Below are 72089 nucleotides of genomic sequence, written 5' to 3'. Positions count from 1 at the left end.
CGTTCATTGCAGATCACGATGGTCATGTGCAGACCTGACCGTGCCTTCCCTCTGTGACTTACCCGCTTTGATAGGACTTTTACAACGTCCTTCATGAATTATATTCCAGTCAGAGTAAGATATGTTTTTGCAGAGGACAAAATCATGGATTCTGTGGAAACCGCAGATGTCTCCAGTGTAGAAGTTCTGCAGGTGCAGAGCAACGCAGAGACATTGGCGGAGGAACGCAGTGTTTCAGGTAACATGAATGTCAATTAATAAACAGTTGACGGTTTCGGCCGAGACCCTTCCACTGAACTGGAAAGATAGCAGAATAGCGGAAACAGTAGTGGACACGACGGTTTTCTAGCTGGAAGGTGATAAGTGGTCCTGGACAGTGGAGAAAGTTAAAAGGCTGAAGGGAGACTAGACCATGGCAGAAATAGAAAGAGGAGGGTCACCAGGGGAGATTGTTGGGCATGTGTGGAGAAAATATTTGAGTGCAGAGTGGAGAATAGGTGGGAAGCGAACAAAATGCCGTTCGGAAAAGGTCTATGTTCATGTCATCAAATTTGGTTCTATTTTGAGGCGTTGTTCCTTGTTAAATGGAAATGAGAACCGGGATAGATCATCCTTGATCTGATTAAATGACCAATCACTGCCGAAGGGCCCGATGGACGCTACACATCACATGACTTTTGTTTCCTGTCTTCCCTTTGCAAAACAATAATTGAGATCATGAAGATAATACAAACATCCAACCTGTTCATTCCTTGGGAAATTTTCGTAGGTTCCCGATGCGTTCAGGGTGTTTATTTTCAAGGTGCCTGCGGGAACAAAACAGATATGTCACAGCAGTGAAGAGCATGAGGGGCCATTGTTAATACAGCAGATGCCAATCCGGCCACAAAAGAAAATGCCAGCGATAGCATCAATTACTTTCCTACAAACTCCAGAACCAGGTAATCCTTTGTATAGACGACCAATAATTCAGGTCAGATAGAAAAAGGAAAATATCATTCCGTCCCTCTCTGTCACAAGGAGGAGGCTGGGAATGGACCCAAGTCCAAGACACACTCACTGAAGTACTAGGGACAGGACAAGGATACAGGGTGAGGGTAACGATACGGACACGGAAACCGGGAACCCGGAACATGACTGGACAAGACAGCTAGGAGTCCGGGCTTGGACTCCGAACCAGAGACTGGACAGAGACCCAGTATCTGGGTCTTGCCTCTGGCTGGGACCGCAGAACCAGGCAAGGACGAGACTTGGCTGGCAGGCAGGACGAGGCTGGAGTCTTCAGGCTTGAGACCAGAGACTTGAGGCCAGGCTTGAGACTAGAGACTTGAGGTGAGGCTTGAGACCAGAGACTTGAGGCCAGACCTGAGACTAGAGACTTGAGGCCAGGCTTGAGAGTAGAGATTTGAGGCCAGGCTTGAGACCAGAGACTTGAGGCCAGGCTTGAGACTAGAGACTTGAGGCCAGGCTTGAGACCAGAGACTTGAGGCGCGGCTTGAGACCAGAGACTTGAGGCCAGGCTTGAGACCAGAGACTTGAGGACAGGCTTGAGACTAGAGACTTGAGGCCAGGCTTGAGAGTAGAGACTTGAGGCCAGGCTTGAGACCAGAGACTTGAAGCGAGGCTTGAGACCAGAGACTTGAGGCGAGGCTTGAGACCAGAGACTTGAGGCGAGGCTTGAGACCAGAGACTTGAGGCCAGGCTTGAAAACAGAGACTTGAGGCGAGGCTTGAGACCAGAGACTTGAGGCGAGGCTTGAGACCAGAGACTTGAGGCGAGGCTTGAGACCAGAGACTAGAGGCCAGGCTTGAGAACAGAGACTTGAGGCCATGCTTGAGACTGAAGACTAGAGGCTTGAGGCGAGGCTTGAGACAGAGGCTTGAGGCTAGGCTTGAGACTGGAGACCAGAGACTTGAGGCCAGGCTTGAGACCAGAGACTTGAGGCGAGGCTTGAGACAGAGGCATGAGGCTTTGGGTCTTGAAGCCGTACTCCTGGGCAGGGCGCGGATCACCAGGGCAAGACGCTTACCTCCACCCGAAGGAGGCGTGGGACAGGAGGGGACAGAACCCACCGCAGGGTAACGACAATCTCGCTTGGCTTACCCGACGGAGGCAAAGGACAGGAAGGGAGCTAGGTTCAGGGTGGCTCCAAGACACGACTTCAGGCGAGACGAGGCGAGAGTTACCAGCAAGACAAGACAAGACTTCAGGCAGTGCAAGGCCAGACAAGAACTTCAAGCGAGGCGAGAGTTACCAGCATGACAAGGCAAGGCTTCAGGCGAGGAAACAGAAGGCAGGGGAAGGGATACAAGGAGTAAGGGCAAGAACAATCCAGCAGCCACGCCCTGGTCTCTGGAGGTATTTATGCAGCCAGCCCCAACGAGCATCAGCTGCCTCAATTAGTGCTCAACATGAACAGTAACAGGGTAGACAGGAAAACCTGGAGCAGGGGTCGGTGGACTGGACCGTGAACCGGAAAGCAGACTTCACGGACTGGACCATGACAGCATACCGATTTAAAACAGGGAACACGTCCCGCAGCATCCAGCCAAACGATATTCGATAAGTATGGCCCGGCAGCGGGGTTATCAACCCCTAGAATAAGCCGCTGGGCGAAGCTAATGTTACACAGCATTATTCGTTCCTATTCCCTCGCATTTCCTCAAGCTTCTGTGCACTAGGAACTAGCATATTTAAATGAAATATTCGGATTTCCAGGTGCACAGCAGTAGAACAGTTGAAATGCAGTTCACTCACTCTTTCTTCCGGGATTGATGCTCGTGTCGCATTGGGATTGTGGTGGATCTCTGATCCTGAATAAACAGAAACATAAGTCAGAACATGAATTCGGCAGGAAGCGACTTTCTTGCACTGATACACCGAATAATATAATTCCTGTAAGTCCATTGGATACTCCCTAGTTCTTCCTTGAAACTGTACCGGTTATCAGATGCCCGATTCTAGCCCCACTCGAGCTCAAAAACAGTCACCATAACTGGTCCCACAGAGATAATGTTTTGGCCTTTCGCATCTCAGTTTTCCAGGAGAAAGTGACACATGTGTCACTGAACGAAAGCCGCTTTCAGACAAATTTTCAAATTTCAGGAAAACAACGTCTACGTGAAACCTTAATGCTTATTATGTCCACGGACTATCCCTGATCTGCGGAAAGTTTTCGGAATTGCTGATCAAATTTAGCGCCTTTTGGGAAATGAGATTTAAAAAATGCAAACATGTGGAGAACGAGCCGTTCCCTTTTTTTTTAATCACCTGACGAGACGCGAGGATTATACCCGAAGTTGAATGTTATCGACAGCGTAATATTCAGTCACATATGGCAAAGTTATTTCCCATGGTAGTGGGTTATAGGCCAAGAAGGCACGATTTCAGGATTGAAGGACGACCATTTAGAACAGAGGTGCGGAGAAATTACTTCATAGACTCTGGTACATCTGTGGACTTCGTTGCCACAAGCGGCTGTGAAGGCCAAGTCATTGGATGCATTTAAAGCAAAGATAGATAGTTTCTTCATTTTCCAGGGCATCAAAGGTTATGGGGAGAAGGCAGAGACGTGGAGAAGACAGGAAGAATTGTGGCAACCCATGACTGAATGGCGGAGCAGGTTGATGGGCTGAACGGCCTACTTCTGCTGCTACAACTCCTGGTCTTATGGTCTGATATCCGTTACCTCCCGCAGAAAGGTTATCAGTGCCAGGCGGGCATCTGCACCTATGCACCGTTCTTGTTCCATTCCTGAGACTAGCAGGTGTACCTTCACCAGATATTTATCCATGTCTCTGTGCACCTTGTGTAATTTGCTACATTCACCTGCCGCATCACAAATTCGCGAAAAGCTTCCCATATCCCACTTCTGTAAAAAAAAAAAATTCACCGCGACAATTAAAAGTAAAGTCGATATTCGGAGAAAACAGGCATTTACCCGCCAGTTTTCCTCGCGATCAACCATCCACTGACGCCGCCGATCAGGCCCACGCCAAGTAAAGCAAGAACAATGCCCACGATTGCGCCAGAGCCGGGGGTACAATTGTCGTCTGTTTTTGCTGATAACACACAAGGGAAATATATACATCTTACATTCCGAGAACACGTCTTTATCAGTGGCAAATTCATTTTTACAGCCATTTGACTGGGTCAGTTTTGAGTTGTATATTGTGTCACAAGGATTATTCCCGGAATGATGAGGTTAACATGCGAGGAACGTTTAATTGTTCTAGCTGCGCACTCGGTTAAATTTAGAAGGATGAGGGCGGGGGAGGGAAAATACCATTGGAACTTGCGTAATGTTGAAAGGTCTTGACAGAGTACATGTGTAAAGTATGTTTCATGCGGTGGGGGAGTCTCAGATATGCAGGCACAACTTCAGGATAGAGGGACGTCAATTTAAAACAGAGATGCGCAGAAATATCTAATTTCTTCAGCCAGAAGTTGGTGAATTTGTGAAATTTGTTACCACAGGAAGCTGTGGAGGCTAGTTCGTTGGGTATATTTACGGCAGATTCTGATAGATTCTTGAATAAACACGGCATCAAAGGTTACGGGGAGAATGCGGGGAAGTGGGTTAACGAGCGGGGAAAAGGATCAGCCATCTGTGAATGGCGAAGCGGACTCGATGGGCGAAATGGCCGAATTTCCGCTCCTATGACGTACCTCTTCTTGTCTGGAATAGGTCTCATCTATTAACACTTTTTGCCTCTGTCACAATTCAAGTCTGAATCTACGCAGCCACGTTTCTCTACCCTCCTTGACTCCTGCCATTCAGAATGATCGCATCGCGGGGTACCTTGTCAAATACCTCACTGAAATCCAGATAAACCACTGTTCGGTCTTTATCGATACGTCTTCCCACCTCCGATATTGTCCTGTCACTGACAGTGTTCGCAAAACAAGAATAAACCTCGCCTGTTCTGGACTGGATTGGTGAATATGAATTAGTTGGTGCCTTTTGAATGGGGAAGTTATGTTGGATCACTCTCCAACATTCAACGTTCCTGGCATCGCCATGGAAACGTTATCATTATGATGACACTTTTACTCTGACCGGCCACTTAAAAACTGGAGTGAAATTCAGGAGTGAGGAGTGAGGAGTTCGAGATTGGGGAAATGTTTGGATTATTGACCATCGTGTTTTTGTAAACACTAGTGAGAGACACATTCACTCACCTTGCGCGGTAACCCGGAGAGTCAGACTAAAGCTGCCCTTGGTTACACCGCTAGAAAACCCGACATCTGCAATAACCAACGTCAACCGAGCTCACTGACACAAGGGTGAGTTCCTGCCGATGATTGTTCACGTTGCACTTTGCATATAGTGCAAAGGCGACTGACAGAGCAAAGCAAGTTAATGTCCGTTTTGACACAATTTTGGACACCCCGGTACAAATTCTGTCCTTCTCTGACCCATCTATAAAATGAGATCGCCCGTCGAGTATCGTAACATCTGATACAAATGAACGCGGTTGACTAACTGTGTACTTACAGTAAACTTGCACGTAGGTCTCTCCATCTCCACTGCTGAAAGAGTTGCTGGCGATGCACTTGTACGTCCCTGCGTCCTTTCTGCTAACACTGATTATGGTCAATTTCGTCTTGTCGGGGATGTAAATATTCTGCCGTTTTCCCGGATGGGTTGGTTATCCTTGAACCATGTCCGTGTCTGGACAGTGCCCGACGCGACACAACTCAGTGCGATGGTCTGATTGGTCACCACAATAACTCCGGTCACTGGCTCTGTAAATACAATGGAAATAAAAATGGTTTTACGATTGGTTTTATCTGCACGTTCAGGATATTTGTGTGCCGCCAACCCAATATCGTCGCCATTCCCATCTCTTATCGCCATGTGTTTCGATATCTGGTCAGATGGCAGACCGAATGAAACTCCGGCAGAGTTTGAAGTTTTACTGTTGTTACTTAGGGGAACTAAGCAACTTGGCGAGAGTTTAATTATCCTCTGGAACAAATGGGAATAAGCTAGTCTCCCCGTATACTCTGTTTTCACAAATCTTATTAGACCTACAAGATTAGTCCTTTAATATTGTCGGCAACACTGAATCACGGCGGAAAGAATATAGCCGGGAGCTTGATGTCCAAGGATACACATTGTATCGAAAGGACAAGCAGGAAGACTAGCGGGTCCGCATTGCTCTGTTGGTAAAACATGAATTCCAATGATTAGAAAGAGGTGAAAGTGGGTCGGAATTGTATCAAACCGATGTGCACAGAGCTGTGGACCAGCAAGGGTAAAACGTCCCTGATGGGAGTTGCACAGAGACCGACAAACAGAGTAATGATGTGGCCTAAAATTACAATGTGTGATAGAAAATGCATGGCAAAAGGGCAATGTTAGAATAAGTCATGGGCATTTTAATATGAATATAGATTGGGAAAATGAAGTTGGTGCTGGATTCCAGCATGCGATCATGTAGAGTCCCTGCAAGCTGGTGTTTCAGGGCACCTCATGTATCATCTATTCTGGGTTTTGTGTTGAGCAATGAGTCAGAATTGTACAGAGACCTTAAGGGAAAATAAAACAAACAACGTCCGGACCTTGTTTATAATATGATCGAATTCACCCTGAAAATTGTGAAGGGGCAGCTGAAGTCATATGCATAAGCATTACAATGGAGCAAATTGAATTACAAACACACGAGAGGGGAGTTGGACAGAATTTTTTGGAAAGCAGTCGATTATTAAAGATGAGGTGTCAGGGTACTGGGAGGCACGTGATAAAATAGGCTGCAGTCAGCATGCTTCCCTCAGGGAGATATCTTGCCTGACAAATCTGTTGAAATCTATTGAAGAAATAACAGAGAGGATAGAGAAAGGATATCCGGTTCATGTTGTGTTCTGGAAGGCCATGACAAGGTGCTATACATGAGACTGTTTCACAGGCTACGAGTTAATGGTATTATTGGAAAGATTTAGCATGGATACGTTAGTGGTTGATTGGCGAAAGCCAAAGAGTCAGCCTTTTCTGGCTGTCTGCCAGTAACTCGTGCTGTTCCACGGTGGTCTATGTTGGGGCCGACTATTTTCCTGTTGCATGTCAATGATTTGGACGACGGAATTGATTGCACTCTTGTAAAGTTTGTAGGCGACATGAATACATGTAGATGGGGAATGTTGCTTTCAGGAATTAGAGAGGCCACATAAGTACTTAGACATATTAGGAGAATGGGCAAAGAAATGGCAGATGGAAATCAGTGCCGGTAAGTGACCGGTCATTCACTTTGGTTGAGAAATGAGAGTTGAATATTGCCTAAGTGGCGAGAAAATACAAAATATTGAAGTGCAATGGGACTTGGGAGTCCTGGTGCAAGATTCAGGAAAAGTTAATTTTCATGTTGATTTTGTGGTGAGAAAGGCAAATGCAATGTTAGCATTCATTTCATGTGGACGAGTTTAAAAAAGCAACGATGCAATATTTTAACATTTTAAGCACTAGTGAGACCTCACCTGCAGTATTATGAACAGATTTCTGTCACTTTTCTTAGGATGCATGTGTTGAAACTGACGGGACTTCAGAGGAATTTCACATTTTTGAGTGTATTATTGAATGGTTGTGATATGAAGAGCATTTGATGGCTTCGGGTCTGCATTCACTCGAATCCACAAGAATGAGGGGTCACTTCATAGACAAATATCGAATGGTGAGAGGCCTTGTCTGAGTGTATGTGGAGAGGCTGTTTCCACGGCTTCCGACGCTCCGAGAATATGGTCTCAGACTAACCACCCTCCTAACTCCAAAGTCCCTCCAGAGCAGTTGCGTGTTTGTGAATCTTTTTTGCACATTTTGAGTTTCATGCAATTGCTCCCAAACCTGGTCGAAGATGAAAGATACAATGACCGTGCCGTGTGCGTCAAATCGCCTCAGCGAGGATCTTCTTAGGTGAAGCTCACAAGTGTTGCAAGTAACTATTATCGTTCCTCTTTGGAATGTATGTGGAAACCGTAGCAACCATCACCTAACCTGCCTGTGCACTCAAAGTACCTACACTCAATGTGAAGAAAATCTTACGACGAGCATCTCATTTGAACTTGCCCCTCTCGCTTTGACATCTCAGACTGGACATGTTGACCCTGGATAGAAAGTTAGTGGCTCTCCACTCCGTCTCAGAACGCCAGTATCATGTTGCCTATGCTCTCTGAATCAGGCAGCATCCTTGTCGGACTCTTCTGCGCCGTTTCTAATGTCTCCAAAATATTGAAACACTATCCAGTCACCAGCCCTCCTGGACCTCACCTCTGTCGATCGGGGACAGGGAAATATCTTCCATAGGACCCCGACTCTCTGAACAATCTTGTGTATGCCCCTTGAGATCGTGGGGGATTTATCCACTTTGTTGTTCTTCAGGAGTGCCAATACCTCCACTCCTAATTCCATTTTCGAGTTATCTCCCAGTTGTGATTGTCAACTAATCAAGGGCCATGTTTGATTTTAGCTTCCTCATAATTATATTTGCTTAATTTTATGTTCCTTGTTAACTTACTACTGTCTCGTAATCTAAAGAGCTCTGACGTTGAAATGCTGCTCCTTCTTTCGTTCATGTGACGGACGGAATTTTAAAGCTCATGGGATATAACTCCGGTCACTGAGAGAAACAAGGTATAAGAGTGAATGGGACTGGACGCATTCTCTTTCCTCTCCAGCCGCAGGTGGGCCGACAGATCACTGGCGAAAAGAGCAGAACTTTTTGAATTATCCACCACGGGCCGATAGGGAGATAGATAGATTGCTTGACTGATTAGTAGATAGAGGGATAAAGAGAGAGAGCGAGAGAGAAAGAGAGAGAGAGGGAGAAAGAGAGAGAGAGAGAGAGAGAGAAAGAGAGAGAGAGAGAGAGAGAGAAAGAGAGAGAGAGAGATGGATGGATGATGCTTGATGGGCGGATAGATCTAGTACGGCATTCCCCCTCGTCGGCCCGTCAAAATATTGTGACAGGAATCCGTCCTGGACACAATAATGTCACCCTTCACTCTTCTGGATTCTGGTGAATACAGACCCAGAGACATCAAAGGCTCAACACATGACAAGTCTTTTAATCCGGAATCATTTTCGTGAACCCGCTTTGAACCCTCTCCAATTTCAACACATCCTTTCTCGGATACGGGGCTAAAAACTGTTACAATACTCCAAGTGAGGCCTCTCCAGTGCTTATTAAACTTTCAATATTATATGCTTACTTTTATATTCTTGTCCTTGTGAAAAGAATGCTATCATCGCATTCACCTGACTCACAACAGAGTCAACCCCTAAATTAGACTTTAGACAATCCGACAGAAAGGACTGCCTAGTCCCTTCGCACATCACTCTTTGTTGTTGCATGTTCTCCATTGAAAATATAATCAGTGTTTGACACATGGGCTAATGCAGCGACACTGGCAGTAAACATTCTGTTGATGTGCTGCTCACCGTAATCCTAACGTCAGAGCTAACTGTCTTGCTTTTCATTAACCACGAATAAGAAACATGCTCCTCTCTTGCCGTGCCCTCCAAACTAACAGTGTCATTGTGTTCTACCGGGTCAGCGTCATTTTTTGATGCAGTGTTGGGCCAGGATACGGCTTCAGTAAAAATACGACAGATCACGTATCACGTGTAACTAACTGTGCTGAAATGATGGCTCCAAGAATATATATTCTGCTTCAAGCAAATTACTACAGATGCACAGATCAGAGATAAAACTACAGAATGCTGTCAATATAGTTTCATAGACATGTGGGCGGCAGTGGGGAGGGGGACATCGTTAAACTTTCAGGTGGATGATTGAGAACTGATCATTTCCAGCTGACTTGAAAATATATTCCGTTTTTAAAAAAGTACAGTATAATACAGCAAAAAATATTGCTTGATAGACTTAAACGCTGAACTGACATACGGCACAGACAAGTGCGAGCAACCTGCAAACAGAAACTTCGATACACAGCCACGCACAACACTGAGAACTGAGCAGTCCGAAAATAGGTCTGGCAGAGTTCACTGGAGTCCAGGTTCTGCGATACCGTAATGATTATATTGTATTCTTTCACCACATGAATAAAATGAAATTTACAGTCCGAGATCGCATGACTGTGTATAACTCTGTCTCACTTACCACTAACACGCAGAGTGATGGTCGCTGAGGATTGGGAGCCACTGACTGGAATCATATTCACACGGTATTCCCCGCTGTCCCGCACGTTCACCGATTTCAGCAGAAGCGACCCGTTAGTCGTGAATAACTCTGCCCGCGATGTGTAAACATTGTCAACAGACACGGTCTGATCGAGCCACCGGACGACTGATATCCCATTAACAGACCAGTCTCCACTTCTGCCCTTGGACGACGGCCGCACTGAAAAAAGCGCATCACCCCCAACGGTGACATTTATCTGTCTGTGCTCAACGGTAATAGTAAACTGCTGGGACTCACCTAAGAACGAGAAAATCATATGAGGAAAAAGCGACCAACGCGGATAGTCGTGAGAACTGCACTTAACTCAGTCTGTACAGATACCAGGGATCCGTTCTTAGCTCAGTAATACTCATCATTATAACGTCATCTTCATTCACCTAACTACCCGTCGTTCTGTTGATTATACGATCACTACTGGTTAGAGAGAGTGATTCTTACCCGCCGTTATGCAGAGACACAGAAGGAGCGCTGCGAAGGGCCGTCCCGACATCCCGACAGAGAGCAGCGCCGATCTCTGTTACACTCGGAGACTGAGCCGCACTTCCGGGTTTGCGCGTCAGATAATTGGATGCTGACGTCACAAGCGGCAGCGCTGATTGGATCAGAGAATCTGGACTCTGCTCAGATCTGAATCAAACCTTGTGTGTTGTTCTACAAATATCTGCTGCTGTGTTGAATCCGATAATGATCTCAAAGAGAGTTTCTCTCACCCACCGACATGAAGAGAAAGAGAGAGAGTGAAGTGAACGTCATGCACTCGATCCCAGGAGAGCAGCGGCTGCCTCTGTTACATTGAGAGAGTGAGACGCATTCCCTGGTGTCCGTGACAGCTGTGTTGAATCCGATAATGATCTCAAAGTGAGTTTCTCTCACCCACCGACATGAAGGGAAAGAGAGAGAGAGTAAAGTGAACGTCATCCACGCGATCCCGAGAGAGCAGCTGCTGTCTGTGTTACACTGGGAGAGGGAGACACATTTCCTCGTCACCACTGCAGATCTCGAGAGTCCTTATCTGAAAAACTGGAGCTGATTGAATCGCACAGCCAGAAGGCGGAGATTGAACGAACATAAAACGCTGCTGAAACAAGAGGTTATTCGGCCCTTAATATTCTTCTCTCCTCCTCTATCAGCTCACGTAGTATTTTTCAGAAAACTATATTCCTGCGAGTTTCATAGATCGCTCGGGTGTTGTCGTAGCATTAATTTTTACCCACAAAGACATCAAAACCAGGGAATTGATTGTAACTTCACGAAGGAGCACTCGGGAGAACACACTCCAGTTCTCATTGACGGGTCGGCGGTGGTAAGGGTGAGCAGCTCTAAACTCCTTCTTAGAGGATCTCTGCTTGGCCTCTCATATTTTAGCATTCACTAAGAAAGGCTCGTTAGCGGTTGTATTCTATTAGGCCATTGAAAAGATTTGGTATTGGTCCATAATTAAGGGCCATCACCGTCCCGTATATGGTCTTGCCTCATTACTTGAATTCGGGATATGCACCGCTCCCATTAGTTCGATTATGCTCTATCCCCATTGCTACTCTCCGGAATATGCTCTCGTCTCATTATTACTATCCGGGATATGCAGTTGTCTTATTACTAACAGCCGGGATATGCAGTTGTCTTATTACTAACATCCGGGATATGCAATTGTCCTATTACTAACATCCGGGATATGCAATTGTCTTATTACTAACACCCGGGAAATGCAGTTGTCTTATTACTAACATCCAGGATATGCAATTGTCTTATTACTAACACCCGGGATATGCAATTGTCTTATTACTAACAGCCGGGATATGCAGTTGTCATATTACTAACACCCGGGATATGCAGTTGTCTTGTTACTAACATCCGGGATATGCAATTGTCTTATTACTAACACCCGCGATATGCAATTGTCTTATTACTAACAGCCGGGATATGCAGTTGTCTTATTACTAACATCCGGGATATGCAATTGTCCTATTACTAACATCCGGGATATGCAATTGTCTTATTACTAACACCCGGGAAATGCAGTTGTCTTATTACTAACATCCGGGATATGCAATTGTCTTATTACTAACACCCGGGATATGCAATTGTCTTATTACTAACAGCCGGGATATGCAGTTGTCTTATTACTAACACCCGGGATATGCAGTTGTCTTATTACTAACATCCGGGATATGCAATTGTCTTATTACTAACACCCGCGATATGCAATTGTCTTATTACTAACAGCCGGGATATGCAATTGTCTTATTACTAACATCCGGGATATGCAATTGTCTCATTGCGACCATCCGGGATATGCAATTGTCTCATTGCGACCATCCGGGATATGCAATTGTCTTATTACTAACATCCGGGATATGCAATTGTCTTATTACTACTATCCGGGATATGCAATTGTCTTATTACTAACACTCGGGATATGCAATTGTCTTATTACTAACACCCGGGATATGCAATTGTCTTATAACTAACATCCGGGATATGCAATTGTCCTATTACTAACATCTGGGATATGCAATTGTCTTATTACTAACACCCGGGATATGCAATTGTCTTATTACTAACATCCGGGATATGCAATTGTCTTATTACTAACACCCGGGATATGCAATTGTCTTATTACTAACATCCGGGATATGCAATTGTCTTATTACTAACACCCGGGATATGCAATTGTCTCATTGCGTCCATCCGGGATATGCAATTGTCTTATTACTAACAGCCGGGATATGCAGTTGTCTTATTACTAACATCCGGGATATGCAATTGTCTCATTGCGACCATCCGGGATATGCAATTGTCTCATTGCGACCATCCGGGATATGCAATTGTCTTATTACTAACATCCGGGATATGCAATTGTCTTATTACTAACACCCGGGATATGCAATTGTCTTATTACTAACAGCCGGGATATGCAGTTGTCTTATTACTAACACCCGGGATATGCAGTTCTCTTATTACTAACATCCGGGATATGCAATTGTCTTATTACTAACACCCGCGATATGCAATTGTCTTATTACTAACAGCCGGGATATGCAGTTGTCTTATTACTAACATCCGGGATATGCAATTGTCTCATTGCGACCATCCGGGATATGCAATTGTCTCATTGCGACCATCCGGGATATGCAATTGTCTTATTACTAACATCCGGGATATGCAATTGTCTTATTACTACTATCCGGGATATGCAATTGTCTTATTACTAACACTCGGGATATGCAATTGTCTTATTACTAACACCCGGGATATGCAATTGTCTTATAACTAACATCCGGGATATGCAATTGTCCTATTACTAACGTCTGGGATATGCAATTGTCTTATTACTAACACCCGGGATATGCAATTGTCTTATTACTAACATCCGGGATATGCAATTGTCTTATTACTAACACCCGGTATATGCAATTGTCTCATTGCGTCCATCCGGGATATGCAATTGTCTTATTACTAACAGCCGGGATATGCAGTTGTCTTATTACTAACATCCGGGATATGCAATTGTCTCATTGCGACCATCCGGGATATGCAATTGTCTCATTGCGACCATCCGGGATATGCAATTGTCTTATTACTAACATCCGGGATATGCAATTGTCTTATTACTAACATCCGGGATATGTAATTGTCCTATTACTAACATCCGGGATATGCAATTGTCTTATTACTAACACCCGGGATATGCAGTTGTCTTATTACTAACATCCGGGATATGCAATTGTCTTATTACTAACACCCGGGATATGCAATTGTCTTATTACTAACAGCCGGGATATGCAGTTGTCTTATTACTAACATCCGGGATATGCAATTGTCTCATTGCGACCATCCGGGATATGCAATTGTCTCATTGCGACCATCCGGGATATGCAATTGTCTTATTACTAACACTCGGGATATGCAATTGTCTCATTACTAACATCCGGGATATGCAATTGTCTTATTACTAACATCCGGGATATGCAATTGTCTTATTACTAACATCCGGGATATGCAGTTGTCTTATTACTAACATCCGGGATATGCAGTTGTCTTATTACTAACATCAGGGATATGCAGTTGTCTTATTACTAACATCCGGGATATGCAGTTGTCTTATTACTAACATCCGGGATATGCAGTTGTCTTATTACTAACATCCGGGATATGCAATTGTCTTATTACTAAACATCCGGGATATGCAGTTGTCTTATTACTAACATCCGGGATATGCAATTGTCTTATTACTAACACCCGGGATATGCAATTGTCTTATTACTAACAGCCGGGATATGCAGTTGTCTTATTACTAACATCCGGGATATGCAATTGTCTCATTGCGACCATCCGGGATATGCAATTGTCTCATTGCGACCATCCGGGATATGCAATTGTCTTATTACTAACACTCGGGATATGCAATTGTCTTATTACTAACATCCGGGATATGCAGTTGTCTTATTACTAACATCCGGGATATGCAGTTGTCTTATTACTAACATCCGGGATATGCAGTTGTCTTATTACTAACATCCGGGATATGCAGTTGTCTTATTACTAACATCCGGGATATGCAATTGTCTTATTACTAACATCCGGGATATGCAGTTGTCTTATTACTAACATCTGGGATATGCAGTTGTCTTATTACTAACATCCGGGATATGCAGTTGTCTTATTACTAACATCCGGGATATGCAGTTGTCTTATTACTAACACCCGGGATATGTTCTCCTCTCATTTTTACCTCCCTAATGATAGGACGTTGAAGTCCGACGGTCAACAATTTACATCCAGCTTCTCCAATCAGATTTCTGCCCGGTCCAGGATCCCATCGAGACTACCTCACAATTCTTTTTAATTTTTGATTTGCTCATTTACATGTTTCTCTATTACTTAATTTATTTGTTCATTTGTTTGTTTACTCAACGAAGGAGTAAGTTATATTTTATCGATTTATTACTGATTTGTCACTTACGGCGCATTACGCCGCCGGCGTTTCAGACAGCAATAAAGGCTCTCTGTCTCTGAATCGGCCACGCAGGTGTGGAAGGATTCTCCTTTGTTCGAACGGCCAGTGATGGAGTGAGTCATTTGTAGAGTCGTCCGGCTTTAGTGAAACAGGCTTTGGCGAGAACCTACTTGGACAAGCGCAGGTGAGTGTTCTGAGCAAGTAACCAAGGACGTTACAAGTAAGTTTGTTTGTCTGTTTGTTTTTTTCCCCTCACTGTTATTACAAGGCTGGTGCGCTGATAACGCATCCCGAGTCAGCGGTATGTTCACCGTGTATAAGGTAGTAAATTTCAGAGAACAACAGTATCCCGCATAACAACAGCTGCACAAAGCGCATCGAGTGCAGCTCCGCAGGGAACATGTTGAGACACTGCAGCTGCTGTTCGATGAGCTTCACCTCATGCGGGAGAATGAGGAGATGACAGATAGGAGCTGCAGTGAGGTAGTCACTCCAAGGCTGACGGAGGCAATTCCACGCGTGAAAGTCAGGAGACGCAGCCAGGGCAGAATTTGCCAGCGGCCGTACTCCCAATATTAAGTATAAGAAAAGATGAAGGAAAAAGAAGGGAAATAATAGGACAGTTAACTTTCGTAGTTGGGAGTGTCGGATTCTAATATTAAAGATGAGGGATACTTGGAGATTAATGATAAAATATGTCAAAGTCAGCATGGCTTTTGTACCGGAGACTCTGTCTGACAAATCTGTCAGAATTATTCGCGGAAGTTACAGGCAGGGCGGACAAAGCAGAGGCACCTGGATGACATTTACTTGGAATGTCAGAAGGCATTTGATAAGGTGCCACACACGAGGACTGCTTAACAAGACAGATTCGCATGGCATCTACAGAATTTTTCCTTTTTGTGGTCCCACAAGATTTTATTTTCCCTCCCGAATCTCATTGTTAGCTTATCGATTTGTTGTCACTGCAGTCTGACCTCTGTTTAGAGTTAAATATTAGCTTGAGGTTTCACTAAGACACACGGGGCGTCATTGAAGTTCAAAGGAAGCCCCTTTTAACCGGTATCCCTGCTAATGAATATCCAGCAGATTCGTTTGTAATCTGGACTTCATTAGCAAAGTTTCGCAAATTGTTTGGTTTTAGTTTATCGTCTCAAAGTAAACAGACCATAACCAGACTCCACACGATTAAGGAAAGGTTAGAAGGGCATGTGGAAGGGAAATGGGAGATTTCTTGTTCAGTCCGAGCTGCTGATTGAGGAGGAGCTGTATTCGAATTCAGTTTATTTTTATTTCCAGTACAAAGCAATTATTTAGATGGACATACTAAAGACAATATAAACCGAATATTCCAGCTCCATTTTGTGACCTTGTAGCTCTATGGCTGATATTATGGGCTGTGTGTTACTTATCACAAAGCACTTTAACCTGTATTTGTTTTAATGCTTACTTATAGGGAAAAGAAACTGACAGGGATTATAACACCAAAAATTAAGTCAAAATATCTTCATAGTCAGTTTACCTACACAATTTTTTTTCTCTTAGAGAGAGGGGGAGGAAGAGAGTTAAGAGATTAGGGGTTAGAAACTTGAATATCGTGCCAAATATGGGATTAAGAAAGAGAGAGAGTGAGTGAGTGAGAGAGAGAGAGAGAGAGAGAGAGAGAGAGAGTGAGTGAGAGATAGATCGGGAGAGAGAGAGAGAGAGAGAGAGAGAGAGAGAGAGAGAGAGAGAGAGAGAGAGAGAGAGTGAGAGATAGATCGGGAGAGAGAGAGAGTGAGTGAGAGAGAGAGAGAGAGAGAGAGAGAGAGAGAGAGAGAGAGGTGGGGGTGGGTGGGAGAGGTATGTGGTTTTACATTGACGAGATCAAATCCCCGTGTGTACAGAACCCTTGTGTTCCCGATCGCCCAGTGATGACACCACTGTCAATGTCGGACATATACCGCCTGCGACTCGTCAGATGGAAGACGTTTCTATGATCCGCTGAAACCAGAATTGGGTTATTGGACATCAGTTTAATGCTATGTTTGCCGTGAGCTAAACACCGCACATCACCAAAAACACACCACTACAGCAGACCCTGGAAGGCTTGTGAAGTTAGAGGGTAAAATGGATGCAGGAAAACACAGGGAGGTGTTGCTGCAGCGACACCTGCTGGTTGAGTGATGTCACTACAGCAGCCTTGCACTGAGTGTCAGGAAGACCAAAACGCTGACTGTGGACTTCAGAGAGGGTCGGATGAGGGAACACGGGCCAATTCTCACAGAGGGATCAGAAGTGGAGAAAGTGAGCAATTGCAAGTTCTGTGCGTCAAGATGTCTGAGGATATGACCTGGTCCCAACACATTGGTGCGAAAATATTTCATTAGGAGTTTAAGGATATTTGGTTTGTCACATAAAACTCTAGAAACAGATGTACCCTGGAGTACGCAAACATAGGAAATCTCCAGATGCTGCAATTTCAAGCAACACACATAAACGTTCCTGTTCTCGGCCCGAAACGTCGACTGTACCTCTTCCCAGCGGTACTGCCTGTACCCTGGGGTAGGTTCGGACCAGCTGGGTGCCGAGGTAGTGGCGGAAGGTTGGCAACTGTGGAGGATCAAAATAAGCTACAGAAAGTGTTAAAACTGCAAGTCGCCTCTCTCCACGATACCGTTGATGTCCAAGTGAAGGGACGATACAGCTTGGCAGCGGTGTCGTCGCAGAGCAGTGTGTCGTTACGTGCTTTGCTCAAGGACACACACACGCTGAGGTTCGAACTAGCGACCTTCAGATCACTAGACCGACGCCTTACCCACTTGTCCACGCGGAAACACTAAACTAACTTACATCGCTGAGGAAATAGAAGACTATTCGGCTCTCGATACTCTTCTGTCATGTTTTCCCAGCTCAGGTGGCATTTCCTTAAAAATACGTTCCTGTGAGACAGGTAGAACGGTTGAGTGTTGTCGTTGCATGTCAGCTGCTGGATTCTATCAGGGGATTGAAGAGATTTGGTACTGGTATGTGAACAAAGACTGGTAAGTGTACGGACCTGCACGGTGGAGAGTATTCTGACTGTTTTCATCACCGTCTGGTGTGCAGGCTTCAATTCCTGCGACAAAGATATCAGACAGTCACATCCATCACGGTACAAGCCTCACGATAATCCAGGACATCTTCACGCTTGGACAAATGCAGCTCTAGTAAGGAATGAAGTGTCTCGTAAGATGATTTTTCCCTCTGTTATTACATAGAGATTGCGCTGAGAATAGATGCGGAGCCAGTGTTATGTTCATTGTGTGATGCTTAGGGAAATTAAGATACGACCTCTATCCGCATAGGTACAACTGCACAATGTGAATCGGGTGCAGCTCCTGAGGGAGCATGTTCAAGAACAGGAGCTGCTGTTCCGTGAGCCTCGATTCACTCGGGAGAATGAGGAGGAGACAGATAGAAGCTACAGGGAGGTAGTCCCCCCGAGATGAAGGAGGCAGTATCATGGGTGACTGGTAGGAGAGGGAAACGGGATAGGGGCAGAGCAGCGCCCCCTGTGCCGTCTCGATAAAACAGAGAACACAGGATCCCTTGTTTCCCTTCGGACCAGCAATCTTGCCCTTAGGCCCTGTACTGTACTCTCTACATTAGCCAAGAAGAGCATATGGAACAGTGATACCATCAGGCTGAGTGTTTCCGTGTTCTATCATCTGCCTATCCTTCCTCACAAACTCCCTGCAAGCTGCCGTTACCTGTGCGCCAGCCGTCCGATCCTCTGTCTCTTCTCTTGTCCCACTCCAAAAATGCAGTTTGAAATCTCCCCATTAGCATTACCCTCCAGAATATTCGATGCACATGGTAATCGTCATTTGGACGGTTTGAGATTGTCGCACCTGTTCCCAACAGATGGCGGCCAAGGAAGCATTTTCCCCATTCTCCCAGACTGAGAATCTGGGGAATTTCTCACGAAAAAGAACCCCCCCCCCACAAAAAAAAGGTGGTTCCTGCGTTCCCAAAGGTGAAATGAAAGCGGGTGTAGCGAAATAAGCTGGATGCTTCGAGTCTAAAGACAACTGGGAGCATGGATTAGGTGGTCTGGAAAACACATAGAAAATATGGTGTTAATCTGATTTACGATTGAAACTTGTGACTGGAAATAAGAGCATCAACTACACTGGATTGCTACAGGTTTCATTCAATGGCATGAGAAAAATGTAAAACTGATTACCTGCAGTTTTGGATAAAACATTCATCAGCCTTGAAAGTTTCCATGTTTTATTGCGGTAAGCATTTATTCACAGTGGATTTAATTCGGCATTTTTTTAACAGTGATCACAGTGATCAGCAAAAAGAACTAGCAAAAATATCCCTTCGTGTAAAAGTTAAAACAGATATCGACAAAGTGGTCTAAATTAACGGCAACGATGAACGCAAAATAACATACAGCATCAGCATTTACTTCCCCCACCCTTAATATAACACGGCAAATCATGACACACAAATTTGACAGCATCAGCAGTCACACAATGAGTTAAACGGAGGTCTGTTTGTGCAGATCTCTGTGCAGTCAAGTTGCTTCAATTGATTGCAGTACAAATCCAGCTGTAACAGGAAGGTCCAACTGCTGTTAGTCAGGATCCAGGCAAAAACTACACCATGAATACAAAATAGCACTCCAAGCAACTGTGCGAGAAGGAAATTGAAAAACACATGTTAGGAGATGAATCCAGAAAACTTCCAAGTCACTGAATACCCCTTGGGGTACAGTTAAGTCAATCATCAAGAAATGGAAAGAATATGTCACACTGTAAATCAGCCTAAAACAGGCTGTCCTCAAAAACTGAGTGACCGTGCAAGAAGGGGACCAGTGAGAGAGGCTACCCAGAGACACATGACAACTTTGGAGGTTGCAAGCTTCAGTATCTGATGGGAGAGAATGCTCAAACAACTGTGGCCGGGTGCTTCACCAGTTGAGCGTTATGTGAGAGCGGCACAGAGAAACTTGTTGCTCAAAAAAATAAATCTCGTATAAAGTTCGCCAGAAGGCATGTCGAAGATTGTAACGTCAGCTGGAAGAAGCTTTTGTGATCTGATGAAACAACAACGGGGCTTTTTGGCCATCAGACTAAATGCTATGTTTGCCGTGAGCGAAACACCGCACATCATCAAAAACACACTATCCCTACCGTGAAGCATGGTGGTGACCGCATCATGCTCGGGGGACGTTTCACTACAGCAGGCCCTGGAAGGCTTGTGAAGTTAGAGGGTAAAATGGATGCAGGAAAACACAGGGAGGTGTTGCTGCAGCGACACCTGCTGGTTGAGTGATGTCGCTGCAGCAGCCTTGCACTGAGTGACAGGAAGACCAAAAAGCTGATAGTGGACTTCAGAGAGAGTCGGATGAGGGAACACGGGCCAATTCTCACAGAGGGATCAGAAGTGGAGAAAGTGAGCAGTTTTAAGTTCAGGTGCGTCAGGACGTCTGAGGATATGACCTGGTCCCAACACATTGATACGGCAGTATTTCATTAGGAGTTTGAGGATATTTGGTTTGTCAACTAAAACACTTCACAACGTCTGCAGATGTACAGTGGAGAGCATTCGGACTGGCTGCAGGGCTATGGCGGGGCTGCTAGGGGGAAAGTTCGGAACTCCCGAGGATCGAAAGAAGCTGCAGAATGTTGTATAATCACCATGGGTACTCGCCTCCTTTGTATTCAAGACACCTTCAAGGAGAGGTGCCGCAGAAAGGCGGCGTCTATCAAAAAGGAACCCCGCCACCCGGGACATCCCCTCCTCTCAATGTCATCATCGATCGGGAAGGAGGTACAGAAGCCTGAAGACACACGCTTAGGGATCCAGGAACAGATTTTCCCCTCTGCCGTTCCAATATAAATGGGCATTGGACCGATAAACCTTGCCTCACTTTTCCATAGTATTTCCATTTTGCGCTATTTAATTTCAGTATTTAATATAACGCACATTGTATTGCAGTAATTAATTTCCTGATTTATTTATTTTCTATATCTTCATGCATTGCATTGTACTGCTTGCGCAAAGCTAACAAATTTCACGACATGTGTCGGGGATATTAAACCTGATTCTCATTCAGTGCCACTCAGAGTGCGCTGAGATAGTGAAATGAGCTGACAGCACAAGCGGTCCATGCGAGCTCGGCTTCGACGCTGAAGCGTAGTTTCGGATATGGTCCTGAACGGTCGGGAATCTGCAGCCGCAGGTCATTGGGAGCAGGCAGATGAATTTGTTTCTCCATGTGCCAGATGGCTGAAGACCCTGTTTCTTTGGTGTAAATCTCAAAACGAAACAGGTGAGCTCTACCTGCAGTCTGCTTCTGAGATACCTGGAACCTCCTGCACACAGCAATGTGACGAAATCCTAAGGTTTATTCATTATGGACTGTGCCTTTAAAAAGAGAGAGAGGAGTGTACGGCTGATTCCGAGAGAGAGAGAGGCACCGAGCAGCTCGTGAGTCGCTATGGTGATGGAGGGGCGGAGCTATATGACGGACAGCTGATGTCCAGCATGTTTGGATATATATGGAAGGTCCGCTGGCTTTCTGGTAGACACACAGACACACAGTCGGAAAGGAGACTGGATGAGCTTTGACTGTATATATAGATTTTTTCTTTGAGTAAGTGTGTATATATGTGTATGTATATATATATATATATATATATATATATATATATATGTGTGTGTGTGTATTTATGTATACACCTCTGTCACCTGTCAGCTCCCATCGCACCCTCCTCTTTATATAAATATCTCCCTCTTTATCATTCAGAAAATGACAGGCCATGATAGTGGCGAATTCTTTGATAATTTTTCGAACACCATTTTGACTTTCTGCCCACAGCAACTGCCCATCAAATCCTCTCACCTGGATCACTTATCACCCACAAGATCATGCACCAGCTGACTTTGTTAACTATCTTACTGCCCTCGTGTTGTTCAGTATCGCTACAGGGTCTCGACACGACCCGTGACACTTCACTATCCTCCACAGAAACTGGCTCACCCCTGCTCTCTCAGCATGTTTGTGAATTGATACAAACGTCAAGAATTTTCACACTCTCTCTCCTGTCCTTTCCATTAATACATTTTGTACGTGACCTGCTGTGTTCTTAATTTCTCAGCTGCATAATCGATTTCCTCAATAATAGACCGCTGCAAATTCCCCAATCTGGATTTTAAGCTGACCTCGCCTCAGTTCTACGTTTCTCCTTCTTCCGCTTTCATGAAATGGCGAAGTATCCTTCACCGCGCTCTGTAGTAACTTCGCTAAAACATAAGGAATTCGAGAAGAGGAGAGCCAAAGGTTCAACACACTCCATCGCCATAACCTGTAAAGCCTCTTGTTGCATATGGTCTGTTCCAAGAGTCGTGCTTATAAACATATGTCAATTCCCTTTAGACTCTGCTTTCTCTCCGCACCTGTTCTCCCACAAAGTTCCGCCTTCCCACAAGTACAAAAAACAACATTCTCCAACTGCCTCAGCTATTAGCTTTCTTCCTCAATTTACTTCTGTGCGCTCTTTTGCAAAGAACCGAATTTTAACCCTTGACAATCTCTTCTGAATATTCGCAATTGCAAAGCTGGCTTTTGTTGAAGGCAAGCACACATTATACAGATTGGGAATCCTTAGAACTTCAGCTGTAGTGAGATTTTTTTTTTCAGTGCGGTGTCTCTCAAACTGGAACATGGAAACTCTCGAAGTAAACAAGTTCTGGTTCACGCCTCCAATTCCCATTAGCGGTGCCGAAAATATGACAATTACGTTATCAGTTATCACAAAGTGCAGTCGGGTCCGTCTGTTCCTGACGACCACCAACTCTAAGTCTGAGGTGGCAGTCAGATCGGGCGAGATCTACTGAAATAGGTGGTCGGGCTCCATCTGGCGATTGGCCGACCTAAGCTCATGTTTGAAATGTAAGTGCTTTCAATTCAACAGTTTGTCAGATACACTTTACAGATTAAAGTTGGTGTCTAAATAAATTGAAACTCGTAAAAACGTGTTTTTGTGATCAGTTTACAAAGGAGCATTTGTGAGCTGCAGTGAGGATTGGCCAATAGTGACGTCACCACAGTGAACCACGTGGGAACTTGCGGGGACCTGATTGGACAAGAGCACAGATGTACAGATCCTGATTTCACTGCAGACAGGGTTCACGGCCCTCAATATAGGGAGTCAGTCAGAAAGAAAGAATAAATTCTTTACACTGTCTTTTACCATTTTCTTCTCTTTTAATTCCCGACCAAGAGATAGAGGATTTGAAATTTGAAGATACTTAGGACAGATAGTTTGAAATTATGATGTAGTGGCCATTACAGAGATTTGGCTGGTAGCAGGGTAGGAATGGATTCTCAATATTACTGGAGTTTATTTGCTTTAAAAGGGATAGAGGTGGGTAAAGAGGGGTGGAAGTGTAGCATTACCGGTCAGGGATACTATTACAGCTACATAAAGTTTGGGGAATGGAGCAGGAATCTCTTTTGAGTCAGTATAGGTTGAAGTCAGGAAAGGAAGGAACAGGTACTCTATTAGAGGTATTCTATAGGCCCCCTGGTAGCAGCAGAGATACCGATGAACATATGGGAAGGCAGATTTTGGAGAGGTGCAAAATAACAGGGTTGTTATCTAAATATTGATTGGCACCTGATAAGTTCCAAGGGTTTAGATGGTGCAGAATTTGCTAAGTGTGTCCAGGACAGATTCCTGTAACAGTATGTTGACAGCCCGACTAGGGGACTGCCATACTATGTCTAGTACTAGGTAAGGAACCGTGTCAGGCCACAGATCTCTCAGTGGGTGAGCATCTGGGGAACAGTGACCACCACTCCCCGTCATTTACCATTATCATGGAAAAGGATAGAATCAGATACGACAGGAATTTATTAATGTGGGAAGGGCAAGTTATGAGGCTATCAGTCTATACCTTGCGGGTGTGAAGTGGGATGATGTTTTTTTCAGGGAGATGTACTATGGACATGTAATCGATCTTGGTGGTGTTGTAGATAGTGTGGGGGATTGTCGAAGAATGCAGAGAGACATTGATTAATGCAGAAGTGGGCTGAGAAGTAGTGGCAACTCTAGTTTAAGCTGGAGAAGTGTGAGTTAGTACACTTTGGAAGGACGAACTACAAGGCAGAGTACAAAATAAATGGCAGGATACTTGGTAGTGTTGTGGAACAGAGGGATCTGAGGGTACATGTGCCCCGATCCCTGAAAGTTGCCTCACAGGCAGACAGGGTAGTTAAGAGAGCTTATGAAGCTGTTGGCTTTCATGAGTCAAGGGATAGAGTTTAAAAGTCGCGATGTAACGATGCAGCTCTATAATTTCCAGTTCGGGCACACTTGGAGTATTGTGTCTAGTTCTGGTCGCGTCACTTTAGGAAGGGTGCGGAAGCATTGGAAAGGGTACAGAGGAGATTTACCAGGATGCTGCCTGGTTTAGAGAGTATGCACTATGATGAGAGATTAAGGGAGCTAGGGCTTTACTCTTTGGTGAGAAGGAGGAGGAGAGGAGACATGATAGAGGTGTACAAGATAATAAGAGGAATAGATAGAGTGGATAGCCAGCGCCTCTTCCCCAGGGTACCACTGCGCAATACAAGAGGACATGGCTTTAAGGTAAGGGGTGGGAAGTTCAAGGGGGATATTAGAGGAAGGTTTTTTACTCAGAGAGTTGTTGGTGTGTGGAATGCACTGCCTGAGTCAGTGGTGCAGGCAGATACACCAGTGAAGTATAAGAGACAACGAGACAGTTATATGGAGGAATTTAAGATGGGACGTCATATAGGAGGCAGTGTTTGAGGGACGGGGCTACATTGTGGGCCGAAGGGACTGCAATGTGCTGTGCTAATCTCTGTTCTATGCTCTATGTTCTATCAGCGCTTCTGGATGATCAGCCGCGATATTATTGATTGATGTTTTAGTCAGCGTGAGGGCGGGATATGGTCATCTGTAGTGTCCATTTAATATGATCTGATAATGACCAATTGACCTGCTGCCCCAGCGACCCGCGACCAGCTGCGCCATGGTGGCGCACCTGAGTGGAATAGGCTTTAAAATGTTTTCTGATACAAATCGTATAATCCAGGACATAGTCAATTGGTCAAATATTACCCACGGAGGCGCAAAGGAATAGGAAGTCGAACTGGGAGCCATTTTACCTGAGCGCCCATGACGGATCCATGCACCAGCCGCTCATAATGCATGAGAATAACAGAGTTGAAGAGAAACGTGTTCAACAATATAGGATGTATCTTCTGCAATCCCCACCAGACATCCGCGTGTTTATTCAATCACCGATCGAGTGTTGCATTTTTTAAATATTTCAGACACCAGAAAATCGTTATCGCGGTATTAATGTTCTATTCGCAGTCATGGTTTTGATAATTCTCTGTATTATCATTCCTTTCAAGACTCCTTGTCTACGTAATATTGCTGTTTATTTTCCAAACCCGACTGCCGCCTCTGTATTTCCCAGTGCTGTCCAACCCACCTCCAAATGTACTTGTACCTCTGTGACAGCGGTGTGCGGCGGAAGGCGGAGGTGTGATTCCTGGCAACTGTTGAATGTATAAACAGGCATCAAGGTGTCTATTGCGGTCGGGAATGATCACACAACAAGTGTCAGAGGGAAATAGGGCTGGGTGTTAGATGGAAATCCGGTTGTTCGACAAGACTATACTCACATCATATCGCACAGTATTTAGTGAGAGAATACTTATACCTTGCTTATAGGAATTCCCGCTATGGGAAGGGTGAAATCGTTGGAATTATTGTCATGTGACCATTTCAGCTGCTGCTCCAGGCTCTTTGTTTATTGTTATTTAGAAATTTTATTGTTATTTAGAAATACATGCATGCATTAAGAAATGATACAATGTTCTCCAGTGTGATACCACAGAAAAAACAGGACAAATCAAAGACTAACACTGACAGAACCACATCATAATAACATATAGTTAGTACAGTGCTAAGCAATACCATGATTTGATAAAGAGCAGACCATGGTCACGGTAAAAAATAAGAAAGTCTCAAAGTCCCGATCGACTCCCGATATTCCCCGATAGCAGACGGCAAAACGTAGAAACTCCCAGCCGTAAAACTTCAGGCACCGGCAACTGCCATAAAGTAAATCGAGGCTAGTCTGAAGGCTAAGAGTCACACACTGCTATGTTCCAGCTCTGAGCGAAACAAGTCGTCAGAAACGGAACCGCTTATGATGTGGGGAATGAGATTATAGAGATTATATCGCAGAGCGAAGTTGAGAGGGCAAATGTTGGTGGAAGCATGAGGGTGCCTATCACGGGATGTCGATGCCTGGGGTCAGGTGAGACAACTAAGCAGCTACGATAAAAAAAGAGTCACAACCTTCATTGATGTCTCGGAGAGAAGATGTCACAGTCGGGAGACATATGACAGATACACAGATAACGGTTGTATATAAAAAGTGAGAGCCGTTTTGAACGGTGGTTTCTTCCACGGTGGTTGTCCTTCTGATGTGTGAACTCCCGGCCAACCGTCCTCTTCCGTTCACAGGTGACGTTATCTGAAGAAATAAATAAACAATTCATGTTGACTATCTCAGCAACCGGAAGGAAATAATGTTGATGAGACCAAATTCGGGCGAGATTTCCTTATTCTCCGTCAAACATTGTGTTAATGAGAATTTTCAGACAATCTATCTACTTTGGAAGGCCACAGACCCACGGCAATTATTCCTCTGAATGCCAACGACTTGCTGCGCGTCGCCACCAGACACCAGTTCTACAGTGTGACATGTCTCTCATCTGTTAATCACCGGGTAACTTGAAAGCAGGGAGAGCCATGGCTCTGTACAACTCATCGGCTTGACAATAATGGACACGTTCCCTTTGCAAGTCACATTCTGCATCGACAGCCCAATGTTCTGCTCGCTTACCTCTTCAGATCACTGTAAACAGATCGATCACCCAGAATCAGTCCCTGTTAAACGGAAGTAAATCATTGTGATTCGCAAAAGTTAATCACAAACTCAGTCTCTGATAGAGGAGAATAGAAAGAACACCGAAATGGACTGGACGAAAATAATTCGCTCACCGTGTAAGTGGTGTTTCCATCTCGTTCATTATATCTTGCGCCCTGAAAAGAGAAATTGAAGATTTCTATTTTGACGTCTAAGCAACTGCTCAACGATTGTATTCCGTCTCTCCACATATAAACCCCGAGGGTATCAATTTTCAAATTCATTGCTGCTTGGAGCAATATGGCACCATTCGCCATTCTACGCACTGCGTGTTTCTGATTCAGTGTGAGAGAAATATATATTTTCTCTGACATCAGGAACGCTCCAGAATAACGTTAAATGATTAGTTTACATTCAGCAATAAGGACAGCAGGATGCATGTTACTAGACTAGACGAGGAACTCGGCTTCAGAACCAATCCTCTGGATAGATTAGTCTGGATCAGAACCGGGGGATATGGATTTATGGCCCCAGGATATATATCGCATTTGCTGTTTCTCGTAAATGCACACATAGATCATCGCTGATCACAGTCCGGCAGGTGCACACCTGAACATGCATTCCCTCTGTGCCTTAGTCGCATTGACCGGATATTTAAAAAAGGATCCTTCATGAAATATATTCCAGAGTAAGATAGGCTTTCGCATCGTACTGTGGAAACCGAAAATAACTCCAATGAAGAAATCCTGCAGGAGCTGGAAATCCGGAACAACGCACACAACATACCGGAGGAACCCAGCATTTCAGGTTGCATCAATAAAAATTAAGAAACAGTGGACATTTCGGGCCGAGACCCTTCTGTTGGACTGGATAGGAAGCAGAAAGGTGCCAGAATTTAAAAAAAAATGGGGGAGAGGAAGGTTGTCTATGTGGAAGGTGATAGGTGGGCCTGGAGAGTGGGGACGGTAGAGCGCTGAAGGAAAATGAATCCGATTACAGAGGAGACTGGACCATGGTAGAAATCGAAGATGGAGAGTCTCCGGGGAAGTTCATGGACATGTGAAGATAAGAGATAAGAGTCGAGGGCGAAGAATAGAAGAAGAGGGAAGTGAACAAAAACACAGGTAGGAAAAGGTCGATGTTTGTTGCTATCTGGTTTGGGTCTACTTTGAGGGGTTGTTCCTGAGTTAACTGGAAATGTGAACCGGTGGTCTATATAACTGGCCAATCAGTGCCCAAGGGCCCGATGGACGCTACCGATCACATTACCGATGCTCTTATCTCTCCTTCGCAAAACAATGGCTGAGACCATGAACATAATACAAACATCCAACCTGCTCATTCCTTGGGAAATTTTCGTAGTTTTGCGATGCGTCCGCAGTGTTTGTATCCACGGTGCCTGTGGGAGCAAAACAGATATGTCACAACCGTGAAGAGCAGTCGGGACCGTTGTTAGTACTGCAGACGTCAATCCGGGCCCCAAACAAAATGCAAGCGTGTGGCACGTCCCATCCAGTTGTCAGAAACACGTAATCTCTTGTACAGAGGACCAGTAACTGAGGGCCTATATTGATCAATATGAAGGGAAATTAAGTCCACTAAACTACAATTCCATCTTTCCCAGATATTGTAATGTTCAGTGCAAAATTTAAACTTTTTTAACTGGGATACCAAACGATAGGCAAGATAAAACGACCTCCAGCTTGCGTGAGCTATGAGCTTCCATATTTAAATGCAATGTTTAGATTTCCGTGGGCTCAGTAATAGAACAGTTCAAACGGGGTTCACTCACCCTTTCTTCCGGAAGTGGTGCTCGTGTCGTGTTTGGATTGCGCTGGATCTTTGATCCTGAGTAAACAGAAACAAAGGTCAAAACATGAATTCGGCGGGAAGTCACTTTCCTGCACTGATACACCGAATGAGAACGCCTCCTATCATTGTATTGGATACTCTCTTGTTATTCGTTGATACTGTTCCGGTTATTGCATGCGTGATTCCAACTCTGTTCGATCTTAACCACAGTGACCATCATAGGCAAACTAGAGAAAATTGCTTTGGCCTTTTTGACATGTAATGCTGTTCACAGAAATATTACTGAACGCAGGCCTCTTCAGACAGATGTTCAAATTTCAGAGATTAAGGGAGCTACGGCTTTACTCTTTCGAGAGAAGGAGGATGAGAGGAGACATGATAGAGGTGTACAAGATAATAAGAGGAATAGATAGAGTGGATAGCCAGCGCCTCTTCCCCAGGGCACCACTGCTCAATACAAGAGGACATGGCTTTAAGGTAAGGGGTGGGAAGTTCAAGGGGGATATTAGAGGAAGGTTTTTTACTCAGAGAGTGGTTGGTGCGTGGAATGCACTGCCTGAGTCAGTGGTGGAGGCAGATACACTAGTGAAATTTAAGAAACTACTAGACAGGTATATGGAGGAATCTAAGGTGGGGGCTTATATGGGAGGCAGGGTTTGAGGGTCGGCACAACATTGTGGGCCGAAGGGCCTGTACTGTGCTGTACTATTCTATGTTCTATGAACAACATTGCCGTGAAGGCGGAATGCCTATTTTATCCACAGATGATCCTGATCCGAGCAACATTAGCTTTTTGCCGAAATTCTCAAACAGAATTCTGGTTTTGATAGGTGAAATATGATGACAGAATATAATATTAATGGTAAGGCTCTTGGCAGTGTGGTGGATCAGAGGGATCTTGGCGTCCGAGTCCATAGGACATGCAAAACAGCTGCGCAGGTTGACAGTGTGGTTAAGAAGGCATGCGGTGTATTGGCCTTCATTCATCGTGGAATTGAATTTAGGAGTCGAGAGGTAAAGTTGCAGCTATATAGGACCCTGGTCAGATCCCACCTGCAGTACTGTGCGCATTTCTGAGGAAGGATGTGGAAGCAACAGAAAAGGTGCAGAAGAGGTTTACAAGGATGTTGGCTGGATTGGTGAGCATGTCTTATAAAAACGGGTTGAGTGAACTTGGCCTTTTCTCCGTTTAGCGACGGAGGGTGAGAGTTGACCTGATTGTGGTGTATAAGATGATGAGAAGAATTGATCGTGGGGGTAGTCAGAGGCTTTCTTCCTGGGCTGAAATGGTTGAAATAAGAGGTCACAGGTTTAAGGTGTTGGGGAGTAGATATTACAGGTACAGGTACAGAGGAGATATTACAGGTAAGTTTTTAACACAGAATGTGTTGAGTGTGTGGAAGGGGTTGCCGGCTACGGTGGTGGAGGCGGGTACGATCAGGTCGAATAAGAGATTTTTAGATAGGTACATGAAGCTTAGAAATATAGAGGGATATGGGGATGTCTAGTAATTTCTAAGGTAGGGACATGTTCGGCACAACTTTGTGGGCCGAAAGGCCTGTTTTGTGCTGGAGGTTTCTATGTTTCTATGTAATAATTAGAGGTAGAAACGAGATTTGGAGAGAAATGAGTTTACCAGCCCGCTTTCCTTGCGATGAACCATCCACTGACTCCTCCGATCAGGCCCATGCCAAGTAAACCAAGTACAATGCCCACGATCCCGCCGGCGGTGAGGGTGATACGGTCATCTCCTTTTGGTGCTAACACAGAAAACATGCATATATTGTACATAGCGAACATATATATTGTACGTCATCTTATTTTAGAAATGATAATTGATCCACACTCCTGAAAGTTCTGGTCGCTGATCTTGATATTGAATAAATTTAAATCAATTATTATTTCATTCTAATAAGCTATTTAGAAGGAAGTGTGAAGGTACGGCGTGAGGAGGGCGTGAGAGGGAAATGGTTATGGTCTTTGATCAGCGGGTTTACATGGATGAATGGGAGACACGTTCACTCAGCTTCTGCGGTAACGTGGACAGTGAGATTACTGTTCCTGTTGGTTACGCCGTTAGTAACCCGACATGTATAACTCCCAACGCCAACCGAGCTCACCGACACAAGGGTGTATACCTGCCCTGTCTGCAGGTGAATGCTCCCGTTGTACCATTCATATATACCGCAAGGGACGGACAGAGAAAAGCAAATTAATGACAGGTGTGACCCAATATTGGACACAACAGGACTCTTCGGTAGAGTTTCCATCTGCTCAGGTCCATCTATACATATATAAAAAAAAATAGCGAGAGTAATATCCTGGTGGATCCGGGATATTCTAACCTTCTCTGGTCCTTCTCTACAATGAGAACATGTGTTGATGAATATAATATCCGATACAAATGAACGCGGTTGATTAACCGAGTACTTACAGTAAACTTGCACGTAGGTCTCTCCAGCTCCACTGCTGAAAGAGTTGCTGGCGATGCACTTGTACGTCCCTGCGTCGTTTCTGTTAACACTGACTATAGTCAGTTTCGCCTTGTCGGGAGATGTAAATATTCTTCCGTTTTCCTGGATGGGTTGGTTATCCTTGAACCATGTCCGTGTCTGAACAGTGCCCGACGCGTCACAACTCAGTACGATGGTATCGAGGTTTTCCAGGGGAGTGGAATCATTGCTCACCACAGTAACTCCAGTCACTGGCTCTGTAAATGCTATTAAAATGCAAATAGTTTTAAGCTTGGTTTTAACTACAGCATGTACATAACATTTGGATGCCGCCAATTCAACATCGTCGCCATTCCTAGCTCTCATCCCTATGTGTTTCGATATCGGGTAAGATTCTAGCTTGAACGAAACGCCGGCACTGACTTCAAAGTTTTACTGCTGTTACCTAAGGGGACGGTGAGCAACATATTCCCCTTTCAGAGGATACCCACTGCTTGGTTTTACTTCCCTGCAGTAAATATCAAAGCAGATTAAACGGAATTGCACTTGGTTATAGCATAATTGTTCCGTGGAACATGTGAACATAAGCCACTCGGCAGAGGGGGTGCTCCCGGCTCGGTGTCGGAGCCTCGAAGTTTCCTTTGAAAATATAATCAGTGGTTGACACATGGGCTAATACAGCGACACTGGCAGTAAACGTTCAGTCGATGTGCTGCTCACCGTAATCCTAACGGCAGAGCTAACTGTCTTGCTTTTCATTAAACACGAATAAGGAGCATGTCCCCCTCTTGCCGAGCAAGCGACACTGACCGTGTCATTGTGTTCTACAGAGCCAGCGGCATTTGATGTGGTGCTGGGCCAGGATACGGCTTCTGTCAAAATACTAATACCATGTATCACGTGTATCGTACTGTGCTGAAATGATGGCTCCAAGAATATACATTCCGCTTAAAGTAAAATACTACCGATGCACAGATGAGAGATAAAACTACAGAATGCTGTCAGTATACTTTCATAGACATGTGGGCGGCACCGGGGAGGGGCGCATCGTTAAACTTTCAGGTGGATGATTCAGAACTGATCGTATCCAGCTGACTTGAAAAACTTTCCGTTTAAAAAAAAATACAGTATAATACAGCAAAAAATGTTATTTGGTAGACTTAAACGCTGAACTGACATTTGGCAAAGACAAGTGCGGACAACATGCAAACAGAAACGGCGATACACAGCCACGCACAACAGTGAGAACTGAGCAGTCCGAAAATAGGTCTGGCAGAGTTCACTGGAGTCCAGGTTCTGCGATACCGTAATGGTTATATTGTATTCTTTCACCACAGGAATAAAATGAAATTTACAGTCCGAGATCGCATGACTGTGTATAACTCTGTCTCACTTACCAATAACACGCAGAGTGATGGTCGCTGAGCTTTGGGAGCCACTGACTGGAATCATATTCACACGGTATTCCCCGCTGTCCCGCACGTTCACCGATTTCAGCAGAAGCGACCCATTGGAGGTGAATAACTCTGCCCGCGATGTGTAAACATTGTCAACAGACACGGTCTGATCGATCCACCAGACGACTAAACTCCCATTAATAGACCAGTCTCCACTTCTGACCTTGGACGACGGCCGCACTGAAAAAAGCGCATCACCCCCAACGGGGACATTTATCTGGCTGTTCTCAACGGTAATAGTAAACTGCTGGGACTCACCTAAGAACGAGAAAATCATATGAGGAAAAAGCGACCGACGCGGATAGTCGTGAGAAACTGCACTTAACTCAGTCTGTACAGATACTAGGGATCGGTTCTTAGCTCAGTACGGTCGATAATTATAAAGTCACCTTCATTCACCTAACTACCCGTCGTTCTGTTGATGATACGATCACTACTGGTTAGAGAGAGTGATCCTCACCGGCTGTTATGCAGAGACACAGAACGAGCGCTGCGAAGGGCAGTCCCGACATCCCGACAGAGAGCAGCGCCGATCTCTGTTACACTCGGAGACTGAGCCGCACTTCCGGGTTTGCGCGTCAGATAACTGGATGCTGACGTCATCAGTGACAGCGCTGATTGGATCTCATCTTCTTCCCGACAACCACCCGCTGCTCTGTTGATGACCCGAACACTAACGGTTGGAGGGAGTGATCCTCACCCGCCGTAATGGCGAGACACAGAATGAGAGCCGGCATCACGGGAGAGCAGCGCCGATCTCTGTTACACTCGCAGACCGAGCCACATTTCCTGGGAACCACGGCAAATCTCGGGAGCCCGTTATCTGAAAAGCCGGAACTGATTCTATCGCACAGCGTGAAGGCAGAGACTGAACGATATAAAACGCTGAAGAAATTGAGGGATATTCGGCCCTTAATATTCTTCTGTCGTCCGCTATCAGCTCACGTGGCAATTTTCTCAAAGCTATTTTCCTGCGAGATTGATAGACTGGTCAGGTGCCGTCGCCCAATAAACTCGCACACAAAGACAGCAACACCAAGGAATTGATAGTTAACTCCACGAAGGAGAGGTGGGGAGAACTCACACCAGTCCTCATTAAAGGGACGGTGGAGGTTAAGTGTGAGCAGTTTTAAGCTCCTTCTCTGTTTGGCCTTACATATTCATAGATTAATAACGAAAGGCACGTCAGCGGCTTGTTCTATTCAGTGATTGAAGAGATTTGGTATTGGTATGTCACCAAAGACTGGGAAATGTACGCATATGGAAGGTGGAGAGCATTCTGACAGTTTGATCACGGTATGATATGCAGGTTCCAATGCACAGGATCGGCAAAGATCGCAGAGCGTTGTATACACCATCATATCCGTAACGGTACAAGCCTCGTCATAATCCAGGACATCTTCAAAAGGTGGTTCCACAGGAATACCAGGTCCATAATTAAGGGCCATCACCTTCCGGTATATGATCTTGTCTCATTACTACCTCGATGGATATGCACCCTTCCCATTAGTACGATCCGGAATATGCTCTCTTCCCATTGATACTCTCCAGGATATGCTCTTGTCTCATTACTACCATCCGGGATTTCCTCTTTGCTGATTACTACCATCCGGGATTTGCTCTCTTCTGATCAGTACCATCCGGGATATGCTCTCTTCCCGTTACTACCATCCGGGATATGCACTCGTCTCATCACGACCATCCGGGAAATGTAAATGACCCTGAAGTCCCACGCTCAGCGATTTACCCACAGCTGCTGCAGTCAGATTTCTGAATGATCGATTGACCCATGCAATTACTCTCTTATTTGTTTGCTCATTTGCTTTTTCTGCTCATTTCTTTATTTATTCGGTCATTCGGTTGTTTACTTATTTCAATACTCTGTACATTTTATGCATGCATTACCTATTTATGCACTGACGGCGCGTTACGCCACCTGGCGTTTATGACAGCAATGATGGTATTTGTCACCCAGATGTAGAAAGATTCTCCATTGTTGGACCGGCCATGCTGGAGTGGGGAATTGTTAGAGTGGTCCGGCTTTAATGAAAAAGGCTTAGGCGAGAACACGCTTCTACAAACGCAGCCGCATGCTCGAAATAAGGAAGGAAACTCTAGACATTTGTTTTTCATCCTCTGTTATTACATAGCTCGTGCGCTGATGAAAGATCTGGAGTCAGTGTTAAGTTTCTTGTGTGAGATTTAAGGAAATTGAGATACCACCACTACCCTTCATAAATACATCAGCACAATGTGCATCGGCTGCAGCTACTGAGGGACCATATTAAGGAACGGGAGTTGTTGTTACATGAACTTGGACGCACACGGGAGAATCAGGAGGGGAGAGATAGACACTACAGCGAGGTCGTCACTCTGAGATGGACTTTCGAGGCAGTATCATGGGTGACTGACAGGAGAGGGGAAGGGAATAGGCAGCTCGAGCAGCGTCCCCTGTGGCCTTAACCCTCAATAACAGGTATACCGCTTTAGATGCTGTTTGTGCGTCGCTGGGGCGTGGAAATTACCAGGAGGAAGATACTGAGAGTGGCTTTGTGGACCAGAAGGGAATGGTGAAAGGGAAGTTGTAATAACGATTGGGGATCTACTAGAACCTATTTCCTGTGGGCGTGGAAGAAAAATCCGGATCCGCTCCGAGCCATTCGTCCGGGTACCATAATTTACTTGAGCAATGTGTCGGTAGTGTTCATGGGGAGCTCGTATGATCGTTGGTGCATGTAGACAACTCGTGTTTTTTTGTGCTTAATTGGCTGAAGACGGCTGTGATAACAGCTCAGAAGACGTACATCTTCTAGATTTGTGAGCTGCTGGATATTGTCTGCCCAGATCGCCAGGGGTATTTCAGTTATTATACGCGCTCGGTGCAATGTTTTCGAATCGGTCAGGGCGATGTTAAGGAAACAGAAAAGATGCTGGAGACAGAAGGAGACGAAGGTGCGAGGCCAGACTGCAAGGTGGAGCGGCTCGGGAACGCGAGTGACCATTGCTCACATTCTGACCTGGAGTCCGCGTGTTCCACACTGCCCCCTTGTGGTGACACCGTCCCGTCTGTTTTCCGTGTTGTTGCTCTTTCAACTTTGCCAATGAAAGTCCTGCTATTTCTGTCATGCTACCGGAGTCATTATTCACAGTGTGCAATTGTGTCTCTTCCTCTGTCAGGATCACCCACTGAAGTTCTTGGAAGTGAAGCTGCCTAATACAGAAATACACTTCCTTGATGTAGGAAATTATATTTGAATTATAAATCAGAGACACCTCAGCATTATCGCGCCATTACATTTAAACTTCAACTCACTGATCTTCCATCTGGGTTTATTTATATCTGCGGGACAGAGAAACTCCCTTGTTTTGTGCGATCGATATTGGAATTTAATTAAGCTGCCTGAGAGATGCAACCAGGTGTTTTGAGTATGAGTGGAAACTCTTCCCAATGGCGGTATTTGAAGGACCAGGGGACTGTCCGAAAGTTTGGACTTTTCAGTCAAAGCAAATGAATAGAGAAAGAGTTTTAAGCAGATTCGTCGCCGTCGTGCAAAACGTATTTCACAGCACAAACCTGCTGTTCCGTGATAAAGCCCATGGGTTTTGGGACCGCCTGCTAACGTAGACCATTGAAACATAGCAAGAGAAAAATAATGTTAACGAAGACGAAGTCTTGCTCTAAGTAACATCTGGAATTCGATTGTACAAAAAGCGGGACAGCAGAAAACTGATTGGATCAGGAATAACCAAGAAGAAGTAAAAGTTCTGTTGTGCTTTCTCGCATTTATATTCGCACGATAGGACCAGAACTGTCCTCTGAGATGGTGACACACAGGAATTTAAAGTTACTGACCTTCTGCACCTCTGATCCTCCGATGAGCATTGGCCTATGGACCTCCGGCTTCTCTCTCCTGAAGTCAACAGCACGTTTCCAGATTTTATTGATATTGAGTGACAGGTTGCTATTTTTAAAGCACTCAACCAAATTTCCAACTTCTCTCCTGGATGCTAATTTATCTCCACGTTGGATACAGTCTACAACAGTGGTCTCAACAGCAAACCTGTATATGATGTTAGAGCTGTCCGTATCCACACAGCCATACGTACACGGTAAGTAGAGCAGGGGGATGAGATGCCCATCCCTGAAGTGATCCTGTGCTGGTGGAGATAACAATAATCGCCTTGAGGTCGTCCATTACTTTACAGGATGAATATGCTGAAAAGTGAAGGAAACTTGACCCACTTTTATCCACTCTGATTCACAGGTGTCTCCAAACGAAATTATAATCCCTGCCTGTTCCCGGGTACTGGGGTAATAGGGTAGGCAAAGGATGCTGGGATAGTGAGTGACGTCCACATACGATGAATGAAGGAAGAAGCTGCTTCTTTCCAACTCGGTACCTGAAACTTGGCAAATGATTTAACATGGATATCTGGAGTATTCTCAATCCCTTATCTGCTCTTAGTTTATCAGAATGCCAAACCACAATTTTAATGCATCTTTCATCGAAAGCGAGCCCTTCTTTCGCCAGAGTCGCTTCTCCAATTCTTCTGCACTAACCACTCGCCTGTGTTCTGATTAAACCAATTTCCAATATCTATACTTTTAATTTGTTTTTTGATCGGACGACATCTGTTATTCATACTTTTCTATCAGTTGAAATTTAATCATTACACTGATGGCTTTCTTGATCATAAACTTAACCGTTTCTCAGGGGTCACTGCCACGATGGGGGGCATTGATTGCGCACTCAGATGTATTACACAGACACTGGGAACAGGATTTGACTCGAGCAGGGACGTGACAGGATACAGACAAAGAGCAGGGACAAGACCGCAGACTTGGGCTAGGACATGGACAAGACAGGGAACCAGGGCAAGGAACTACGCACAAGGATCCTAGGCTTGGGCTCGAAGCCAGAGACTGGACAAGTCCCAGAACCTGGGTCTTGCCTCGGGTGCGGGCCCCCAGAACCAGGCAAGGACATGACGTCACTACAGGACAGGTCGTGGCTGGGGTCTAGAGGTTTGGGGCGGCAGACTGGGGTCTTGGTCTTGAAGCCGGAGTCTTGGTCAGGCTTGAGTCTGGGGTCTAGTTCTTCAGATTTGACGCTGTGGTCTTGGTCTTGAGGCTTGAGACTTGAGTCTTGGTTTTCAGGCTTGAGGCTGGGGTCTTGACCAGGTTTGAGGCTTGTGTCTTGGTTTTCAGGCTTCAGGCTGGGGTCTTGGTCTACAGGCTTGAGGCTGGGGCTTTGGTCTGCAGACTTGAGGCTGGGATCTTGGACTTCAGGCTTGAGGTTGGGATATTGGTCTGCAGGCTTCAGGCTGGGGTTTGGTCTTCAGGCTTGAGGCTGGGGTCTTGTTCTTCAGGCTAGAGGCTGGGGTCCTGGGGCTTGAACTTGGAGACGGGGTAGGGTTTTGAGACTTGAGCTTGGAGATAGGCTGGGGTCTTGGGTCTTGAGGCCGCAGGCTGGGGTCGTGGGTCTTGAGACCTCACGCTGGGGTCTTGGGTCTTGGGGCCACTGGCTCTGGACTTGGGTCTTAAGAGCGGAACATGTATTTGACAACAATGACGCTCTGTTTTTGACACTCCCTCTAGTGGAAGCAATTTAGCATCGCACATAGGGCAGTGGAGTGCATAATCAGAATCAGAATCGGGTGTATGATCACCTGCATGTGATGTGAAATGTGTTAACTTAGCAGCAGAGACTTTGTTCATCGAAAAACGTAACACCCGCCCCCCCCATGACGTAGCAGAATGAAGCCGCGCGCCCTCCTGTTCGGAAGCTGAAATTCATTTGCCATTAAGACCAATATGTCGGTCACTATATCTGCAGACTTGAGGCTGGGATCTTGGACTTCAGGCTTGAGGTTGGGATATTGGTCTGCAGGCTTCAGGCTGGGGTTTGGTCTTCAGGCTTGAGGCTGGGGTCTTGTTTGGTCCAGAGAGCGCCAACTGGTATGACAGGAATGCAGTAAAATGGATTAATTCCATTCCTCTTTCACGTCTATTTACAGAGCCCGTGTCTTGTGTCCGTGTAATCAGCAAGAATTTAAGTCACGTGGAAAGCAACAGTAAGGTTGAATTTACTAGTGACAAACAAGGGAACATTTCAAAGAAGGACATGAACAAACTCAGCCAGGATAAGGACAGAATATCTCAGTCTTCAGAAAAAGTTAATCTGAACATAGCCCGTCTTCACAGAACTGAAACAAGAAGGAATAAATGTCCCGTTAGCGATGATTATACCAGCACCATCGCAGGGATCTACCTGCAGGTAAACTGTAAGTTTGCATGTAGCTGATTACATCAAATTAAATTCGGTATAACTGACAACAGAAACAACATACTATCTCGATTTCTGTTGAAGATGGGCGAGACAACATCATGATTCAGCCTTAGGGTCCAATTGCGGCAGATATCGTTACAAGTCTGAAATTAGTTTGTTCCGCCCAGTCAATTCCCAGTGCTGACTATAGATGGCGCAATGGGACACATCATGTGCAGACGGGACAGGGCGACACCACCGATTTAGAAAACAACGTTGATTATGGAAAGTATACTTGTCGGGTTGACAACAAATTAACCGGGAAACACAACAGCATTTCTGTAAAGATCACTGTACAGGGCAAGTAAAAGTTTCTGTCGATATTACACTTCAATCGGCCGGTTCAACTTCAGCGCAATTTTATTTTGCAAATTTCACGCTGTTCTATTCTGTCTACTTTAGTCATCAAGGAAAAAAAAATGTTTGTCAGGGACAGGCAAGATGGAGCAGAGTTATAGATATACTCGAGGTCCGGAAGGGTTTACAAGGGGTTATTGATAATTTCGTGGCCTAATGTAGAAGGAGTGAATTTTAGAAAACCTAGCACATTTATTTTTCAACATAGTTCCCTCCGACAGTTACACACATAGTCCAGCCATCGTGGAACACACGGTTCTTAGACCTGCAGGAGGTGCCCACAGCATGGGTAATTGATAAGTTCGTGGCCTGTGGTAGAAGGAGATAAGTTATACAGCTCTCGCTATATGTACATGCAGGTCAACTCTTTGAGTGATCGTGCAGGAAGTTTGAAGCTAATATCTCCTTCTACCTTCGGTCACGAACTTCTCTATCACCCCTCGGATTTATGTCAAATGGCAGGATTTATTTATAAGTCAAATTTTCGGAGATGCTTATTTGACGCTCCAGCGAATAATGACCCAGTATTGCCAGAGCATTTTTACCTCTTCATTTAAAATAATGGAGGACGGTGGAAATACGGCTGTATTCACTTTTGAGGCAAGGGCAGGATTCAGGGAAGAACGTGGTTAGAGGATAACAGACCGATCCATGATAATGAGAGAATATCTCTGTCTTCAGATAAAGCTAATCAAATCAAGATATCCGGGGAGATATAGTGTGAAGTTCTACTTTACTTTTTTTTTCCCCCACTCCTTTGCTGCTTGTGGATGGGACAGAATTGCAAGATTGAATCGGTTGTGTTTGGGAAATTATGTTCATATTTTAGGAATCATCTATTCAGGATGGAAATTGAGGGGGGATCACTGGGAGGGAATTAAAGAGGAGACGAATACTGCTCGAAAGGTCGGGGTGGTGAGTTGGGGCGGGATCGGCAGTGATGGGGAACCGGGACAGAAGTGTCTGGGGTAGATCCTTGTGAATGGCTGGGGAGTTTCGAGGAGCAAAGTGGTTCCTTGTGTTGTTATCTCCGTGTGTACATCCGGCATCAGATTTTGTGGACACTGAGGGTATAAAACAAGGCTTGGGACAGGGTCTCTGATCTGACAAAAGAGGATTAAGCGCGCCACAGCTTGACATTCCCGGGATGCTTTTCCATTGTATTTTTTTTTCCTTATAATTAAGGGTTCGTTGAATTGAACTCAGGAAGAGTTTGTTACACAATACCAGTTTGCTCAGAAACAATGTTATTTACAACAAAGGATGGAGCCCTATTGCGTCTGCAGAAATCAGATGCACAGCAATCGTATTAACCCTTTCTAAGCGCCCAGAGAGATAGAGAGAGGGCGGAGAGCGAGATTGAACACGGGACTCTACAGCTGCGCCACTGCAGAACACATTGGCCTCTGATCTCCTGTCAGTGCTTTGTTTCCGAGTGTCATTTCTTCCTCGACTGGGCACAAATTACTGTAAGGACACGCCGGTTCAGGCAGCAGCTGCGGAGAGAGACGCGGTCTGCGTTTCGGGTCCGAGATCCCGGATGAAGGTACCGGGATCCAAACCATCAACTGGTTCTCCCAGCCAGACGTTGGGCAGTGCTCTACGTGTACTTTAACACAGCCAAACTGTGCAGTCCTTTTTCCCAGCCGCCTTCTGCAACATCTGCAATGTCTTTGATGCTCGTTTGGCTGCTGAGTCCTGTATTGGGGACCCTGTTGAACGGCGGAGGAGAAACTAGTTTTGACACTAGGCACCAGACACTGGAAAACTGCAGCACAAAACAGGCCCTTCGGCCCTCGATGTTGTGTCGACCCATATATTACTTTTAAAAAGTACTAAACCCGGGGTACCCCGTAACCCTCTATTTTTCTTTAATCCATGTTCCTGTCCAAAAGGCTCTTAAATACCCCCAATGTTTCAGCTTCCATCACCATCCCTGGCAAGTCGTTCCCGGCACCCACAGCCCACTGTATAAGATCTTTCCCCTAAACCTCCCTGCCTTAACTTTGTACATATGCCCTCTGCTGTTTGCTATTCGTCTCCTGGGAAACAGGTACTGAGTATCCACTCTATCTATCCCTCTCATAATCTTTTAGACATTTATCAAGTCCTCTCTCATCCTTCTACGCTCCAAAGAGACAAGTCCCAGCTCTGCTAACCTTGCCTCACAAGACTTGTTTTCCAATCCAGCAAATATCCTGGTAAATCTTCTCTGCACCCGCTCCATAGCTTCCACATCCTTCCTATAATGAGGTGACCACAACCGAACACAATACTCTAAGTGTGGTCTCACCAGAGATTTGCAGAGTTGCAACATGATCTCTCCACTCTTGAACTCAATCCCCCTATTAATGAAGCTAGCATCGCATAGGCCTTCTTAACTATCCTATCAAACTGCGCAGCGACTTTGAGGAATGTATGGATTTGAACCCCAAGGTCCCTCTGTTCATCCACACTTTTAAGTAGCCGACCATGAACCGTGTACTCAGCCTTCTGGTTTGTACTTCCAAAATGCATCACCTGACACTTATCCGGATGTGAACTGCATTTGCCACTTTTTTGCCCAACTCTGCCCCCTCTCTATATCCTCTTGTAACCTTCGACAATCTACAGCTCGTTCCACAACTCCTCCAGTCTTCATGTCATCCGCAAACTTACATCCAGGTCATTTATAAAAATCACAGAGAGGAAAGATAAAGTGCTCGTCAGCTAGGTTTGTACAAGGGTTTAGTTACAGCTGAAGTCACTATCTCTGGGGTGTGAGTTTGACCTGCTTTCCCTCCCCCAACATTTTTGTTCTGGTTTCTTGTCTTTTCTTTTCTAGTCTCGGTGAAGGGCTCTGGACTGCAACATTGTCCTTCCATATATGCTGCAAATCTTGTTGAGTCCCTCTAGCATTGTGTGTTCGTTACTGCTGCGGAGAGCTGGGCGTGTGAAAACAACTCTCAGGTAATTTAAACAGATCTGCTCGACAATTTACAACGATCGTGGAGGAATTTCAACTCGCATCACTCAATAGCTGCAACCCACCCAGGTCCCTGATAGTGTTTAACTCTTCAGAGGCAACAGCATGTTGGAGTTTGTCGCTCTGAAACTTTGGTCACAGTTCACCCATGTGTGGGGCCGATGCCGTACAGTTCCCGAGTACACCCCGAGGTGTGTGTGTGTGGAGAAGAGCGGGTTACAGGAAACTGCTGGGGGATGGGTGGTGAGGTCTGTGGTTTAGTTTTCATTACAGACCCATTGACAGATTCAACGCTTAAGGGTGGTTTGAGAAGGGTTGGATGTGGTGTGAATGCTACAATTAGTAAAACCTCAGGTCCTGATGGAAAAATAAGCTGTTATTTACTTGGATATTTAAATCACCCTGTATTTTGTCCGCCATGAACTATCCTGTGCAGTAGAGGGAGAGAAGCATCAGAAAGTGGGTTCTGTTCTGTATTATTTATTGTTTAATTGAACCGTTGAAGAACTATGAGGAAGTCATTCCCACAGTTTCCCTTTTCTCTCTTATCTATTGTTAACAGACAGTGTGGAGTTGGTCACCGCTGCAGAACAAACTGCTGCAGTTGCCGTTCTTCACCAGCGACACCTAGTGGTCGATGTGTGCAACGTTTACAGAATTGCACCATCTTTACTCACCAGGGTGATTTCGCTCGCCCCTCCTGAACTCTCACTCCCCACCCGGCATCTCCTACTCTCTGAAGCCGAAGGGAAAAAAATGAAAACGAAGAGCCCCACCACCCTCTGGTGCTTGCTCTCCGAAATCTGTCCACTGTGCTTTCACACTGATGGGTTCCGAAGCCGGGAACTCCCCACCTGACAGTACTTTGCGAGAAACTTTCCCAATCAAAGTCTGACAGTTTAATGAGGACGCCCACCACAAATTTATCCGTGAAGGGTCGGTCAAGGGAGGGGTGATTACTACCAGCCTCGCCAATAACGCCCAGACCCATCCCTTAAAAAATAAGGGATGATAATTACTGCACTTTGTTGAAAATATTCCGATGTAAATGGTTTTCCTGGCGACACTCTCTTGCTGAGATATATCCCAGAGGAGATCAAAGACTCTCTGTTTGTAATCAACTAGGTGTATAAATCAATTCGGTGTATAAGATGATGAGAGGCATTGATCGTGTGGATAGTCAGAGGCTTTTCCCCAGGGCTGAAATGTTTGAGAGAAGAGGACACAGGTTTAAGGTGCTGTGGAGCAGGTACAGAGGAGATGTCAGTGGTAAGTTTTCTTCATGCAGAGAGTGCGTGGAATGGGCTGCCAGCAACGGTGGTGGAGGCGGATACAAAAGGGTCTTTTAAGAGACTTTATGATAGGTAAATGGAGCTCAGAAAAATAGTGGGCTATGTGTAAGCCTAGTAATTTCTCAGGTAGGGGCATGTTTGGGACAACACTGTGGGCCGAAGGGCCTGTATTGTGCTGTAGGTTTTCTATGTTTCTCTGTTTCTAACACACACTGATATTTCTAAAACCAGGCAACTTTCCACAGCACAAGACAATCAGCAGCTCACCCCTTCCTGCTGAATATCCCAACTCCTGACGGATCCTTCTAAACGCTGACGACCAGGACGGGGTGCTGGGATCCTGTCTAGGATCGGAATCATGTTTACTGTCACGGACTTATGCCATTAAATTGGCTGTTCTGTGGTTGAAATACAGAGTAACGCAGAACAGAAATCTGTGAGGCACGAAAAGAAGCAAAGAATAAATAAGCGAGACCAAACATTCATGGGTTCACAGAACATTTAAAATCTGTTAGTGTAGGACAGGAAGCTGTTCAGAGAGCACCGAGTTCATGTCTGCAGCGGCACATGTCCTCTCCATGAGGGTAACAATGAGAAGAACGCATGCGGTGGATTGTGCGCCTTCTTAAGAGTGGATACTGCCTTCTTGAGCCATTGCCCTTTGACCCCCTCACTTGTCACCCATGGTTCCTTTATCTTCCTCAGGGACAAATTTATCACAAACATCCTGCAAATGATCAGTAAACATCGACCACGTGTCCATAGTACATTTCCCTGCGAAAACATAACCCCAATTCACACACGCTCTACTTCCAGTATTATAACCTCATAGTTCGCCGTTCCCCAATTAAAGATTTTCGTGTCCTCTCTGATTCAATCCTTTGCCATGATACTGTTAAAGGCCTGGGCGCGGTGCTGACTGTCCCCCAGATGCTCAGCCACTGAGAGATCTTTGACCTGACCCGGTTCGTTACCTAATCCTAGATCTATTATGGCATTACCCCGAGTCGGCTTGTCAAAATATTGTGACAGGATTCCGTCCTGGACACACTTTACAAACTCTGCCCCATCTAAACCCTTGAACTAATCTGTCTCACAATCTGATCCTCTGTATCTCTGCTGCTACCAAGGGGCCTATAGAATACCCCCAATAGAGTAACTGCTCCCTTCCTGTTCCTGACTTCCACCCATACTGACTCAAAAGAGGATCCTGCTACATTACCCACCCTTTCTGTAGCTGTAATAGTATCCCTGATCAGTAATGCCACCCCTCCCCCCCCCCCCTTTTCCGCCCTCTCTATCCCTTTTAAAGCACTGAAATCCAGATCTCTGTAATGGCCACTGCATCATAATTCCATGTATCGCAGGCTGTCAGTTCATCGGCTTTGTTTCTGATGCTTCTTGCATTGAAGTACACGCACTTTAGCGCTTCAACCTGACGGCCATTAAACCATTCATTCAGGCAGAATGAGACAGAAGATGAGATCTGGAGCTGATTAGCTGAATGGTGGGTCAAGCGGCAAAATTCTTGTTGCCATGCCGTCGCCAGATCGTCCTGAATTAATTGAAATATAATAACGTTCATTCGGATCCTGTGGCTTATCGTTACAAAATAGGCTCTGGTCCTAAATCATGTCGGGTTCACACACAATGGAAGAAAGAAAGAAGCAGTGGTAATCGGGACTGAGGAAGAAGAAGAAGATCGGCGGTGGTGGGGGGAGGGAGAACAAGGTTAATATATGCAGCACCAGAGGTCTCTCCAAGCTGCTGCTCAGGTTGACTCTGTGGTTAAGAAGGCATATGATGTGTTGGCCCTCATCAACCGTGGGATTGAGTTTGAGAGCGGACAGGTAGTGTTGCAGCTATATAGGATCCCGGTCAGACCCCACTTGCAGTACTGTGCTCAGTTATGGTCGCCTCACTACAGGAGAGATGTGGAAACTATTGAAAGGGTGCAGAGGAGATTTACGAGGATGTTGCCTGGATTGGTGAGCATGACTTATGAGAATAGGTTGAGTGAACTCGGACTTTACTCCTTGGAGTGACAGAGGATGAGGGGTGACCTGATAGGGGTGTACAAGATGGTGAGAGGCATTGATCGTGTGGATAGTCGGAGGACTTTTCCCAGGGATGAAATGGCTAACACGAGAGGGCAGAGTTTTAAGGTGATTGGAAGTTGGTACAGAGCAGATGTCCGGGGTAAATTATGTTTACGATGAGCGTGGTGAGTGCGTGGAATGGACTGTAGGTCGAGGCAGATAAGGTAGAGACCCCTGGACAGGTACCCATGGAGATTAGGAAAATGGGTAATCCTAGTTTGTTTCTAGAATAAGCACATGATCGGCACATCTTTGTGCGCAGACGGGCCTGTATTGTGCTGTAGGATTTTTCAGTCTCTACAAGATCGGCGGTGCTGGAGGGAGGGAGGGAAAGCTAGATTCGTATCTGTTGCACAAGGAGCCTAAAGAGTGAAAGATCCAGCAAATGATGCGATTAATCATTCAACCACAGCATGTCACCTCCCAGAATTCACAGAGTCTGAGAAATGTAAGGAACGAGGCGATTAAAACCACTTTTGCCCCCAAGTCAATGTCTGGACTCTGCCGAGAGACGGTAGTCTTCACCGCCACTCATTGCCTTCTTGAAGGATGAAAGAGACATGACACCGTTTACTTTTCAAAACTTTTTCATGCTGAATGAAGCTTCACCCCATTCCCAGGGTGCCTCCCGGAATCACTGCCATTGCCAAGTGGCCACATTGTTGGTGACCCTGCTGCTTCACGGGGGTCGGACTGGATTCAGTCACTGCTCGGCAGATGGGTTTGATCAACAATCCGGTCAGCACTGAAGTCCCTATCACTGACCTTACAGTTTGACCGACTGGCCCTCCTCTCGCATTCTTGTTCCAGCTTCTTGGCTCCTTCCATAGAAACCATGGAAACCATAGAAAAACTACAGCACAGAAACAGGCCTTTTGGCCCTTCTTGGCTGTGCCGAACCATTTTCTGCCTAGTCCCACTGACCTGCACACGGACCATATCCCTCCATACACCTCCCATCCATGTATCTGTCCAATTTATTCTTAAATGTTAAAAAAAAAACCCGCATTTACCACATCGCCCGGCAGCTCATTTCTTACTCCCACCACTCTCTGTGTGAAGAAGCCCTCCTAATGTTCCTTTAAACTTTTCCCCCCTCACCCTTAACCCATGTCCTCTGTTTTATTTTCTCCCCTTGCCTCAGAGGAGAAAGCCTGCTTGCATTCACTCTATCTCTACCCATCATAATTTTATATACCTCTTCCTTTCCACTCCTGGTGAAGGGTCTCGACCTGCAACGTTGATCTTCTACAGGTGTTGTTGAACCTACCCAGCTCCTCCAGTATTGAGTGTTTGCTCCCCCTGCGATGCCCTGGAAACTTGTTGGGGGGTGGGATGTGTGGCTCGTAGTTTATTTATTTTTTTACAGTCCCTTGGAACTGACTTAATGCTTGAGAGTGGGTGAGGAAGGGTTTGGCGAGGTGTGAGTACTATACGTACTACAGCCTTCAGTCCTGAAGGGGGAGAAAAAAACAAACTATAACTAACATCGATCTGTAAAACTGTTTGTATGTTTTTCAGCATGAACTGGCCTGTGGGGTGAGGGGATCGATGGAGGGGGAACTGAGTTGTTTTTGACAGCATTTCTGTTTGGATTGAACTGCTGAAGAAATATGGGAAGTGATTACCGCAGTTCCCCATTTCTCTCTTATCTATTGCTAGCAGACAGTGTAGCGTTAGACACTGCAACAGAACTAACGGATACAATAACAACATTAAAGTTCCCTGCCTCCACCACCGGTACTTAACAGCCGATGTGTGCACAGTCTATAGAATGCAGTGCAGTTACTCACCAGGACTATTATACGTGAACCTACGACCACCACTCCCACCACTACACCCACCGCCGCACCCCACCTCCCACCTCCTCCCTCGCACCCTCTCTATCGCTCTCGCCGTGAGGGCGAATGGCAGCAATAAGATGAACGAATAGCGCCACCCGCTTATCCCGCCACTCGGAAATCTGCCTGTCCTGCCTACATCACAGTGCGGGTCCGATTCCCGGAACCCGCTACCTGACAGCACTTTGGAACCACCTTCCCCAGACAGGGTCTGACAGTTCAAGGAGGGAACCCACCAGTAACACCTCAGTGAGGGGTTTTGGTAAGGGAGGAGTGATAAATTCCAGCCTTGCCAACAGCACCCAGATTCATCCCTTAAAATATTAATGAACAATCCCCACAACGCTCCGGTGAAAATATTCCCCTGGGAATTGTTTTCCATACAACCATTTTACTAGATAGCAATTACAGCACGGAAACGGGCCATCTCGGGCCTTCTAGTTCGTGCCGAACTCTTATTCTCACCTAGTCCTACCGACCTGCACTCAGCCCATAACGCTCCATTCCTTTCCAGTCCATATAGCTGTCTAATTTTACTTTAAATGACAATATCTAAACTGCCTCTACCTCTTCTACTGGAATCTCGTTCCACACAACTACCACTCTCTGAGTAAAGAAGTTCCCCCACGTGTTACCCCTCTACTTTTGCACCCTAAAACTCAATTCATGTCCTCTTGTTTGAATCTCTCCCACTCTCAATGGAAAAAGCCTATCCACGTCAACTCTATCTATCCACCTGATAAATTTAGATACCTCTATCAAGTCCCCCCTCAACTTTCTCGGCTCTAAAGAATAAATACCCAACTTGCTCAATCTTTCTCTGTAAATTAGGTGCTGAAATCCAGGTAACATCTGGTAAATCTTCTCTGTACTCTCTCTATTTTGTTGACATCTTTCCTGCACTTCGGTGAACAGAACTGTACACAGTACTCCAAATTTGGCCTTTCCAATGCCTTGTACAATTTTAACATTACATTCCTGGTGACCATATCTCGCTGAGGTATGTCTCAGTGGAGAGACTATGTTCTTTCTGTAATCTATCAACACACATTGATATTGGACAAGTCAACCAACCTCCCTTACCACCCGATCCCGAGAAGCTCAATCCTTCCTGCTGAATCTGTCTGCTCCTTGTTTTTAAAATGCCCTCCCTGGTACATCTATAGATTTCTCTCTACAATCATTGGTGACGTACCACGTACTCTGATAGTTTAAGGAGAGAGCCCACCAGAAACACCTCAGTAACATTTTGGTAAGGGAGCGGTGATAAATTCCTGCCTTGCCAACAACACACAGATTCATCCCTTAAAATACTCAGCAACAATCCCAACCACTCTTTCCTAACACCCGGTTAAATATCTCAATTGCTATGTTTTTATTTTCTGTCATCCTCTGTAATTACATTAATGTGCTGGACACAGATTAGATACTCTGAAATGTTGACAGCCAACAGCATGAAGCTGATCACGTTTGCATTGCTGACCCATCATTAAGGGCTGATGCATTCCACCACCAACCACTCTCTGAGTAAAAAACCTTCCTCTAATATCACCGTTCAACTTCCCACCCCTTACCTTAAAGCCATGTTCTCTTGTATAGAGCAGTGGTGCCCTGGGGAAGAGGCGCTGGCTATCCACTGTGTCTATTCCTCTTATTACCTTGTACACCTCTATCATGTCTCCTCTCATCCTCCTTCTCTCCAAACAGTAAATCCCTAGCTCCCTTGATCTTTGATCATAATGCATGCTTTCTAAACCAGGCAGCATCTGGTAAATATCCTCTGTACCCTTTCCAGTGCTTCGACATCCTTCCCATAGTGAGGTGACCAGAATTGGGAACAGTACTCCAAGAGTCTTCCTAGTCTGGAAGATGAATAATGGAATGGTCGGGGAGGGGTGAGTTGGCAGGGGATAGAGGGTGATAGGGAATTGGGAGTGAAGTGTTTGGGACATATTGTACTGAACGGTTCGGCATGTTAGAGGACCGGAGAATTGTTTAATGTTGTTTTCCCCTGTGCTCATCAGATAACAAGTGGTGCGGACGGTATAAGGATGAAACAAAGTTTCAGACAGGATCTCTAACCTGACAACATAGGTCAAGCTCGTCAAAGGCTGACATTCGTGAGATGTTTTTTTTTTCTCCTGTTTTTCTTAGAATTGAGCTCGGGAAGTATGTGTTACACAACGCCAGTTTGTTCGGAACCAACTTTGTTTACAACAAAGGAAGCAGCCGATTGCAATCTGCAGAAAGTAGATCGACAGAAAGTTAACTCTTTATAAACAGCAACAGAGAGACAGAGAAGGTGGGGAGCGTGATTGAACATGGGTCACCGCTGGTGCGTCAGAACAGACCACGTCCATCTCAGATCTCCTATCGCCTCTTTTTTTTTTTTTTGGAGTGTCATCTTCTTCTTATAAGTACGCCTTCTAATCCTGAGGGTGTGTCTTCTGGTCTTAGATTCCCCGACCATAAGAAACAGCCTCTCCACATCAACTCTCTCTGTGTCCTCTGGTCCTGGATTCCCCCACTATAGGAAACATCCTCTCCACATCCACTCTCTATGTGTCAACTGGTCCTGGATTCCCCCACTATGGAAAACATCCTCTCCACATCCAATCTCTCAAGACCGTTCACCATTCGACAGGTTTTATTGAGGTCACCCCTCATTCTCCTGAACTCTCTGTATACAGGGCCAGAGCCATTGAAAGCTCTTCATCGGACAAGCCATTCTATCCTGGAATGACTTCCACACAACTGCTTTGAACTCTTCATCAGTTTCAGCTCATCGTTTGTCAGACAAACGGCTCAGACCTGCTTACAATGCCGCAATTTAGCTGTCACCAGAGCATTGTCCTCTTGAAATGAATTCCAACACCTCATTTACCTTCGCAATCAGAGATTGATCCTGCAAGTCAACCTTTAGCGAACCCTGCACAGGGAATCTCAAGTCCCTTTGTACCCCAGTTTTTGTCTTGTTTTTTTTTTCATTTAGAAAATGGTCAACCTTCCATTTCATCCCCCAAAGCGCATTTTCAACACTTCCGAAAGTACATTAAATGTGCCTTTTTTACCCAAACTCCCAATCTGTCTGAGTCCTTCTTTAGCCTCTCTAATTTGATGTCTCTTCATCTCTCCTCAAATCGTCTGCAAACCTTACAACAAAGCCATCACTACCACCATCCCGCTCATTGACATCTGACGGAAAAGAACCTTTCCCAACACAGACCCTGTGAAACACCACTCGTCACCGTTTGCCAGTCAGAAAAGGCTTCCTTTATTCCCACCCTTCGTCTCCTTCCCGGGCTACGTGTTCCCGTTCTGTGAAATCGCCAAGCTGCCTGCATTATTTCCGGATTTCCTGGAGCTGCTTCGGCGACGTGTGCTTTCGGGGTGAGGCTGTGGGTGTGACCCGATTCCGCGCCGATTTTGCCGACTGAAGCATCTGGAGAGACTGAACGTCGAGTTAGCAGGCGCTGTGCGAGCTACCGGAGGCCTCTCTCTCTCTCGATGATGGCAGAGAGTCCACTGGTCCCGGAGTCAGGGCAGCTCGAATAGACTCAGGTTATCAAATCATTTTGATGTAACTGACTGGAATTCAAAGCGATCTGCGTGGGATTCAGGGGTACGCGCAAGAAGAAAATTATATTCAGGTGGAGAGCGGCAAGGTGAATTGTTGAAATCCATCAGTGAGTGAAGACAACACAGTCAACTTGAATACTATGGGTTATTGACTGCAGGAGTCCATACTGATATAATTTGATTCATGTTATCCAAATGAAAGAAAAAAAAATACCGGAAGCACAACGTGGGGGGCGGGTGGTAAATACGAGAGGGATTGGTGACCAGGTGAGAGAAGGAAAAGTGAAATCCAGATTTGTATGAAATACTGAGAGTGGTCGGTGCCTTGAACGCACTGTCAGGGGAAGCAGAGAATCGCAGCTTAAGTGTCATTTGGGCACTTACGCGGGGAATGGAGGGGTGCTGATCTCATATTGGCACATGTATTGTTCTAATCTCACAAGATGGTTTTCGTTGGCCGAACTGCCAGTTCCTATTCACGTCTGTTCCCCCTAACCCCCCGCCACCCTCCAGTCACCTTGAGCTGTACGAACCAAAGAGCAAAGAAAGAAGTTTGAATCCATAATACCCAACAAAAAATCACGTAATTGCGTTACAGTGAAACATAGACACCAGGGAGACTGGTGGAAGAACCAGGGGATGTGAACGGGTTATGGGGTACATCAGGATTTTTCAAACAGGAAGTGACGTCATAATCTCGGGTACAGGAACATTGGTGACGGGGGCTGAAACAGTGACTCGGATTGATAATCATTTACTGAGCTAATTCACGCAGAAATCAGGAGGCAACTCAGGGTTTCAGCAAAGGTTTCTATTTTATTACATTTATTATTCAGCCATAAAGCGCGGAATAGACTTTCAGCAACCGACGACAAACCCCATGAACAGAGTAAATTTACGAGGGCGATGCCTGGGTTGGGGAGCATGGCCTATGAGAATAGGTTGCGTGACCTCGGCCTTTTCTCCTTGGAGCGACGGAGGATGAGAGGTGACCGAGAGAGGTGTACAAGACGATGACGGTGATTGATCGTGCGGATTGCAAGAGGTTTTTCCCCAGGGCTGAAATGACTAACGCCAGAGCGCGTAGCTTTATGGAATTTGGGGGTAGGTACAAGGGGAAGGTCAGGGGTAAGATTTTCACACAGAGAGTGCAGGGTGCGTGCAATGCACTCCCAGCGAAGGCGGATGCAATGGATCTTTGAAGTGCAAACTCAAAATAATCTGCAGATGCTGGGGTCAAAGCAACACTCACAGCACGCTGGAGGAACTCAGCAGGTCGGGTAGCATCCGTGTGAAAAATCGGTCGACGTTTCGGGCCGGAACGTCCTGACGAAGGGTTCCGGCCAGAAACGTCGACCAATCTTTTCCACGGATGCTGCCCGACCTGCTGAGTTCCTCCAGCGTGTTGTGGGGATCTTTTAAGTGTCTCTGTGATCTGCGCATGGAGCTTAGAAACATACAGGGCGATGTGGCAGGGTAATTCAAGGCAGTTTCCAGAGTAGGTGACAAGGGCGACACAACATTGTAGGCCGAAGAGCCTGTAATTTGCTGTAGATGTCTATGTTCTGTGTTCGATGTTCTGACACTAACTTAACCACGGGACCCTTTACAATGACCAATTAACCTTCCCGGACTCTGGATAGGGAGATCTACAGATTTATTACACGTGACGCCGGACTTCATCTCCGAACTCGCAATGCTAACAGCACCAGAGTAGAATAGCTTTAATCGAAGCTAAGAGCACAGAGACTATGTTATTTGCTGTTTTGCTTAGAAACACTAAAGCTCATTAGGTATTTTCTAATCCCTGGAAAAGCACTTCTGCCTTCCATTCTCGTATCCCCACCACTCTGTCCAAATGGGTTTGTGGCTCTGAGACACTAACGGAAGCTGAATACGAGGAGATTGACACAGTATTCAGTGCGCGAATACGTATCCCTTGCTCACAGCCAGCTCCGTGACGCTGAGGGTGAAATTAATGGAATTATTCCCACTTGGCCGCTTGTGCAGCTGAACCGGCCTCACGCCAAGTGAATAACGGAGCGACGCTGAGGGTTGAGAGCGACACGCTACGATATTTCATGTTTCTGAGCGTACCAAGTGGTCAGAAACCTATCGGCCCATGATGTGGGTCAGGACGGTACAGAGATTGTATCACACAGCAACGTTGAGAGGGTATATGTTGGTGGCAGTGTGGAGGTGACAATTATGGGATGTAAAGTCTGGGCTGAGCTGAGCGAACTAAGCTGCTATGGTACAAACGAGTCACAACCGTCAGCGATGTCTTCGTCGTGAGGATGTTAACCGCAGAAGCTATCTAGCGGAGACATGGAGAACAATTATAAAGAAATAACGAAAGACATTGTGAACGATGGCTTTTTCCTCGATGGTTGTCCTTCCTCTGTGTCAATTCACCTGCCAACCATCCTCTTCCGTTCCCCAGTGACGTCATCTGAGGAAACAACACACCATTTACGTTGACTACGTCAGCAACCCGGAAGCGCTGCTGCTGGTGAGTTTTAATTACGGGATGATGATTTTCCAATCTGTGCCAAACATCATGAAAATGCAACTTTGCATACAACTAGTATATTTCATACAGCCACGGGCCCAGGGAATTTGTTGCTTTCAAAATCATTAAAACGCTGTATAATACCGCCTAACTCAAATCTTGCGTTGTTACGTGTCTCAAAACTGCTGATCACAGGGTAAAATGTACATGGACACAACCATGGCACTGCATGACTAACAGACCTGAAATTAGTAGATACGTTTCCTTTACAAGTGACACTGTGTATCGCCAGCGCAATATTCCATTCACATACCTCTTCAGATCACTGTAAACAGACCGGTCCTCCAGCACAAGTCCCTATAATGTGAGGAAATCAGCATGATTAGCAGCTTCTGTTTTTTTATCAAAAGCATTTTGTGGCAGAGTAGAACTGCAATAATATTGAAGAGTATTTGCACTTATTTAATAAATTCTGTCTGAAAGTAACACGGAATAGTCAGACCATGATGAAAAGAGGATCAGAGACAGACAGTCATGATCCCCAAGCGAAAGGGGGCATAATCCGTTGTCATTCCCTTCCCTTCCTTCAAAAGATCAGAGAGATATTTGCAACTTTCCAGTCCTTAGAAACAACTCCATAGCAATCTGTAGCATGGAATATCAGTAATTATCCCTGTACTACCCCTTCAGCGGCCCATTTCAGAATGGTGTGGTGCAGTGAATCTCGTCCATTTAGTCCAGGTGATTCATCTACCTTCAGCCCTTCCAGCTTGCCTTGCATCTTCTCCTTATTAACCACTCCCGTGTCCTGACACTGTCACACTGATAGTTTGCTCCACAGCAAAGATTGACGCATAATACTTCATGAGCTGATCCGCCATGTCCTTGTCCCCAACTGTTGCCTCTTCGACTTCATTTTCGCTATGGAATGTCTCACCTCAGCGTCTGTCTCTTACTGTGTAAAGTGGAAACAATTACTTCAAGAAGCCATTGACGCAAATATAGTCCTTACCATGTAAGTGGAATTTCCATCATCTGCATTGTCCCTTGTGCCCTGGAACGAGAACATGAAGATTTCTATTGAAGCGTTTAACCAACTGCACAACAATTGTATTCTGACTCTGCACATAAAAAAGAGAGTATCAATTTTCACATTCACTGCTGATTGCAGCATATTGCATCATTCGCCGTTCGACAGACTGCGCGTTTCGGATTCAGTGTCAGGGAAGTACATATTTTCTCTGACAGCAGGAAGGCTTCTGAACAGAATTGGATCAGTTGTAAGCATTCAGCAATAAGGGTAGCGTGATGAATGTTATTTGACGAGGAACTCGCCTTCAGAACCAAACATCTTGAGAGATTATTCCTGATCAGAATTTGCACGTCACAGAGAGGGGATATGGACTTGTGTCCTCAGGATGCTGACCGTATTTGCTATTTCTCTAAACGTTCACATAGATCATCGCTAATCACAGTCCGGCAGGTGCAGAGCTAACCACCGCTTCCCCTTGTGTCTTTCCCGCTTTGACCGGACATTTAAAGAGGATCCTTCATGAAATACATTCCAGTCAGAGTAAGATCTGTTTTTGCATTGTACAACAATTATGTATTCTGCAGAAACAGCAAATAACTCGGGTGAAGAAGTTCTGCAGGGTGCTGGAAATCCGGAGCAACGCACACAAAATGCCGGAGGAACCCAAATTTCGGGTAGTATCAATAGAAATTAATAAACATTCGACGTTTTGAGCCGAGAGCCTTCTGCTGGACTGGAAAAGAAGCAGAAAGGCGCCAGAATGAAAAATATTGTGTAGGGGAGAGGAAGGTTGTCTATGTGGAAGGTGATAGGTGGGACTGGAGAGTGGGGAAGGTAAAGCGCTGGAGAAAAAGGAATCCGATTACAGAGGAGACTGGACCATGGTAGAAATGGAAGACGAGACGCTCCAGGGGAAGTTGATGGGCATATGAAGAGAAGAGAAATGAGTCCAGAAAGTAGAATACAAAAAGAGGGAAGTGAAGATAAATATCCAATCAGTGCCCAAGGGTTCGGTGGACGCTACCGACCGGATTACATACGTTCTTATCCTCCCTTTGCAAAACAATGGCTTACACCATGAACATAATACAAACGACCAACCTGCTCGTTCCTTAGGAAATTTTGATAGTCTTGCGATGCGTTTGCAGTGTGGGTATCCAAGGTGCCTGTAGTAACAAAACAGATATCTCATAACGGTGAACAGCAGTAGGGACCGTTGTTAATACTGCAGACGTCAATCCGGGACCCAAACAAAATGCCAGCGACAACGTGAGTTTCGTCCACTCCAGTTGTCAGAAACACGTAATCCCTTGTACAGAGGACCAGCAACTGAGGGCCGATATTGATCAATATGCAGGGAAATTCAGTTCACTAAACTACTATTCCATATCTCCCCTGATTTTGTAATGCTCAGGTCAAAAATTCAACATTCAACTGGGATACCCGACCACAGGCCGGGATGAAACAACCTCCAGCGTCCGTGCGCTGCGAGCTTCCACATTTCAATGCAATGTTTAGGTTCCCATGGGCTCAGTAATAGCACAGTGGAAACGGGGTTCACTCACTCGTTCTTCCGGATTTGATGCTCGTGTCGTGTTTTAATTCTGGTGGATCTTTGATCCTGAATAAAGAGAAACAGAGGTCAAAGCATGAATTCGGCAGGATGTCACTTTCCTGCACTGACACACCAAATGAGAACGGCTCCTATAATTCCACTTGATATACTCTCGTTATTCCTTGATATTGTTCCTGTTATTAAATACCCGATTCCAGCCCTACTTGATCTCAACAACAGAGACCATAATGGGTTAAGGAGAAAAAATGTTTTGGCCCTTAATAAACAGTCCAACTCGCGGATTGACCAAGTGCTCCATTGTGACTGAAGTTGATTGTTATCGACTGGGTAATATTCAGTCATAGATCCGTTACCGCACGGGAAGGACATCATTGCTTGGTGGGGATCTCCATCAATGCACCGTTCTTTTTCAGTTTCTGGTCTTAGCATATATATCGTCAGCATCTGACTCGCCGTCAGGAGATCTGCAAGCAAAGCGTTCCATGTTCCAACAGCAAGCTGCTGGAAAACAAACCATTCACCCTGACTTGTAATGTCTTCCTCTTTCATCTTGTGTCCATGACTGTTAATCCTGGACTCACTGATGCTTCAAACTCGCATACAAACTCTAATCTTTATGTGCTTCTGTAAACACTCCTCTCAAAATGCCTTCCAGGAAACAGCGGACACCCAAACGCACAATCTATTCCTGAACCCAGTATCTGCTTTTGTATATTTCTTCTGGACCATTTCTGAATCTTTTGCTAACAGTGACGTGAGATGAAAAATAAACTTTCCACACAGCCTGTAGCTCTGTTCCTGCTATGTACGCATTCCTTACTCCAATAATTGTTGCCTCGATAACAAATCCCAGAACTCTTAGTGCCGTCTGAAGCACTTCCTCATCCGGCATCCCCCGCTCCCAGAAGGGTCTGTTCATGTCCCCCCACAAATAATGCCTGACTCGCCAGCTTTCCCCAGATCCAGTTTGTGTAACTTGCTTCATTCAGCGGCTGCAAGGCATATTCGCGTTTCAGCTTCCAATCACCCATTCAGGCAAAACAATTCTACCGCGCCAATTAAAAAGTAAAGGCGATATTCTGAGAAAAATGCACTTACCCGCCAGTTTTCCTCGCGATCAGCCATCCACTGACTCCGGCGATGAGGCCCACGACAAGGAAGCCAATCACAATGCGCACAATTGCTGCAGTTTTTGCTGATGACACACAAGGCAAAAACTCATTTATCTCCTCATTTCTCCCCCTCAGTGTCGCAAAAACAAAGGAGCTGGTTGTGGACTACAGGGGGAATGGAGATGGGCTAACCCCTACTGACATCAACGGATGTGGGGTTGAGAGGGTGAACAGCTTTAAGTTCCTCGGCATAAACATCACCGAGGATCTCACGTGGTCTGTACACACCGGCTGTGTTGTGAAAAAGGCACGACAGCGCCTCTTTCACCTCAGATGGTTGAGGAAGTTTGGTGTGGACCCGCAAATCCTAGGAACTTTCTACAGTGGCACAATTGAGAGCATCCTGACTGGCTGCATCAGTGCCTGGTATGGGAACTGTACTCCCCTCAATCGCAGGACTCTGCGGAGAGTGGTGTGGACAGCCCAGCATATCTGTAGATGTGATATTCCCATGATTCAGGGCATTTACAAAAGGTAGGTGTGATTAGGAAAAGGGGAGGTGCAACGAGACCTGGGCGTCATTGTCCACAAGTCATTGAAAGTGGGCATGCGGGTACAGCAGGCGGTGAAGAAGGCGAATGGTATGCTGGCATTTATAGCGAGAGGATTGGAGTACAGAAGCAGGGAGGTACTACTGCAGTTGTACAAGGCCTTGGTGAGACCACACCTGGAGTATCATGTGCAGTTTTGGTCTCCTAATCTGAGGAAAGACATCCTTGCCATAGAGGGAGTACAAAGAAGGTTCACCAGATTGATTCCTGGGATGGCAGGACTTTCATATGAAGAAAGACTGTATGAACTAGGCTTGTACTCGTTGGAATTTAGAAGATTGAGGGGGGATCTGATTGAAACGTATAAGATCCTAAAGGGATTGGACAGGCTAGATGCAGGAAGATTGTTCCGGATGTTGGGGAAGTCCAGAACGAGGGGTCACAGTTTGAGGATAGAGGGGAAGCCTTTTAGGACCGAGATGAGGAGAAACTTCTTCTCACAGAGAGTGGTGAATCTGTGGAATTCTCTGCCACAGGAAACAGTTGAGGCCAGTTCATTGGCTATATTTAAGAGGCAGTTAGATATGGCCCTTGTGGCTACGGGGATCAGCGGGTATGGAGGGAAGGCTGGGGCGGGGTTCTGAGTTGGATGATTAGCCATGATCATACTGAATGACAGTGCAGGCTCGAAGGGCCGAATGGCCTACTCCAGAGCCTATTTTCTATGATTCTATGTTTCTATATATATATTATTAGTGCTACACCACTCACCTCCTGACCAACGCATTATCCTCCGCAACTTCCGCCCCCTTCAACAGGACCCCACCACTAAGCACATCTTTCCCTGTCCACCCCTCTCCGGCCTCTGCAGGGATCGGCCTCTCCGCGACTCCCTGGTCCATACATCCGGCCCCACGGATCTCCCACCCGGCACTTATCCCTGTAAGCATAAGTGCTACACCTGTCCCTGCACATCCTCTCTTGCCACCATTCAGGGCCTCAAACAGTCCTTGCAGGTGAGGGAACACTTCACTTCGGAGCCTGTTGGGGTCACCTATTGCATCCGGTACTCCCGGTGCGGCCTCCTCTAACATCGGGGAGACCCGACGCAGATTGGGGGATCGCGTCGTCGAGCACCTCCGCTACGTCCGCCAAAACAGACATATCTCCCAGTTACCACCCACCTCAACTCTGCTTCCCACTCCCTTTCGGGTATGTCCATACATGGCCTCTTCTACTGCCATGATGAGGCCAAACTCAGGCTGGAGGAGCAACACCTCATATACCGTCTTGGTAGTCTCCAGCCCCTTGGTATGAACATTGAATTCTCCAATATACGGTAATTCCCCCCTCCCTTCCCCGATCTCTATGTCACTCTGCCCCCTCTCCCAGCTTCCTACTACCTCCCTCATGGTCCGGCCTCCTTCTACTACCCATTGAGTTTTCCCCTATTGTTTCTTCACCTTCCCTGCCTATCACCTCTCTGCCTCCCCTCCCCTACCCCTCTATCTTTCCCCTTACTGGTTTTTCACCTGGAACCTACCAGCCTTCTCCTTCCCACCCTCCCCACACCTTCTTTATAGGGCCTCTGCCTCATCCCCCTGCATTCCTGATGAAGGGTTCCGGCCCGAAACGTCGACTGATCGTTTCCCCGGATGCTGCCCGACCTGCTGAGTTCCTCCAGCGTGTTGTGAGTGTTTCAGGCAGAGTTTGATAGGTCCTCAAATACACACGGCATCAAAGACTACGGGGAGTAGGCCAAGAAATGGGGTTGAGGAGCGGGGAAAAGGATCAGCCATGACTGAATGGGGAAGCGGACTCGATGGGCGAAATGGCCCATTTTCCGCTCCAATGAGGTATGCTGTTATTGTCTGGAACAGGTGCCATCTGTTACCACGGGATTCATCTGTCACAATTCAATTCTGAATCTACCTGGCCACGTTTCTGTCCACTCCTTGACTCCTGCCTTTCAGAAAGCGTGGGCAACCTTGTCAAATACCTCACTGAAATCCATATACACCACTGCTCGGCCTTTATTGATAGGTCTTACCACCTCCGACACTGTCCTGTCACTAACGGTTTTCTGAAAACAGGAGTAAAACTCACCCGTTCTGGGTGGACATGGTGCATATTAAATAGCTGGTGCCTTGTGATTGAGGAGGTTATTTTAGATTTAGTATCCAATATTCAACGCTCCTGGCATCGTTAAGGAAACGTTATTCATATGATTTCATTTTTATTTTGCCAAGCGATTTATAAACAGGAGTGAAGGTACGGAGTGAGCAGTGAGGAGTTCGTCAAAGGGAAATGCTTTGATCTTTGACAATCGTGTTTTTGTATACACCTGTGAGAGATACATTTACTCACCTTGTGCGGTAAACTGGAGAGTAAGATTAAAGCGCCTTTTGGTTACGCCGCTAAAAATAACCTGACATCTATTATCACCAACGTCAACCGAGCTGACTGACGCAAGGTTGAGTTCCTGCCCTGTCCGCAGGCGCTTGTTCCCCCGTTGTACCATGCATATATACCCCAGGGGACTGACAGAGCAAATCAAATTAATGTCAGGTTTGACACAATATTGGAAACAAGTGGACGTTCAGGCAGAATTTTGTCCTTCTCTGGCCCAACTATAAAATGTGAATACCTGCCGGGTATAGTAATATCCGATAGAAAATGAACGCCGTTGATTAACTGAGTACTTACAGTAAACTTGCACGTAGGTCTCTCCAGAGCCACTGCTGAAAGAGTTGCTGGCGATGCACTTGTACGTCCCTGCGTCGTTTCTGTAAACACTGATTATAATCAGTTTCGCCTTGTCGGGAGATGTAAATATTCTGCTGTTTTCCCGGATGGTTTGGTTATCCTTGAACCATGTCCGTGTCTGAACAGTGCCCGACGCGACACAACTCAGTGCAATGGTATCAAGGTGTTCCAGGGGAGCGGAATCACTGGTCACCACAGTAACCCCAGTTACTGGCTCTGTAATTACAATTAAAATGCAAATGGTTTTACGCTTGGATTTAATTACATGTTCACAATATTTGTGTGTCGCCAGCTCAATCTCGTCGCCATTCCTATCTCTTATACCCAATTGTTTCGATATAGGGTCAGATCGCAGACTGAATGAAACTCCGGCAGAGTTTAAAATTTTACTGCTGTTCTTTAGGGGGACTAAGTAAGTTGGCTCGAGCTTAATTGTCCCCTGGAACAAATGGGAATAAACTGGTCTCCCCGCATACTGTGACCTTACACATCTTATTAGATTTACAACATTAGTCCTATAATATTGTAATCACGGTAGGCAACACTGAATCACGGCGGAAAGATTTTAGCCCATGAGCTTAATGTCGAAGGATACATATTGTATCGAAAGGACAAGCAGGAAGACAAGCGCGTCGGCATTGCTATGTTGGTAAAAATGACGTTAAATTATTAGAAAGCGGTAAAAGTGCGTCGAAATGTATTGAACCGATTGCAGAGAGCTGTGGAACAGCAAGGGTAAAAAGTCCCTGATGGGAGTTGCACAGAGACCGCCAAACAGAATAATGATGTCGCCCAAAAATAAAACGTATGATAGAAAATTCATATGAAAAGGGAAATATTACGTTAAGTCATGGGGGATTTCAATATGAAGATAGTTTGGGAAAATCAAGTTAGTGCTGGATTCCAGCCGGGCGATCTTGTAGCGTCCCTGCGAGCTGGTGTTTCAGGGCAGCTCGTGGTTGAGCCCAGCAGAGGATCATCTCTTCTGGATCTTGTGTTGAGCAATGATCCAGGTTTGAATACAGACCTTAAGGGAGAATACAACAAACAACCTCTGGAAAGTGTTTATAATATGATCGAATTCACCCTGAAATTTGTTAATAAGAAGGTGAAGTCTGATGTATCAGTATTACAATGGGGTAAATTGAATTACAGACCCATGAGAGGGGTGTTGGCCAGAATTGTTTGGAAAAGAGTCGATTATAAAAGATGAGGTCTCAGGGAAATTAGAGGCACATGATAAAATAGGCTGCAGTCAGCAAACTTCCCTCAGAGGGAAATCTTGCCTGACGAATCAGTTGGAATCTTTTGAAGAAATAACCGGCAGGATCGACAACGGATAACCGGGTGATGTTGAGTTCTGGAATTTTCCGAAGGACATGACAAGGTGCCATACATGAGACTGCGTTACAAGCTACGACTTAATGGTATTATTGGAAAGATTTAGCATGGATAAAGTAGTGGCCGATTGGAGAAAGCCAAAGAGTGAGCGTTTTCTGGCTGTCTGACAGCGACTAGTGGTGTTCCAGGGTGGTCTGTGTTGGGGCTTATTATTTTCCTGTTAGAGGTCAATGATTTGGACAATGGAATTTATTGAACTCTTGTAAAGTTTGCAGGCGACATGAATACACGATGAGGGCCATGTAGCTTTGAGGAATTAGAGAGGCCACATAAGGACTTAGACATCTTAGGAGAATGGGCAAAGAAATGGCAGATGGAAAACAGTATTGTTATAGTCATAGTCGTAGTCATACTTTATTGATCCCGAGGAAATTGATTTTCGTTACAGATGCCCCAACCAAGAATAGAGTATAAATATATCAATATAAAACCATAAATAGTTAAATAGTAATATGTAAATTATTCCAGGAAATAAGTCCAGGACCAGCCTATTGGCTCAGGGTGTCTGACCCTCCAAGGGAGGAGTTGTAAAGTTTGATGGCCACAGGCAGGAATGACTTCCTATGACGCTCTGTGCTGCATCTCGGTGGAATGAGTCTCTGGCTGAATGTACTCCTGTGCCAAACCAGTACATTATGTAGTGGATGGGAGACATTGTCCAAGATGGCATGCAACTTGGACAGCATCCTCTTTTCAGACACCACCGTCAGAGAGTCCAGTTCCATCCCCACAACATCACTGGCCTTACGAATGAGTTTGTTTATTCTGTTGGTGTCTGCTACCCTCAGCCTGCTGTCCCAGCACACAACGGCAAACATGACAGCACTGGCCACCACAGACTCGTAGAACATCCTCAGCATCGTCCGACAGATGTTGAAGGAACTCAGTCTGCTCAGGAAATAGAGACGGCTCTGACCCTTCTTGTAGACAGCCTCAGTGTTCTTTGACCAGTCCGGTTTATTGTCAATTCGTATCCCCAGGTATTTGTAAATCTCCACTATGTCCACACTGACCCCCTGTATGGAAACAGGGGTCACCAGTGCTGGTTAGCGAACCGTCATGAACTTTTGTTTTAAAAATGAGAGTTACATACTCCCTTAGTGGAGAGAAAATACATTATATTGAAGTGCATTTGGACTTGGGAGTCCCTGTGCAATTTGCAGGAAAGGTTAATTTTAATATTGATTTTGTGGTGAGGAAGGCAAATGCAATGTTAGCATTCATTTCAAGTGGACGAGTTGTAGGGGGATGGGAAACAGACTGTCAGAACGGTTTGCGGAGATGCTGTGGGGCCATATTCGTTATGAGCTCGGCTGCTCCGGATTGGGTGTTTTGCAATGAGCCAGAATTGAATTCAATATGATCGAATGCATCCCGATATTTGAGAAGGATAAACAGAAGTCAGATGAAGCAGTTTTATAGTGGAGTAAAAGGAACTAGAAAAGCACTTGATTAAAAAAGAACACTGGCTGGGAAGACGGCAGAGGATGAAGAAATATTCTGAACGAAGGATGACATCACTGTGGCGAACAAGAGAAGTGAAAGCCATCATAAAGTCCAAAAGGAGGGTTTGCAATGGAACAATCATTAATGGGAAGTTAGATAATTGCGAAGTTTAAAAATAATAACAAATATCAAATAAAAAAAAAGTCATTAAGAAGGTAAACATGAATGCGAAGGCACTCTAGCCAATAATATTAATGACAAGAGGCAAAGTGCCTTCACGTGTAAAAAGAGAAGAGGGAGTGGATATCGGGCCGTTTAAAACGAGAGTGAATAGATAGTAATGGGGAACAACGAATTCGTGGAAGAACTGAATTAGTATTTTGCATCAAGTCTCAGTGTGGAATACACTGGTGATATGTTGGACGTTCCAGGTATCAGGGGTCGTGCAATGTGGATATTTATTTCAAGGATACTAGAATATAAAAGCAAGGATGCAATGCTGAAACTGTATAAAGCACTGGTGAGGCATCACTTGGAGTATTATGATCTATTTTAGGCACCTTGTCGGAGAAAGAATGTGATGAAACTGGGGGAGTTTCAAAGGAGGTTCACTAAAGTGATTCAAGAATTGAACGGCTTTTCACGAGAAGAGGGTTTCATCGTTCTGGGCCTCTACCCACTGGAATTCAGAAAAATGTGGGTGACCTCATGGAAACCTATCGAATGGTGAAAGGGCTTGTTAGAGCGGAGGTGGAAACGATGTTTCTCATGGCGGGAGAGTTTCATACCAGAAGGCACAACCTCTGAACACAGCGATACCTTTAAGAAAGGAGAGAAAAGGAAATTTATTTGGATAGAGCATAGTGAATCTGGGAATTATGTTCCATCGGCAACTGTAGATGCCATGTCATTTCGTAAGTGGAAACAGCGGATGATAGATTCCAGATTGGTCAGGGCCTGCAGGAATATTCGGAAACGACTGTGATTGGGAATGTGGGGAATGTTAGATTAGCCCCATTATGAAATGGCGGAACGAACTCCATTGACCAGATGGCCCAATTCTCCTTCCTTTGCCTTACGGCATTATGGTTTTAACTGCAGCAAGTAAACATTTGCAATTTAATCCGCAAATCAAAACAATTCCGCTTTTCATCTTAATCAATACTCTTATTCATCAATATACAGAGTTACCTAGCAGGGAAGAGACATGATCATTGTTCTCCCAGGACGAGGCCATCCCATTGAACTTCAGCTGTGGTGAGGCCAGCGATGTCCCAAAATGAGGGAAACTCGACTGCAAGATTTGTGGTAGTTGGGGACTGGATTCGCGCTCTTCGTGCAGCTGTATAGGACACCGGTCAGACCACACTTGGAGTACTGTGCTCAGTCCTGGTCGTCTCACTACAGAAAGGGTTTGGAAGACATAGAGAGGGTGCAGAGGAAATTTACAAGGATGTTGCCGGCATTGGGGAGCATGCCTTATGAGAATAGGTTGAGTGAACTCGGCCTTTTCTCCTTGGAGCGATGGACGATCAGAGGTGACCTGATAGAGGTGTGTAAGATGATGAGGGGCATTGATCGTGTGGATAGTCAGAGGCTTTTCTCAGGGCTGAAATGATTGCCACAAGAACACACGGGTTTAAGGTGCTGGGGAGCAGGTTGAGAGGAGATATCAGGGGTAATTTTTTTTTTTACGCAGGAAGTGGTGAGTGCGTGGAATGGGCTGCCGGAAACGGCGGTGGAGGCGGATACGATACGGTCTTTTAAGAGACTTTTGGAGAGCTACAAGAGCTTAGAAAAACAGAGGGCTGTGGCTAAGCCTTGTCATTTCTAAGGTAAGGACATGCTGAGCACAACCTTGTGGGCCGAAGGGCCTGTCCTGTGCTGCAGGTTTTCTAAGTGTCTATATCTCTATACTTTCATAGACATGTGGGCGACACTGGGGAGGGGAACATCGTTAAAATTTCAGCTGGATGATTTTGGAGCTAATCTTTTCCAGCTGACTTGAGAAACAGTCCGTTTTCAGAAATAGAGTAAAATACAGCAAAATGATTACTCGATGGACTCAAAGACCGAGCTGACATACGGCACAGACAAGTGTGAGCAACCCGCAAACAGAAACGGCGATACACAGCCACGCACAACAGTGAGAACTGAGCAGTCCGAAAGTAGGTCTGGCAGAGTTCACTGGAGTCTAGGTTCTGCGATACCGTAAGGGTTATATTGTATTCTTTCACCACAGGAACATACTGCAAGTTACAGTTCGAGATCGCATGACTCTGTCTTACTTACCAATGACACGCAGAGTGATGGTCGCTGAGGTTTGGGCGCCACGAGTTGGAACCATGTTCACACGGTAGTCCCCGCTGTCCAGGACGTTCACCGACTTCAGCAGAAGCGACCTGTTGTGCGGAAATAACTGAGCCCGCGGTGCGTACGCCTTCTGTACAGTCACGTACTGATGGATCCACTGGGCGACGATTTTCCAATTGAAAGTCCAGCTTCCACTGCTGACGTTAGACGACGACGGCCGCACTGAAAAAAGCGCTTCACCCCCAACGGTGACATTTATCTGGCTGTGCTCAACGGTAATAGTAAAGTTCTGGAACTCACCTGAGAAAGAGAAAATCATATGAGGGAAAAGCGACCGACGTAGATAGTCGTGAGACCTGCACTTAACTTAATCTGTACAGATATCAGGGACCTGTTCTTAGCTCAGTAAGGTCGATCATTATAATCTCATCCTCATTCACCTAACTACCCGTCGTTCTGTTGATTATATGATCACCAGTGGTTAGAGAAACTGATCCTTACCCGCTGTTATGCAGAGACACAGAAGGAGCGCTGCGAAGGGCAGTCCCGACATCCCGACAGAGAGCAGCGCCGATCTCTGTTACACTCGGAGACTGAGCCGCACTTCCGGGTTTGCGCGTCAGATAATTGGATGCTGACGTCACAAGCGGCAGCGCTGATTGGATCAGAGAATCTGGACTCTGCTCAGATCTGAATCAAACCTTGTGTGCTGTTAAACCATAGAAACCATAGAAACTACAGCACAGAAACAAGCTTTTTGGCCCTTCTTGGCTGTGCCGAACCATTGTCTGCCTAGTCCCACTGACCTGCACACGGACCATATCACTCCATAAACCTCCCATCCATGTATCTGTCCAATATATTCTTAAATGTTAAAAAAGAACCCGCATTTACCACCTCGTCTGGCAGCTCATTCCATACTCCCACCACTCTCTGTGTGAAGAAGCCCCCCTAATGTTCCCTTTAAACTTTTCCTCCCTCACCCTTAACCCATGTCCTCGTACGAGTGAAAAGCAACAGAGACGGATAGCATCCAGAACTGCAATTAACTCAATCTGCACCGATACCAGAAGTCTCTACATAGCTCTGTAAGTCGACCCATATAACCTGATCTTCATCCCCCACGCTGATGATTATCCGACAACTAATAGTTTCAGAGAGCGATCCCTACCGGCTGTTATGCAGAGACACAGAAGGAGCGCTGCGAAGGGCCGTCCCGACATCCCGACAGAGAGCAGCGCCGATCTCTGTTACACTCGGAGACTGAGCCGCACTTCCGGGTTTGCGCGTCAGATAATTGGATGCTGACGTCACAGGCGGCAGCGCTGATTGGATCAGAGAATCTGGACTCTGCTCAGATCTGAATCAAACCTTGTGTGTTGTTCTACAAATATCTGCTGCTGTGTTGAATCCGATAATGATCTCAAAGAGAGTTTCTCTCACCCACCGACATGAAGGAAAAGAGAGAGTAAAGTAAATGTCATCCACGCGATCCAGAGAGAGCGGCGCCTGTCTCTGTTACATTCGGAGAGTGAGCCTCATTTCCTGGTCTCCATGACAGATCCCGAGATCCCGTTATCTGAAAAGCCGGAGCTGATCGGAGCGCAGAGCGAGAAGGCGGAGAATGAACAAACTAAAAACGCTGAAGAAACAGGAGGCTATTCGGCCCTCAATACTCTGGTGTCGTCCTCTACCAGCTCACGCACAAAACTACTTCCCTCCGAGATAGGTAGAAGGCTGAGTTTTGCCGCCGTAATAATCTTGCACACACAATCACTCTGAGCACCGGTGCCCCACGAGGCTGTGTACTCAGACCCCTGCTGTACTCACTGTACCATGTTTGTGTAACAATATATAAGTTTGATAATGACACAACAGTCGTAGGCCGTATCTCGGATAATGATGAGTTTGAGTACAGAGTGGAAATTAAGAACCTGGTGACATGGTGCGAAGACAATAACCTATCCCTCAACGTCAGCAAGACGAAGGAATTGGTTGTTGACTTCAGAAGGAGTAGCGGACCGCACAACCCAATTTACATCGGTGGTGTGCAAGTGGAACAGGTCAAAAGCTTTAAGTTCCTCGGGGTCAATATCATAAATGACCTGACTTGGTCCAACCAAGCAGAGTTCACTGCCAAGGAGGCCCACCAGCGCCTTTACTTCCTGAGAAAACTAAAGAAATCTGGCCTGTCCTCTAAAACCCTCACTAATTTTTATAGATTCACCGTGGAAAGCATTCTGCTAGGGTGCATCACAAACTGGTATGGAAGTTGTCCTGTCCAAGACCGGAAGAAGCTGCAGAAGATCGTGAACACGGCCCGGCACATCACATAAACCAATCTTCCGTCCGTGGACTCACTTTACACCGCACGCTGTCGGAGCAGTGCTGCCAGGATAATCAAGGTCACGACCCGCCCGGCCAACACACTTTCCGTCCCTCTCCCCTCCGGGAGAAGGCTCAGGAGCTTGAAGACTCGTACGGTCATATTTGGGAACAGCCTCTTTCCAACTGTGATAAGACTGCTGAACGGATCCTGACCCGGATCTGGGCCGTACCCTCCAAATATCCAGACCTGTCTCTCGGCTTTTTTTTTCACTACCTTACTTCCCTTTCCTATTTTCTATTTATGATTTATATTTTTTTTTAATATTTGCTAATTTTAACTATTTTTAATATGGTTAATATTTAATATTTGTACTCAAGGAGTGTGAAGCGCAGAACCAAATATGATGATTGTTCGTTCTAGTACCAATTGTTTGGCGACAATGAAGTATAAAGACAGCAGGACCAAGGATGTGGTTTTGAACTTCGCGAAGGAGAACTCGGGAGAACACACGCTTGGCCTCATTGAAGGGTCGGCCGTGGTAAGGGTGAGTGTCTTTAAGCTCCTTCTGAGAGAATCTCTGCTTGGCCTCACATGGTCATACATTCACAAAGAAAGGCAAGTCAGCGGCTGTATTCCATTAGGTGATAAATACACAGAAACAGAGAAGGCCAACAGCACAATAAAGGCCCTTCGGCCCACAAAGCTTGAAGAGGTTTGGTATTGGCATGTCACCAAAGACGGGGAAATGTACGTACCTGGAAGGTGGAGAGTATTCTGACAGTTTTTTTTTTAACTGTCTGGTGTGCAGTCTGCAATGCACAGGATCGACAAAGATCGCAGAGGGTCGTTGTCACGAACAGGCGATCCTGTAAAAAGTATCAGCAGCAAAAGAACACACGTGGAGTCTGGTCTTGCTGTTAACAAAACACTATTTTATTAGTAACTACGTCATATAGTCACTTAAACCAGCTAAATCAAGAGTTAATGGTGTTATGCATATATAGGTGTACACATATAAATCCCCAAGCTTCTTCAGATCAAGGGTGGTAGGTTACACAGTGTTACGATCGTTTGGTAAGGAAAGTCAGATCAGTCCACGGGATTGAAAAGAGAGAAAGAGAGAGGGAGAGAGAGAGAGAGAGAGAGAGAGAGAGAGAGAGAGAGAGAGAGAGAGAGAGAGAGAGAGAGAGAGAGAGAGAGAGAGAGAGAGATTTGTAATCCAAGTAAACAAGTTTCCTCGATCTTCCTCAGTCTCCTCTGAATCTTCCAAGTTAGCTTAACTTGACCAACGAAAGAGCGCCATCTTGAAGTGATAATCTACCAACCCAGGCAAGGGTTAGACACACCGGTAGATTCCACAGGATCGCCCCATCACGCACCTATCGTCACGGATCGATTCCTCTTATTCGATCCTCAGCCCCACCCTTCTGGGCACTTAAACGTTCAGTGGGGTCTGCGTGTCACACGGAAGAGACAGTTACGCTGTTTAAATACCGGTGTGTTGAACACCAGCTGTCCATCATGTAGCTCCTCATCTCTCTCTCACTCTGCAGCAAACTGCTTGCGCTGTACGTCTCTCTCCCTCTCTTAAAGGCACAGTCCATAATGAATAAAACGTAAGATTATCTCACAGCTGTGTACAACAATCACCTTTGCTACAGTGCCAACCTCACCATAATCGAGCAAATCTTCAATAGGTGGTTTCCTCAAGAATATCGGATTCATAATTGAGGGCGATCACCGTCAGGTATATGCTCTTGATTCATTACAACCATTCGGGACATACACATTTCCTATTAGAACAACCCGGAATATGTTTTCTTCCCATTAGTGCCATCAGCAAAATGCTCTCTTTTCATTACTACCATCCGGAATATGCTCTCGTCTCATTAATACCATCCGGAATATGCTCTCGTGTCATTAATACGATTCGGGAAATGCTCTTGTCTCATTACTACGATCCGGGATATGCTCTTGTCTCATTACTGTCATCCACGACATGCTCTCCAGTCCTTACCATCATTAGGAAGTATGTACAAGACCCTGAAAACCCAGGCTCAAAGATTTATCTGTATCTTCTCTAATCTGATTTCTGAACGGTCCATGAGCCCCTGGAAACGACCTCACAATTTTTTTTAATTACAGAGTTCATTTACATTTTATTAATGTATTTATTTATTCGTTCATTAGCTTGTTTACTTACCTAAATACTTTGTACATTGTATGCATATATTACTAATCTATGTACTGAGGGCACGTTGCGCCACCTGGCGTTTATGACAGCAATGATGGTAATTCTTCTCTGAATTGGCCACCAGATGTTGAAGGATTCCATGTTGTTGGAACGGCCATTGCTGGAGTGGTGAACTGTTAGAGTGGTCCGGCTTTTGTGAAACCGGCTTTAGGCGGGAACACGCTTGGACAAACACAGCCGCATGATCGAAGTAAGGAATGAAGTTTCAAGTCAGTGGATGTTTTGTGTTTTTATTCCATGGCTAGTTCGCTGAGAATAGATGAGGAGTCAGTGTCATGTCCCTGTGTGAGATTTAGGGAAATTGAGATACAACCTCTATCCCGCATAAATTCATCTGCACAACGTGCATCGGATGCAGCTCCTGAGGGAGCATGTTATGGAACGGGAGCTGCCGTTCCGTGAGCTTCGATTCACACGGGATAATGAGGAGGTGATAGGTAAAAGCTACAGGGAGGGAGTCACCCCGAGATGAAGGGGGCAGTATCATGTGTGACCGGCAGGAGAGGGGAAGGAGATAAACAGCCGGAGCAGTTCTCCCTAGGGGCCGTACCCCGCAATGATAGGTATACCGCTTTAGATGCATTATTTTAAGAATATGAGAACACTCAGTCCTCTTTTATTGTCATTTAGAAATTCATACATGCGTTAAGCAATGATGCAATGTTTCTCCGGAGTGATATCACAGAAAACAGGACAAATCAAAGACTAACACTGACAGAACCACATAATTATAACATATAGTTACTGCAGTGCAAAGCAATACCATAATTTGATGAAGAACAAACCATTGGCACGGTAAAAGAAAGTCTCAAATTCCCAGAGTCGATCGACTCCCGAGTCCCCGATATCGGTGGTAAAAGGGAGAAACTCCCTGCCATAAACCTCCAGGCACCATCAACTTGCCGATGCCCTGGACGCAGCCGACCACAGCCAACACTGAGTCCATCCGTCCGAAAAGTTCGAGCCTCCAACCCGCCCCTCCGATCCAGCCTCCCGAGCGCCATCCTCTGCCGAAGCCTTCGACCTAACCCCGGCCGCTGAAACAAGCAAAGCCGAGGATTTCGAGGCCTTATTCTCCTGAGATTTCGGTTACAACACCGCAGCAGCGGCAGCGAAGCGGGCATTTCACAAGTTTTTTCCAGATGTTCTTCCGTACTCTCAAGTCCGTCTCCATCAAATCAGAATTGTGTGCGGTACCCTACTTGACAGAGAGTAGCTATTAATCACCGGAGAGGTCGGGCGCTCTACCGTCGCGCCGCCATCCTCTCCTCTACCTTTTGGTGGGTTTCCGGGAGTGGAAATTACCTTTTTGCAACAACTGCCGTTGTTCCCAGTGATACACTAAACACAATCTAATTTTCCGAAATAGTGAATAAGTGGCATTTGCTCTGTTAATGCTGATATTGGGGAGGATCGTTTTGGGCAATGTAGAGAACGCGGTTATATTGGCTGGAAACTTCAGCATACTCTGAAGACAAGCATCATGGTGTTTTTATAACAAATC

The 72089-nt window shown here is 45.6% G+C and overlaps 2 protein-coding genes across 2 annotated transcripts; both read right to left on the bottom strand.

Annotated features, from left to right (window-relative positions):
- Nucleotides 1-26596: 26596 nt before the first annotated feature.
- LOC134341467 (carcinoembryonic antigen-related cell adhesion molecule 5-like) lies at nt 26597-33109 on the bottom strand. The gene is made up of 8 exons (XM_063039328.1): nt 32771-33109; nt 31355-31639; nt 30557-30680; nt 28901-28956; nt 28443-28507; nt 27243-27284; nt 27085-27128; nt 26597-26712 (listed from the first exon to the last, which is right to left on the bottom strand). The coding sequence occupies exons 1-8, from the start codon at nt 33105-33107 to the stop codon at nt 26709-26711; spliced, it is 957 nt and encodes a 318-aa protein (XP_062895398.1). The 5' UTR covers nt 33108-33109; the 3' UTR covers nt 26597-26708.
- Nucleotides 33110-52665: 19556 nt separating this feature from the next.
- On the bottom strand, nt 52666-66144 carry LOC134341457 (carcinoembryonic antigen-related cell adhesion molecule 1-like). Its single transcript, XM_063039314.1, has 9 exons — nt 65982-66144; nt 64881-65090; nt 60783-61058; nt 57512-57608; nt 56403-56458; nt 55939-56003; nt 54817-54858; nt 54118-54161; nt 52666-53744 (listed from the first exon to the last, which is right to left on the bottom strand). Exons 1-9 carry the CDS (start codon nt 66034-66036, stop codon nt 53741-53743), a joined length of 849 nt encoding a protein of 282 aa, XP_062895384.1. The 5' UTR covers nt 66037-66144; the 3' UTR covers nt 52666-53740.
- Nucleotides 66145-72089: the final 5945 nt, after the last annotated feature.

Source organism: Mobula hypostoma, unplaced genomic scaffold (assembly GCF_963921235.1).
Source record: "Mobula hypostoma unplaced genomic scaffold, sMobHyp1.1 scaffold_61, whole genome shotgun sequence".
NCBI lineage: Eukaryota > Metazoa > Chordata > Chondrichthyes > Myliobatiformes > Myliobatidae > Mobula > Mobula hypostoma.
Note: the sequence above shows the minus strand (reverse complement) of the source record. Positions and strands in the feature narration are given on the sequence as shown.

Excerpts from the sequence above, each read along its gene's own strand:
- LOC134341467 (XM_063039328.1), bottom strand. The coding sequence starts at position 33,107 with ATGATTTTCTCGTTCTTAGGTGAGTCCCAGCAGTTTACTATTACCGTT. Across the intron at positions 28,957-30,556 it reads ATCGCAAGGAAAGCGGGCTG|GATCAAAGATCCAGCGCAAT; the intron begins GTAAACTCATTT and ends CTGTTTACTCAG. Across the intron at positions 27,129-27,242 it reads ATGGAAACACCACTTACACG|GGACTGATTCTGGGTGATCG; the intron begins GTGAGCGAATTA and ends TCCGTTTAACAG.
- LOC134341457 (XM_063039314.1), bottom strand. The coding sequence starts at position 66,036 with ATGGTTCCAACTCGTGGCGCCCAAACCTCAGCGACCATCACTCTGCGT. Across the intron at positions 61,059-64,880 it reads TCATGTCTCTTCCCTGCTAG|AGCCAGTAACTGGGGTTACT; the intron begins GTAACTCTGTAT and ends TTGTAATTACAG. Across the intron at positions 56,004-56,402 it reads CATCAAATCCGGAAGAACGA|GCACCTTGGATACCCACACT; the intron begins GTGAGTGAACCC and ends TTGTTACTACAG.